Source organism: Lactuca virosa, chromosome 3 (genome assembly GCF_052849685.1).
Source record: "Lactuca virosa cultivar CGN04683 chromosome 3, Lactuca_virosa_CGN04683_v6, whole genome shotgun sequence".
NCBI classification, from domain to species: domain Eukaryota; kingdom Viridiplantae; phylum Streptophyta; class Magnoliopsida; order Asterales; family Asteraceae; genus Lactuca; species Lactuca virosa.
The window spans coordinates 280831675-280903763 of NC_136428.1; the positions used below are offsets into that span (position 1 = coordinate 280831675).

Below are 72089 nucleotides of genomic sequence, written 5' to 3' on the forward strand. Positions count from 1 at the left end.
TCCCTCGGATTGAGGATCTATTCGACCAGCTTCAAGGAGCCAGTTACTTTTCCAAAATAGATCTATGGTCCGGATATCACCAACTACGGGTCCGAGAAGAAGATATCCCCAAAACTGCCTTCCGAACCCGCTACGTATATTTCGAGTTCGTGGTAATTCCCTTCGGTCTGACAAATGTACCTGCAACATTTATGGACCTCAAGAACCGAGTTTGTCGACCATTCCTCGACAACTTTGTAATCGTCTTCATCGATGACATACTCGTTTATTCAAGAAGAAAGGAAGAGCACAGTCAACATCTAAGGCATGTCTTGGAAACTCTAATGGCGGAGAAGTTGTACGCAAAATTCTCCAAATGCGAGTTCTGGATTCGCAGGGTGGATTTCTTGGGGCACGTAGTCAGTGAGGAAGGGATACATGTGGACCCTTCTAAGATCAAGGCTATTGAGGGCTGGGCAACCCCGAAGACACTACCGGAGATCAGGCAATTCTTGGGCCTTGCTGGTTATTATAGAAGGTTCATTCAGAATTTCTCCAAAATCGCCAAGCCTCTCACCGCTCTCACCCAAAAAGGCGTACCCTTCAACTGGGATGCAAAACAAGAAGCTGCTTTCCAAACTCTGAAGCAGGCCCTCTGCAGTGCGCCGGTCTTGACTCTACCGGAGGGAACAGAAGATTTCGCAGTGTATTGCGACGCTTCCAACCTGGGTTTGGGTTGTGTGCTAATGCAGCATGGAAAGGTGATTGCTTACGCGTCCAGGCAACTGAAAACCCACGAGGTGAATTATACCACTCATGACCTCGAGTTGGGATCTATGGTCTTCGCCCTAAAAATTTGGAGGCACTACCTTTACGGTACAAAGTGCACCATCTTCACGGACCACAAAAGCCTCCAGCATATCTTGAATCCGAAAGAGCTAAACATGAGGCAGCGGCGATGGGTCGAGCTGCTAAACAACTACGAATGTGAGATCAAGTATCATCCCAGCAAGGCTAACGTGCTGGCCGACGCCTTAAGCAGGAAGGAATACTCGGGCCGCCGAGTAAAAAAACTGACGATGACCTTCCATTCCCACTTGTCTTCAGTAATCAAAGAGGCGCAGCTAGAAGCCCTGAAGCCGAAGAACACTGCAAACAAAGCTTTGTGTGGAATGGACAAGAATCTCGCAATCAAGGAGGACGGAGCACACTATCTCATGAACCGGATCTGGATCCCAAAATTTGGAGGGTTCAAAGACGTAGTCATGAATGAAGCACACAAGACACGATACTCCATCCATCCAGGTTCTGATAAGATGTACTTGGATATCAAGCAACATTATTGGTGGCCGAACATGAAAGCGGAGATTGCAACCTACGTGGGCAAGTGCCTGACTTGCGCAAAGGTTAAGGTAGAATATCAGAAGCCCTCGGGATTATTACAACAACCAGTGATACCTGAGTGGAAATGGGAACGAATAACAATGGATTTTATAACAAATTGCTTAAACCGGCTGACGCACTGGATGTCATTTAAGTGATTATCGATCGGTTGAATAAATCCGCCCATTTCCTACCAATAAAAGAAACATACAAAATGGAGAGATTAACTCGGATCTACATAAAGGAGGTGCTGAGACTTCATGGAGTGTCGATATCTATCATCTCTGGCCGAGATAGTAGATTCACCTCACGATTCTGGTAGTCACTCCAGAAAGCAATGGGGACCCAACTTGATATGCGTACTGCTTATCACCCGCAGACCGACAACCAAAGTGAGCAAACCATTCAAACACTGAAAGATATGCTCCGAGCTTGTGTGATAGATTTTGGCAAGGCATGGGATACCCACTTTCCACTAATCGAATTTTCCTACAACAACAGCTACCACACAAGCATTAAAGTCGCTCCCTTTGAGGCCTTGTACGGTCGGAAATGCAGATCACCTCTCTGTTGGGCTGAGGTGGGAGACACCCAGCTGGCAAGAGGGAAAATACCGAACAACACTCTCACCGGACCCGAGATCATCCGGGAAACAACTGAGAAAATTGTCCAAATCAGGGCATGACTCCAAGCATCTAGGGATAGACAGAAGAGCTACGCAGACAAGAGACGAAAACCGTTGGAGTTCCAAGTAGGTGATTGCGTGCTGCTAAAAGTCTCTCCGTGGAAAGGGATGATACGGTTTGGAAAGCGGGGAAAGCTAAATCCACGATACATCGGACCATTCGATATTCTTGCCAGGATCGGTCCGGTGGCCTACAAGCTGCAGTTACCCTCGGAGCTCAGCAATGTACACCCTGTTTTCCACGTGTCAAACCTCAAGAAATGCTTATCGGATGAACCCTCATTGTTCCACTCGATGAGATTGGGGTGAATGAGAATCTCCTGTTCGTTGAAGAACCAGTCGAAATCATGGATAGGGAAGTGAAGCGTACGAAGCAAAGACGCATTCCTATTGTAAAAGGACGATGGAGTGCAAAATGCGGGCCTGAGTTCACATAGGAACGCGAGGATCAAATGATGCAAAAGTACCCTCACCTCTTTTCTAGCCCTTAAGAATATCTCACGAAAGAATTTCGGGACGCAATTCCCTCTAACGGGGGATGATGTCACAACTAGCATTTTAGGGCTATAAATTCCTATCCATATACAACTAGCATCCTTTGCGTAACTATGTAACACTATGTGCAGTATAAGTTACTTTCAATACAATACGAATTTATACACCCATAATTTTGTTTCAAGTCGAAACATTCCCGTATAAGCCCAAAAATCTAATCCAATAAGTTATGTGCATTCAACTGTGGGCCTTAACTCAAACATCTCTTATTTGGCCCAAATGGGCCAATAACCTCTCAACTTGGTTCTTTTGGGCCAAGAACCCATATTTGGGCCCTAATTGGGCCAAAATTTATTATTCAGGATATGGGCCATAAGACACTTAGTGGGCCTTATTGGGCCGTAAACATTTTCTTAGATCCTTATGGGCCGCAAATCACTTTTGGAGCTTTTATTGGGCCAAATTCATTTCTTTTGGACCCATTATTGGGCCGAAATCATTTTGGGCCCAATCCAAGCCAAAAACACGTGCAAACCGAAAACACCATTTGGGCCTTGGATGTTCTCGGTTATCCTCAAGCCCAAAACTATTTCTTTCTCCCCTCTCCTAATGGGCCGATCGGTTAGCCTGTTCATTAAAAAAAGAATAAAATGAGGAATTATGCTTGTGACACCTCACCATTAACTTGCATATAAACATGCAAAATCTACAACATGTATATGTTGGGTTTTGAGCATTCTAACACTCCTAAGGTGTACATGCAACCCTAGAAACCTTGGATCTATGTTTTACTAAGATACATGCAAAATTGATTTTCCAAGGTTCTTAACCTATCTAGCATAGCATGGGGAACTTTTAAACATAAATGCTAGAAGAAGAACATACCTTTTGTAGTTTGGATTCCTTGAGAACCTTATGAGCCTAGCACCTCAAGTGTGATGCCTCAAATGTCTCACACAACACTACAACACTTGGAATAACCTTGAGAGAAGTTCACTAAGCCTCAAAATCGGATTGCCCTCTCACTTGTACAAGTAGTGCACGATTTTGCTTGCATAGGGTTCTTTATATAGTTGTGGCACAAGTAGGGTTACACCATGTAAACCCTAATTGTCATGGCTTTCCATATTCCATGATCCATGGGTTTGTAACCTCCATGGACTATCCATGGAGCACCTTATGGATTTTAACCCAATCCATACAAACCATGGATCATTAGCCCACTATACAAGAATAGATGATTTACACAATCAACCCCATATATTTAATTAGTCTCTTTTTGATCACTTAATTAATTCCAAATTAATCCTTTGATCAATATTAATTAAATAATATTAGAACTTATAATATATTAATAAACCTTAAGTGTCCTTTCTCTCAATTTGGTCTATCCAAGTATTGCAATGCCATGCAACCCAAATGGACCATGCTAATCATGTCAAGTACATTCCAGAAACAGTTATGAACCTAGACACCTAATCCAACAGTCTCCCACTTCGATAAGTCTAATAACTATAACTGCAAGAATGACTTCAGGAACCGATCAGTAATCGTAGCTCTTTCAAGGTCTCGCGGAACTAAGATGATGATGATACGCCATTTAAGATAAGTGATCATATAATCCTTTATTCTAGATATCAGCCGGACAAATACATGGAACAATGTCTTACTTATTGTCCAGCAGTTTGCTTCCCGATTTCCGATTTGTTTGACATAGAACTTAATTGAACACATCAACTTAGTTCTGACCGGGCCCGGTACATGGGTCAACACAAAATCATCGAGGGGCCCAGATATCGCTTCTAATCCAAGAAGTAACAGATAAAATTCGACTCATATGCTTGTTCTACTACTTGTTGAATTATACACAAAGGCACGTTTTATAACATCGAGTTACCAATGTGTTTTCGTACAATCAATGTAGAACCAACTCATAGGCAACAAGTCATATATCTAGGTTTGAAGACTTATATGATATTACCGTCTCGCGATCACTCGAGATAAATTCCATGAAGTGATACCAGCGAGCGTGGGTTGAATCCAATACTCAGAACTTATGAGCACTCATGAATGTTGCAGCAACTCTTGCTATACCCCATACATTGGACATCTACAATCCAGCTTCATGACAGTCTTCATTCATATTTACTTCCAACATATGACTGATTGTGGATGGTTTGAATAACTTAGTCATTCGGGAAGAATGACCTAGTTATTCTGGAAGTCAAAACATGCAAAGTGAAACACAAGAATAATCGAATCAACTATGGTCTAAGAAATTATGAATATAAATAAAACATCTTTTATTTATCACCATATTGATTACACATTATCCATTGCATACTATTTCAAACTATCAACTTTATACTTGAATTAAAACAATAGTTGTCCCATGCTCCAAGCATGTACACTATGGTTTTTTTTTCTAAACACTAGTCATGTCATACACCAAGTATGCATACTATGGTTTTCCAAACATTAGTTATGCCATACACCAAGTATTCAAACTAAGTTTGTCTATGATCTTTACTTTGTGAAGTAGATCGATTGAACATAATTCCAATGATTCTCATTTCACAATCCCAAATCCTTATCGTAAATGTAAGAATTCCAAGTTCCTACCATTTACTGAAATCTGTTAGATTCTAAACTTATATGCATTGATTCTCTTGTAATGATTATGCACACTAGTCACAAAGACTTGTCAACAAACATTACAGAGTATTCCAACGGAGATCACTCCATGGAAAACGAAGTCTCAAATTCAAAGTACATTCCTTTGAACATCCTTAATGCATTCAGTTTCCTAATCTTACACATATTTAATGAATAACTTCCACCTACGGGAATATTTCCATATTCCCATTTTGACTATCACTCCTGAACAAGAGTTGCCTCTATTCAGAATATGTCAATATGGTCCTTCCAAAATTAACATTATACTTCCAACTATCCCTGAGCAACCAATCTTTGGTGAACCTTAGATTGTCCTCAACAATTGCTTAATCACATTAGTCATATCTAGTACTAGTACTTTTCCCTCTTAATGCTCTGGGCATTTGGAAAAATTTAGAACATATGGATATTATAGCACATGCAATCGATCCTATATCTGAAGTATATGGGACATGATTCATGATCTCTCACATAAAGACATGATATTGGACCAGTCTTTTGCTATAATATTTCTATTTCTATTTGCCAAGTTCTCATAATTCAGATTATGAAAAGGGATGCCGTAATCATATTCGAATTTTAGAACGCAAATAATGGACCCATATATAGAATTTCTTTATGTTGAGCCATTCCAACATAAAATTCATATATATGTCCTTGACTAAAGGTGATTAAAACCTCAATCTAATCTTTTAGAATTGAAATGAAGTATAATTTCCTCTCCCTTAATTATAGCAAAACAACTTTTTCCCAATTGAAACCTTTTGTTTTCTATAATTAACATTGCTAACTTACAACACTTATTATAATTATCATGCTCCCACTTGCATGATGATTATTAGCATAACACTTATGCTCCCACTAGCTTTGACATGTACTCAGAAATCAGTTGGACTTCTAGAAATCAATACTATATTGACCTTCTTACCAAAGTTCATATTTCTAATACGAGATGCTTTGATAAAACCTTATCAAAATCATACACCTTTCCTTAGATACCACACATGTGTGTCTAAACAATTTCAGAACTATGAAAAGGGATGCCATAATCATATTCTCAATTGTTAAGACCTTTGTCATTTCTCACAAGTCCATGTTAGTGTGCCGGTTAACCACACATGCTTTACTAACGACTTTGAGAATGCAAATATCACAATTGCTATCTACTTAAAATCTACGTAGTGAAAGTGTTTCCTCACCATTGTTTTCATGAATCGGAGAGAAACCTTATGACACTTAGATTTTATGGTGTATGTGTTCCTAACCATGTGAATTTGTCAAAACCATAATCACCAGACAAGCTTAGTGACAAATCCAAACTCATATGGTTTGAACTTGTGCAGTCTCAACTTCTTGCCACCTGGCAGCACAAGGGCCTGCCATTGCTTCCAAGTTGTAATGCAACCAATTGAGAATTCTCAGAACTCATATGCAGCCAACTTTAACTGGAATGGGCATAGAACCAGGAATATGTCAACACGATAGGTTATAAACCTCACGTCGTGTGCTAGTGATAAACTACATGTCTTTATTCTTGAATAGATCTTTGAAGATTTTCCAAGATCTTTAAGACTCCCACTGTCCTCTTGACATATAAGACTCACTTGCCAAATATTCAAGTGATAGTGCGGATTCTTTATCAAGACAAACACTTCACACAATTGGCCTTAGTTGGTCTTTGTTTTATCCAAAACATCACAACTTACCACTTTCAAATGTACAAGAGTAGGACTCATTTTACTCTTACATTTGACAAGTGTTATGAACCTTCTTTAAGATGTGTCACTCAAGTTACAATCTTGGAGTACGACTCTAAGACTTTTTTTGGAACGAAGTATGACTCATCTTCTTGATTTAACTATTTCAACAATTCATGACTCCTCTTCTTAGCCATGGGAATGCACTAAGATGTCCTTAGAGGATCAAATTGTGATATGGTTTCTTAATCATTTGAATCATCATAAAACATGATACTAAAGAACTCTCCCATCTTTTCAGATTTGAGAAACTTTTATCTTTCTGCCTAATTTTGATTCTTCTCATTTGTTCTGCCATACATCGAAACTTTTAATGCTTCAGAATTATACTCAAACTTATAAGTATAACCATATTTACTAAACTTTAGTAAATCATGACGAATAGTCTTATCGATCTTTTGTGGTGGACTTGACCAGTGCACAAGAATGTGTACTCGATCCCTTAGTCCTTCACTTGGCTCACACGTACATGTGAACAAGGAACTATTCTTAATTTTCCAAAGATTGAAAAGTCTCATTCAGTATACAATACAACTTGCATGATTCCAAGTTTCTTTCCAACTGAAACTTGGTCGATGAGAATCTTTCCTTATTTGGTAAATTATGACACTACCACAAACGACAGATTCAAATCCATTTTTCAATGTTGCTATCAATGGAATCATATAAACAACAATTTTTTCACAAATGCCCTTGTAAGGATACTTAAAATAAATAAAAACAAAACTTTTCTTTTATTTAAAACTTGCGGAAAATCTTATCCTTACAATGCAAATGCATATGAAAACTGTGTTGTTATCTGTTCCTATGCAATCTATCACAACTCTTAAGTAGCATCTCAAAAATTCTGATCACCATGCGATCGAAATCCATCTTCGCGATCAGAATCAGCATACTCTTCTTTGATTCTTAAAACTTCAACATGTAACCCAGTCACATCAAGTAATAAGAATCTCCAAATCGAACTTAACAGAGTTAGATAGTGGACTTACCAGAAGTAGAGTCAAACTTTTGACTTGACCAACCTGACGATCTTTCAGGTAAATAGGGAAGCTTCGCAACCAATGCCCCTTCCTTTAGCAATATAAGCATATGGACTCTTTGGGAATGGTACACAGGGCTATCTCAGACTTAGCCTTTCTCTTTACCATTTGGTCAACCGAGTTGACTATGGCTGATCCCTTTCCATTGGGAAGAGAAAGCTTTTCTGGATATCCAATGTTACCATTGTCAATGTCCATTCTGATGAGTTTGAGCCATAAGAACTTTCCTATGTGCACATGCAAACCCTAATGCTTGGATCTAGGTTTCTCTAATTGAACATGCAATTTATCCAAGTCTTGCAAACCCTAGATCTAGTGAGTATAATTCAAATTTGATGAGACAAATCAGATCTAGATGATTACCTCTTGTTGCTTACTTGAATCTTCTTGTTCTTGGAGCTTATAGTCACAATTGTCACTCCTCTAATGGCTTAAAAACACCAACTAGCAAGTGGATGATTTGGAGAGAGGATGCAGACACAAAATCGGCTCTTGGAACTCCTTAGGGTTTCTGGTAGCCGATTTATGTAGCCCTTGGGGTCTTTAAATACTTGAGTTGTTAGGGTTACATCCTGAAACCCTAATTGAATAACTTAGGCCCTAAGCAATCCAAAGATCCTTCTAGATTGAGGCTTGGACGAATTCAAGGAGTCCATACACCTTAATTTCGTCCACCCTATAATCCATAAGGATCCATAGCCCAAAACCAACTATCACACAATTGACAGTTCCAACCCCCTTTATTTAATTAATCTCCTTTAGTCACCAAATTAATTCTTAATTAATCTATGACCAATATTAATTAAATAATATGATTATTCCTTTAATATATTATTCTCATAATATATTAATAAATCATAATATCTTCTCTCTCTCTTCATAAATCACCCTGTCAAGTTGCTATGGTGAAGGCAACCCAAAAGGACCATGCACAACCGGGTCAAGTACTTACCAAATATAGTTACTGGCCGGCACAACTACCGTGATCCCTTGGTTCCTTGGTCAAGGAAACTGCTCCTTCATTATCACAGAAAATTTCCATAGGCTCTTGTATGGCCGGCACAACTCCAAGGTCTCCAATGAAGTTCTTCAACCATATTGCCTCCTTTGACGCTTCGCTCGCCGCTATATACTCTGATTCGCACGTTGAATCAGCTACGGTCTCCTATTTGGAACTTTTCCAAGTCACTGCTCCTCCATTAAGGGTAAAGACCCAGCCCGACTGCGAACGGTAGTTGTCCCTGTCGGTCTGAAAACTGGCGTCACTGTACCCTCGCACTTTTAAGTCATCACTCCCACCTAAAACTAGAAACCATTCCTTGGTTCTCCGAAGGTACTTAAGAATATTCTTGACTGCGATCCAATGCTCTCTGCCAGGGTTCCCTTGATATCTGCTGACCATGCTCAAAGCGAAGGCCACATCAGGGCGAGTACAAGTCATAACATACATGATTGAGCCAACTGCGGAAGCATAAGGTACTCGGCTCATCTCTGCTATCTCGACTTCAGTACTCGTACTTTGAGTCTTACTCAACTTGGCATTACTTTGGATTGGTAACTCCCCTTTCTTTGAATTCTCCATACTAAAATGTTTTAGTACTTTGTCCAAGTAAGTATTCTGACTAAGTCCTATTAGTCTCTTACTTCTGTTTCTCACTATCCTTATTCCCAAAATATAGGAAGCCTCTGCGAGGTCCTTCATAGCGAAGCACTTCCCGAGCCAGGACTTAACCTCCTGCAGTGTCGGGACGTCATTTCCTATGAGCAGTATGTCGTCGACATACAATATGAGGAAGCTTACTATACTCCCACTGGCTTTGACATATACACATGATTCATCTTCGCTTCGCAGAAAACCAAACTCTTTGACCTTCTCATCAAAACAAAGATTACACCTGCGAGACGCTTGCTTAAGTCCATCTGCCATATTTCATGAAATGCAGCAATAGCCAGCATCACCCTGATAGAATTTATCTTCGCAACTGGTGAGAAAGTTTCGTCGTAGTCAACTCCAGGAGTTTGAGTGAAACCCTTTGCAACCAATCGTGCCTTATAAGTGTGCACATTCCCATCCACGTCAGTCTTCTTCTTGAAGATCCACTTGCACCCGACCGTCTTACGACCTGGTACATTGTCATCCAAATTCTAAACTTGGTTGTCATACATGGACTGAATCTCGCTATCCATAGCCTCTTTCCATTTTGCAGACTCCGGGCCTGCCATGGCTTCCTTATAGCTGTTAGGTTCGTCCAGATTCACTAGTGTACTATCACTAATGAACGTATCCCCTTCTGTAGTAATATGAAAACCATAAAACTGGGGTGGAACACTAACCCTTTCGGAACGTCTAAGAGGTAAGGACTCGTCAATCGGTTCAACTGGAGTTTCCTCCTCGGGTTGAGCGCCAGTGTTAGAGGTTCCTTCATCGCTCGACTCTTAAAGCTCTTCAAGATCGATTTGCCTCCCACTGTCTCCTTGGCTTATGAGTTCTCGCTCTCGGAAAACCCCTATCCTCGCGACGAAGACAACATTGTCACTCGGTCTGTAGAAGAGATATCCAAAGGATTTCTGCGGGTAGCCGATGAAAATACATCGCTCACTACGAGGTTCGAGTTTATCGTGAGTCTCTCGTCTTACGAAAACCTCGCAACCCCAAACCTTGATAGGTTCCAACGAGGGAGCCTTCCCTGTCCACATTTCGTGAGGTGTTTTGGCAACCTTCTTCGTAGGGACTAAGTTAAGGATATGGGCGGCAGTCTCTAAGGCATACCCCCAGAATGAGATACGTAGTGAAGCATGACTCATCATGGAACGAACCATGTATAGCAAGGTTCGATTACGCCTCTCAACCACACCATTCAACTGTGGTGTCCTAGGTGGCGTCAATTGCGAAACTATTCCGCATTCCTTGAGATAGTCGTGGAATTCAAGACTTAGGTACTCTCCACCTCGATCAGATCGAAGCATCTTGATTTTCCTGCCCAACTGATTCTCCACTTCTTGTTTAAACTCTTTGAACTTTTCAAAGGTTTCTGACTTGTGCTTGATTAAGTAGATATACCCATATCTGCTATAATCGTCTGTGAAAGTCACATAGAAGCGACTCGCATCCCTTGTGGTGGATCTAAAGGGTCCGCATACATCTGTATGTATGAGATCCAATAAACCCTCACCCCTCGCACAAGTTCCAGTGAAGGGTGACTTGGTCATCTTTCCAAGTAAACAAGACTCGCACATGTCATCGTCCCTAAGGTCGAATGACTCCAACGCTCCATCCTTTTGGAGTTGGGCTATGGGTTTCTTGTTGACATGTCCAAGATGACAATGCCACAAGCATGCTTTATCCATACAATTGGAAGAATCCACATACAACACATCATTTCCTAAGTTATCTACAACCATCACAGTTTCATATATTCCAGTACAAGGCAATGCTTCAAAATATAAAACATTATTAAGATAAGCATAAATAGAACCCTTTTCATTATCAAATGAATATCTAAAACCTTGTCTATATAAACCATGAAATGAAATGATATTTCTTGCCATATCTGGCGAATAGCAACAATTATTCAAATTTAAACCTAATCCATTACTAAGCACTAAGGAGTATACTCCAATCTTGGTGACAGGCGACGCTCTTCTGTTTCCGATGATCAGATTCATCCTTCCATGCTCCACGTCCCTATTTCTTCTTAGTCCCTGCAAATCATAACATATGTGAAAACCACATCCTGTATCAAGAACCCAAGAAGTAGCCTGTGATAAACCATTAGATTTAATTGTGTAAACACCTTCAAAAGATGGCTTGATCTTCCCATCCTTGATGGCCTGCAGATAGTCTGGGCAGCTTCTCTTCCAATGCCTATCTTGTGGCAGTAGTGGCACTCTGCCTCCTTAGGGTTAGAGTTGGGTTTAGCAGAACCAACTTTGGTTCCACTAGAAGAGGTGCCATATTGGGACTTTCCCTTGTGGTGGCCCCTTGATGGAGCCTTCCTCTTCTTACCCTTCCCTTGCCCTATTGCCAAGACAGGGGCAGCATCAGGAGTTGGAGTTGATGCAACAGATTTATCCTTGAGGTTGCTCTCAGCGGTCCTCAACAAGCCCTGAAGCTTGCTCAAGGAGACCTCTTCCTTATTCATGTGGTAGGTCATGCGGAACTGGCTATAGCAGGAAGGAAATGAGTGAAGGATGATGTCAATTGCCATCTCTTCATCGAAGTTCACATTCAACTTCAGCAGGCGATCGACATATCTCTGCATCTTTTGCAGATGAGCGGTAAGGACTCTCCATTACCCATTTTGGTAGTGATCATCGAAGTGATGATCTCATACCTTTCTTGCCTAGCGCTCTGGTGGTAGTGTTCCAGCAGATCCTAATGCATCTCATAGGGGTACTTGTCCTCATAGGACTTCTGGAGTTCTGCAGTCATAGTCGCTAGCATGATGCAATGGACTTTCGTGGCATCACGCTCGTGGGCCTCATAGGCCGCGATCTCTTCGGGATTTCTTGCTGTTTTGCTTGAGGATACTTACCTAAATCGTTTTAGTTCAATAAAATCCGAATTTTATCATCCTTTTGTCAATATCCTCAACAAAATAAAAGATATTTACCAATTGTTTAAATAATAATTTCCTTATTTGATAATAATTGATTATTTGAATTAATTGTTGAATTATCTTGCAAGTAATATTGACTAGGTCAAATTTAGATAATCATTAAATTAATTTTTTAATTTATATTATTTGCTATTTGATCCTTTCTGTTTTGAAAAGTTCAAAACTTGTCTTCAAGTTTTGAAATTTAACTTTTGTGATTAAAAGTTTTAATTTGAACTATTTAAATTTCAAACCTTAGAATTTTACAAGTTTTAAAATTCAACCATATACTTATAATATTATAAGATTAATATATATATATATATATATATATATATATATATATATATATGTATAACTTAAATGCTAGTCTTACCGTTAGTAGGCCTCATTCACGAAGCTGATCTATAAGGGGGGTATAAGGTTATGACCTATAAAATGGTCGTTTAATGGGTGTCCATTCTCACCCACCGCTTCCTTGATTGGTGGAGGGTCGTTAGCCGAACGGCGGTAGCAGTGTCGAGTTCATCCTACTCGTCGAGTCCACAATGGGACTCGCCGAGTCTGTCAGTCAGGAGGCAGAAAAACAATTTTTCCAAAGCTTGAACAAATAAACAATGCATCAATTCAATAGAAATCAATCAAAGCTCTGATACCACTGATGGGTTTGAGCCATAAGAACTTTCCTATGTGCACATGCAAACTCTAATGCTTGGATCTAGGTTTCTCTAATTGAACATGCAATTTATCCAAGTCTTGCAAACCCTAGATCTAGTGAGTATAATTCAAATTTGATGAGACAAATCAGATCTAGATGATTACCTCTTGTTGCTTACTTGAATCTTCTTGTTCTTGGAGCTTATAGTCACAATTGTCACTCCTCTAATGGCTTAAAAACACCAACTAGCAAGAGGATGATTTGGAGAGAGGATGCAGGCACAAAATCGGCTCTTGGAACTCCTTAGGGTTTCTGGTAGCCGATTTATGTAGCCCTTGGGGTCTTTAAATACTTGAGCTGCTAGGGTTACATCCTGAAACCCTAATTGAATAACTTAGGCCCTAAGCAATCCAAAGATCCTTCTAGATTGAGGCTTGGACGAATTCAAGGAGTCCATACACCTTAATTTCGTCCATCCTATAATCCATAAGGATCCATAGCCCAAAACCAACTATCACACAATTGACAGTTCCAGCCCCCTTTATTTAATTAATCTCCTTTAGTCACCAAATTAATTCTTAATTAATCTATGACCAATATTAATTAAATAATATGATTATTCCTTTAATATATTATTCTCATAATATATTAATAAATCATAATATCTTCTCTCTCTTCATAAATCACCCTGTCAAGTTGCTATGGTGAAGGCAGCCCAAAAGGACCATGCACAACCGGGTCAAGTACTTACCAAATATAGTTACTGGCTTAGACACTAATCCAACACATTCAAGGTTTGGGAAGTTGATATTCTAATCAAATTTGCTTACCAGTGCTCCAAGTCATTGTTGATTCAGAAGCACCAAGCAACTGGATAAGATCATTAAGGTTCATGTCATAGTCTGTTAATAGTAGTTCCAAAGGAACTCACTATGTGACTTAGAAAGTGATTGAACATCCAACTGTCTCAAGACCCAGCTCTCCCGACTTGTCCATATGCGACTTCATCTCCAAGATGTGAGCACACATAGACCTTGCTTGCCAATGGGGCTTGAGTGACCTTGAACTTTTGGGATAGGGAGAATAATTGGAGGAGGTGGAGGAATTGAAGTATGATTTCCATGATCCAACCACGGGACATCATCTTCATTAGGAAAGCTTGTTCCAAGAGATTTGGGAATATCATAGATGTCTAAACCAGACATCTAATATGGAAGATATTCAAGTAAGTTGATTTAAGTCCTTAATATAACACCCAATATGAAATATTAAGGCTAGGACCCAACACAATATTTTATAACTTGGAATAGGAATGCCGTAATCCAAGCTATAAAATATTTGAAGGTAGGCGAATGACGATTCACCAATTTCCAACATAAAAACAAAATAAATTATTAGGTTTTAATTGGATTTGAAACTCCTAGATCTTTTGAGATTCATTGAACTTTTCAATGGCATGTTTCAATCTCGAGTGTGCCCTTCAAGTTTTGTGACTGGGATGCCGAGGATCACAAAACAAGGTGTGAATAACCATGCAAATATTCTTGGTACCCTTAATATTTACCCCTCAATCGATGTGCCGGTTAACCACACGCGCTCCATCAATACTATGATAAACATTAAGTTACCATTTGCCTACCTTGTTAAGTCCAGGTTAGTGTGTCGGTTAACCACACACGCTCCACTAACGACTTAATCAAAGTACAAAGTGCAATTTCATGGGTTAGCACCTTATTCACATTTTCCTAAAGTAACTAAGATTGGGAATTTATAAAAGGTTTAGTTACTTTATATTCATCATTATACTTTTAATGAGAATTATAGTCCTTGTCCTACCCGTTCGGCTAACGACCCTTCACCAGTCAAGGAAGCGGTGGGTGAGAGTGGACACCCATTAAGCTGCCATTTTATAGGCAGCAACCTTATACCCCCCTTATAGACCGGCTTCGTGAATAAGGTCTACTAACCGTAAGAATGACTTACTCTTATACATATATATATTATTAACTTATAATACTATAAAGTAGAAGGGTTGAATTTTAACATTTAAAATTCTAGGGGTTGGAACTAAAGTTTTTAAAGTAACTTTACATGTTCCAAAACTTGAGGGCAAGTTTTGTAACTTTCAAAACTTTTCATCTTTCATAACTTATGAGTTAATGGTTTAATAGAATGAGAGACTTTTCATTTTATGTAACATATGTGTTTAATAATGGAATTTAAAAGAATGACTTTTGGTAATCCATAACTTAAGGAAAAATTATGAATTCCATTAAAACACATAATGATCAAGAATTAAACTAACAAGCAAGTTACAAATAATTCCTATGATCTTCTAAACTCATAAGTTCATGAATGTTCATATCAACAATTTCAAGAATCATAAATAAACCATACAAAACTTGAAATTTTTGATAATAGCCATTGAAAATGGATTAGCATAACCATTACACCATCTAAAACAAGTTTTATAACACCAAAACAGTTTAGGGTAATGTTTCTAGTCCATTTCCAGCAGCAAAACTCGAAAATCTGCATTCAGGGGCTCCAACTCGTCGAGTGCATGAACCTACTCGACGAGTAGGATGAATTTACTCATGGACTTGTCGAGTCCCCCCATGGACTCGGCGAGTTCATGCTGTAGAGTGCAGAAAAACTGAGTTTTTTCACAATTTTGCATCAAGTATCAAACAAACAAGCCTAGTCTCTGATACCACTGTTGGGTTTTGAGCATTTTAACACTCCAAGCTGTACATGCAACCCTAGAAACCTTGGATCTATGTTTTCTCTATGATACATGCAAAATTGATTTTCCAAGGTTCATAACCTATCTAGCATACATGGGGAACTTTTAATACATAAAAGTTAGTAGTAAATACATACCTTGTAGTAGTTTGGATTCCTTGAAAACCTTGTGAGCCTAGCACCTCAAGTGTGATGCCTCAAATGTCTCACACAACACCAAATGCACTTGGAATAACTTAGAGAGAAATGAAGAACACTTAGAAATCGGCTAGCCCTCACTTGTATGCTTAGTGGCCGATTTTGGTGAACATAAGGATGCTTATATAGTGTGTTACAATTAGGGTTACACCATGTAAACCCTAATTGTCATGACTTTTCATTTCCATGACCGATGGGTTCTATAACCACCATGGAGCATCCATGGAGAATCCTATGGGTTTTAGCCCAACTTGATAATCCATGAAGCTTTAGCCCACTATATAAGTATGGATGATTTACACAATCAACCCATATATTTAATTAGTCTTCTTCTGATCACTTAATTAATTCCAAATTAATTCTTGATCAATACTAATTAAATAATATTATTAATATATTAGAACTTGTAATATATTAATAAACCATAAGTGTTATTTCTTTCTTTTTAGTCTATCCAAATGCATGATGCCATTCAACCCAAATGGACCATGCCAAACCGGGTCAAGTGCATACCAGAAATAGTTATGGACTTAGACACCTTATCCAACAAATACAAGCTAGTTTTGTGTAAAATCTTGTTATGTATGCTTGCATGTGTATGTTTGGTATAATATATGTGTTATTATGTTGTGATATGATGCTAAAAGCTCCAAAATTTCGAGATTTACCCAAACCTTGAAGTTGTTGGAATAACTTACATTATATATCTTCTTATGTTTGGTTAAAGATGCTAAGTAAGCTTGAATATTCATAACAAAACTAAAGAAATCATAAAAGGGGCCATATTTGTCATTTTTCATAAAAGTAGGTTTTAGTGGACATTCACGGTATTTATGGGTCAAAAGTGTCATTTTTTATAAAAATGGGCTTTTATTGACATTCTCGGTATTATTGGGCCAAAAATGTCATTTTTGATAAAAATGGGCTTTTATTGACAATCTCGGTATTTATGGGCGAAAAGTGTCATTTTTCATAAAAATAGGTTTTTAATGACATTCACGGTATTATTGCGCCTAAAGTGTCATTTTTGAATACGTAAGTCAAAATGGGCCTTGTATGGTCCTTTTATCCTAATTGGGCCTTATATGACATCTTTTATGTAAATTGGGCCTTAGTGTCAATTTTATGTAAATTGGGCATCTCGTGAACTTACCGCTAACAATTGACAATTTTGATAACAACGATGAAACAACGAACTATTCTGACACTCTCGATAGAAATGATTACATTTTTACTATTTATGAGTGATAGTCAAAAATAGACACTCGTAACATTATTTCAACGCTAAAATAATGAAACACACCATTCGCGTAAAAATTTTGTTAAGGCTCTTGTGAGACGCACCTTCACCGTACCTACCATAGTGTACACCGTAAGCCTTGTAGTTATAACTAGAATCTCTTAGAGGGAGAACGTGAATTTGTGTATAGATCTATACGGGGTTGACACCCCACACCTGAGCTGCTCGCTACAGCTAGACAGGCCAGTCTAGGGTGACAAATGTCTTCTCAGAAACCGACGCATGAAAAACGTCAAGACAGGCACTCCATCATATTAGTATGGTTATAACGACTCACATAGAGAATAACAAAACTATTATAAGTTTTACGCTGAATATACATACCACTCAGTTTTGCAAAGTATAAACACTGTGTTGATTATTTGTACTGTCCACCTCACTCCGGTCTTTGGGTTTAAGACCACAATTTCTCATGGCACAGAAAATATAGGATTTTCTGGAAATCACTCTCTATACATTTTTCAAACAAGATAAAATAAGAGTACACATGCTATAATACAAGATTTGAAACAAAACTCAAACTATTTTTACAAAGAATATCGGAATTTCTGGAGTTTTCAAACCAACGTAAAGTTTTCATATAAACATGCTTATGAACTCACCAACATTTTATATGTTGACACTTTTCAAAATAACTTGTATTCTCAGGAACTCATTAAGCAGGTTGGCAGCTTTGGACTTTTGGGAATTTGTTGTATTTTTGTTTTCACCATACACTTATTATTTTTGGAATGTAATTTATGAATGGATACAATGATGCAAACCATGTATATTGTTATATTTTATGTATGGTGATGATGATTGTCTATGTTTCATTTATATACACTTGTTATGATATTACAAGATGAAGTCATTCGCCCCCGGACGTTTCCGCCATTCCGGTTCAGGGGTGTGACACTTTCTCTCATTCAGACGCTTTTAAGCGAGACTAAGGCCCCAAACTCTAGATCTAGCCTCCTAGGGATGAGATATCACGTAAATCTGCAAGCTTTACGTCCATGCATGGCATTTAGGGGCTAACTTTGCCAAAACAAGGCTCAACAAGGGGTTTAAGGCATGAAGGTTAGCCAAAGCTTGATAAAGCTTGAGTCTTTAGGCCTAAAGGGCCTAATAGTGTCCAGATCTGAAGTCTTAGCTTCAAAGCATGCTCAAAACCAATAATGACTCAAGAAGAAGCTAGAAATAGCAATAAACTCTCTAATGGAGATATCTAATAAACAAGCGATCAAGGTAATGGCTTTTTACCTTCAAATGGCTGCTACAACTGAATGGATGTCGAATCTATAGACTCCTTCTTGTTCCAAGCTCTTCACTCTTCAAGGAATGCACCAAAACACACACTCTTAGCATTAACACACTCTCAAGATGGAAGGTAACTCAATTAGGGTTTGTCTCTGGGTGATAAGGCGATGAGGGAGACGGGGTAAAGGACTTAAGGTCCTTTAAATAGGGTGCAAACCCTAACAATTAGGGTTTTCTCACTCAGCTCCAATTCGTCAAGTTGAGTCCACCAACTCGTCGGGTTGGTTCTAAAATCATGCGGCCAATCTCAGTCTCTACTCGACGAGTTGGGGCCTCCAACTCGTCGAGTTGCCCTATCAATATGAATATAATAAACATTTAAATTTATACATGGGAGTCGGGATGTTACATTAATTATAAATAAAAACATATGATTATAAAAATAATCGATACATACGTACAAAAACTGAATCTCATCATTGCTAAAAGAAAATATTGTTTGGATTTGATGTTGTCCGAAATGTTGTCTGGAATGAAGGTGAGTTCAAAATGAAGTCTGAAATGAAAATGAGTTTGAAATTTTATTTGTAGAAGGACCACATTACCGTGTCGGATTCTATACCTGTTTACATATTTGGAATATGGGTCCGAAAGGAATATTCCGGACCAAGTGATCATTTTTCAAAAATAATTTTTGTGGTTTTTTTTAGAACTACTAAAAAGTAGATTACTCAATTTCCCTAAAACTAATATATTGTTTGTTTGGCTAAAGTTCGCAAACTTGATAAAATTGAAATAAAAATAAATTAGGTCTACAAATTTTGCTAATAATTAAGATGCCATTAGCTAGGACCCTAATGCCTGCAGCTCCAGCCTCTATGCATGAACCAAATTATACTTCGGTTGACTGGACCAAAGACACACAAGGAACACAAAACTAATTAAATGATACTCTAGCTATATTCTATATAAGGAACTTTAAGCATAATATGCATAATTTAGGTTTAGAGCGAGAGTCCCTTGAATAATACAACTAGTTCTAAGAGTCTCCATGTGCCTGATTTGCTTCACGGATCCATCTTCAACTACAACGTCATTCAACACATTATATATACTATCAATTCCTAAAAGCCTTAGCAGCAGTAAAGTTTTTTCCCGGAAGTCTTTCTCTTCCTTATTTAGACACAGGTTCTTTTGGTTCTCATTCTACACCGCCATATGTTTTCCGATTCTTATCTTTTCTTTTTTGATTGTGCCGCCCTTCTCCTCCAATAGATTATCCACCGCCATTGACTGCGTCTCCGAATATATTCCTCATGCTTATTGGATTTCTTCACTTGATAACTGCTCCGCTCTATCCCCATTGTTGCATTCCAATCGAACGAAGTCTTCTCCTTTCTTATTTTGGCCACTGGAACTTCCGATTTTGCTGGTGATTATCTTCTTTTCCTCGCTGGAACTTCTGCTTTGCGAGTGTTTTTTTTTTTTTTTCCATTTATAATATGTTAGGGGTTATCGGAGGGGGTTTGCTCCGTCGGGATTTCAGAAAAACCTACACCACCAAAGCACTCATAGGAACCCCACATAGGTAATCTTTTTGATCAAATGTCGATATTTCTCCAAATCCTATTGATTTGCTTCTTTTTTTTTTTTTTTTTTTTTTTGCTTTGCTTTGACACCCAAGAAAAACCCGAGTGATAGACCAAGAAAAGATGGCAGAAGATGAAAGCAGAACGCTTGAAGTAACACCAACATGGGCAGTGACTACTGTTACTTTCAGTTTAATCGCAGTTTCAATTCTCATCGACCATGTTCTCCATCTATTAGCAAAGGTAATCAGTATACTCTCATGCATACATCTCTATTTTCAAAGTCAAAAGACGAACATGGACTGATACTGTGTAAATTGAACCAGTAATTTAACAAGAAACCAAGGAAACCTTTGATCAAAGCGTTTGACCGGATTAAATCAGGAAACGTAATTTGATCAGAACAGAATTGGGATCACCATGATCAAGCTAAAAGATGAAAAAAGATGGAAACTTCAGTTTAATTTTCCAAAAAGTTGCAGAAATGATGAGATTAGGGTTCTTATCGTTGTTGCTGATCGTGTGTGAGGAGTCTGTCGCCAATATCTGTATCCCAAAGAGCGCTGGCAAAAGCTTTCTACCTTGTGAAGATCATGAATCTAATGCCGAACAGGCAGGCAGATGTGCAGATCAGGTTTGATTCTATAAAATCATATACGGGTTTTTCTTGGGTATATTAGTTTCTAAAAGAATTGTGAATGATTTATAGGGGAAGATATCTTTGATTTCAAGAAATGGAGTACAACAACTTCAGTTCTTAATATCGATTCTGCCAATCTCCCATGTCCTTTCTGGAATTAGAGACGTTCTAGGCAAGAGGAAGTCCAAAGATGTTGCTGCCAATGATGACGTTGAACTCCGTTACAACTTCCAACACAACTTTCAGGTAAAACCACCTCATTTCTTCAATTACTTGCATTTTTCTACATGTATCACAGTTCCAATCTCGGTTCCAGATCTTGGGATTTGAGTTCGGTGATTGAATTGTATAGCATCACTACCTTTTTTTTGAGTAAATTTAATGATTACTTTGATTGCTGTTATATATTTTCTCTTTTTATTATAATCTTCTCTTTTCTTCTGTTCAGAAACTTTAAGCAAGTAATTACCAGTAACCCTGAAGACCTGTTCAACAATCATGTACTTTATGTTCAAGAGGAAGTATATCATGGTTTCTGTAAAACAATGTTCTGAGAGTAAATGACACTATTTCATTCGAGTTGAATCAAGCTACACACATGATTTCTACAATTGCAATTGGACTAAGGGCAACAAATAGCCTTTTGGGTTCATCCTATTTTTACTCAGATACAACTAAAAAGTTCTCCTGCACTGGTGATCTTGGCTTCACATTTCTCACTACCAAGAACACACCCACTGCAAAGAAACCATCCAAAATTCGGGCTGTTGACTCCGGCGGATCTCGAATCAGGTTATTATCTTCTAACGTTGAGTTTCCATCTTATTATACTGAATTATTTGTATGTTTTATGTGGGCATGTTAAATTCATCTCTCATACATGAAAATTTGGTTCTATCCGTCATTTATTTGACCATTCCAATTTGTAGGTATTATTTGTAAAAATGATGGCAAGGGGTAGAATAGTAATTTAAAGATGTATAACTAAAATAGAAAGGAACGAAGAGGAAATGGGAACGTGGATAGGTTGGGTTTGGGTGGGTGAACCTCTTCCACCTTTTTCCAAATAAAAATCATAATTTCACAGTTAAACTCCTCATGTATGCTTTTATCTCTGCTCCAGCCTCCACTTCCACTCATAACAACGTCATACTTATTTTATAATTTGTATGGATGCATAGTTAATGACAAACTAACGCAGGTCTCTCATATTAAAACTTTTCTAATATTCTTAACTTTCCGTTAATGTTGTCTTTCATTGATTTGGACATTCTATCTTGTATGATCAGAGATATCCAAGGCAGTGGTCTACAAGGACCAATACCTGCAACCATCTCCCTCTTGAAAATTTTTACACGGCTGTCAGCTTGATACTTCCCTTTCATGACAATTCCTCTATGTTGTGTCCATATAATATGTACTTATGTAAGATTTTTTTTTTTAATAATCTGCATGCAGAAGCGTCAGTTATTTGAATGGAAATAGTTCGCAGTACTTTCCAGACCTAAGCAACATGACAGGCATGGAACTATTGTAAGTCATTTTACAATTTAGAAATCTACTAAAAAGTTAATAAATTTGAAGATTGGATTTTTATATCTTCAACAACTTTGGGCAAAATTGCAGGATATTCAGAAGCTGTAGTCCAACTGCCAGAATTCCAGATTTTTTATCACAAATGTCAAAACTGAGGCATCTGTAATAATTCTCCCTCTTCCATTTCTTGATTGATTGAAAGGCCTAATTTAGACTATATCCATTAGCATCATCTTGAGCATTTCATTGTAATTATCTTTAGTGGTTGTTCAAACATCCTGATATACTCTTCATCACACACAGAGACCTCGGTTTCAACAATTTGGAGGTAGATATACCAAATTTGAAAGAAGTAAATCTGGAGAAAACGTAAGTAAGATGAGCATTTTACCTTTTTTTTTTTTTGGTCATGTATCATTTGCTTCAACTGAGTTTCTTACATACATATTTCTCTTGATAACTTGATCCTCAATATTCATACCAATATATAATATATATTTCATCCGTAAGAGTAGGTTCAACAAAATATGGATAAGTTTATATTGTTCCTTGCATATTTAATGAAATAAATACCCGAGTGATTATTGAAAAGGAAAATAAAATAATTATAAATCCCAATAATGATTTTGTGAAATGATTAGGTACTTGACTGGCAATTCCCTGAACGGAAGTATTCCAGCATGGATCAATGGTGGAGATACTGCATAGTATGTATTCTGTTTTCCTTCTCATTTCAGAAATAGTTTTTCATGTGACATAATTTGTTGTGGTGGATGCATGGTTATAGTCTTGGTTATATACGTACAATCTATAAATTTGACCTGAAAATGTTCCTCTTAATATGTAATTTTACTCACAATAGTTATATAATTCATGACCGTTGATATGTGGTTTATTGACAACAGATGGAGCAGTATGATAGAAGACACAATGACTCTAGGAGCCGAAGCCCTGGCGAGGATGGACAATCTGGTATGTGAAATTACTAGGTGTACTATTTGTATTCCAAATAGTCAAAAAAAAGTTTTTTTTATCACTTAAAAAAATTGTTTACTCAAAAAGGAAAAAAATTTAATTGCCAGAAAATCTAAAATAGACTTATGATTAATAAAATATTTATTTATAGTTTGTAATTGAATTGTATCAGGGCGTTCGATAAAATCAATGGCGATCAACCTTTCATCAAACCAGAAGCCATAGATGCAGATGGCGGTTGCAAATTTAAGGTTTGATAAAATAGCCATGAAAATACATTTTTGATACTTTCATCAAACACATCTTTGATGCCTTAGTGAAATCAGAAATGTATCAATTCATATTGTTAATAATGACGTTTCTTTCTTGTCCATGACAAATTAAAATGAATGCTGCCTCTTTATTCTCACTTTTATATCTCAACTATTAGGTAACTATACATTTACTCCAAAATATCTTTAGCAAAGTGTTTCATTTGATTTTTTGTTACATTTTTAATATTAAAATATTAACCATCCACTCACTTCATGAATCTGCGGGAATCATCAAAACTCCGGCAGCATGCTAATATTTTTCGGTCTTTTTATATCAATATACCTGCAACACAACAGGTAAGAGTTTTTTTTTACACTCAACAATAATTCTTTTCTTCCCCATGAAGTCCGCTATGAGTAAAGCGACTTTATAGTTGGTAAAGTAATAAAAGACAAAATGATCATTTTACCCTTGCATTCAAAGAAACAAATTCCATTCATATTATTTTATCTTATTTTTCAGGACAATAACTGTAGGGCTATATGCAACAAATAGCATCGTATTTCTGTTATAATTTTGATTTTTGAAAGTATATTACTTTCAATAAGTTTTTTTTTTTTTTTTCAAAACTCATTTACAGGATAATCAAATGTAATATTTAGATTGTAATTTTACTATGTTGTGTTATTTCCCTTTTGTTCTTGACCAAATTGCATTTTTGATAAGTAAATTGATTCAACTCCTCTTCGATTTAGTGTGCTTCTGTTATATCTTGATTTCCTAATATTTTGATTTTTTTAACAGGATCTCACCTGGGATTCCAATATCAAAATTGATCAGGAAGGAGTAGGTTGTTTTAATCTGTTTATCTTTACTTGAAAATTTATCCAATTACTTGGAGCAAGGACCATTGGTGTTGCTTAATCGACTTCTCAAGTAACAAGTGAAGGATTGCATCTAAAGGCATTGAAAAACTGTCTGATGGTTTCTTATTTAATACATCTTCAAATAACCAAAAAAAAAAGAAACCCGCATCTAATTCCATCTAGTTTAATCAAGTCATAAAAATATACTAGTTCATGTCAACTCAAATTTGGTATTAATTTGTTGGATTAATATCATAAAAGTTCTAAGTTTTTAACGTGTAATTGGAAAACATTTTTTTATTATTGCTATGATCACAATTTTCTCTCAAAATTATCATTTTAGTCCACTTAACAAGTTTCATTGTTAGCTTTGTTATCTTTTTTGTAAAATCAATCACAAAATTAGGTTTAAAATTCAAAATTTGTCCTTGTAGTTTGCAAAAAATTACACCACATGGTTTTTTAATTTTATTTTTCGTTTTTTATATACTTTATTTATTTTTGTTTTATATATATATATATATATATATATATATATATATATATATATATATATATATATCAAGGTTGCAAAAAACGCTCGACGTTAGCTAGTCGGTGGACTGGGATTAAGGGATTAATCGGCTAGGCGGAGATTAATCGGGGGTTTATCGGGGACCATTAATTGCTAATTTGTTGAATTTTAAAAAAATAAATATGACTAATATCATATCAAAGTTCGTAAATACCACTATTATGATAACAAAATAGGTTAATATGATTAATACAACACTAATCATGCCTCAAATAGTTTCCATTGAGGTAAAACTTCTTCTAAATGTTAAAATTTCATCGTTTTATAATGTTTCACTCATTATGTATGCAGGGATTAATCGCTAGGCGACCTCTAATCGGTTGAGTAGCGCCTAGGGATTAATCGGAGATTAATCGGAACCTAGTCGGGATTTTTACAACAGTGATATATATATATATATATATATATATATATATATATATATATATATTCGTTTTTTAACTTTATTTTTCAACAATTTGATTTTTTTTTACCTTTTTTACATTTTGTTTTCTACTTTTTTTCACTTTTAATTATTTATAGTTTTTCTAATGTTTTTATTTATTTTGATTCAAGTAAATGAACTTACATTCAATTTAAAATATTATAACAAGTTTTTTTATAGAGACCGACTATTATTATTTCTATTGATCTTTCTTTTAGTCTATTATCAAATTGAAAAATATTATCATGAATTTAAACTATTGATATAACATATAGAAATATAATTTAATTTGGAAGTTATATCACACATTAAAACATTAATTCTCAATAAACAAGTTGTTTGTTTTTTTTCGTCTTTTTGTAACATAAATATAATAGAACTAAAAAACAAAAAAATAAAAAGAAAATAAGTTGGACCGTAATTACAAATATAAATATAACTTTTTTATTTACTTAATTAAAAAAATACAAAAATTATAAATTACCAAAATTGTAATATACTCTAATATATTAATACATTTTACATTTTTTGAAAATGTTCAAGAAAAATTTTAAAATATGAAAAAATGAAAACAAATAATACGAAAACAAATGCAAAAAATTAAAATATGAAAAAAATTAAAAAATGTAAAATGTATTAATATATTAGAGAATACAAAAACCAAAATAAAGTTAAAAACCCATGTTGGGTAGTTTTTTGCAAAGCACAGAGAACAAATTTGAACTTTAACTTTAATTTTATGACTAATAATAGAGTTAACCATAAAACTCGTTAAGTGGGCTAGAATGATAATTTTACACGAAAGTTATAGTCATAGCAATAATAAGAAAAAATGTTAGGAATTTTTCCAATTACACATTAAAATTTTAAGACTTTTATGATATTAGTCCTTAATTTGTTCAAATCCAAAGCCCCTAGTCCTTTTGGCATGCAATAAAAAGATAATGGTGTGGTTCCAAGATTCGTGAATTTAGTTGATTTAATTTACAAACTGAAATATATTGGTCAAAGCTCAAGAAACATACCCAGTATTCAGGAAGAAACCCCCCCCCCCCCCCTACAACTGTTATGATGGAAAGAAAATATCTAATAAAGGAACTAACATAATTCGAAGCAAAAAGATTGCTAGATTTGAAGCAAAAATCAAGATGCAAATGGGCCCTCGAAGGAGATGAAAATTCGGGATACTTTCATGGCATAATCAACAGGAACTTCCGTAAGCAAAGAATTTCAGGCATAAACATAAATGACATTTGGACGGATGATCCCGAAAAGGTTAAAGCTGAAGTCTTCAATCACTTCTTGTCAAAATTCAAGGAAAACAACCAAAACAGACCGCACTTCATCAGCCGTAAATTCAAAAAATTATCAAATCTAGATCAGTCTTTCCTTGAAGCGGAAATCTCCCTCGAAGAAGTGAAGTCAGCAGTTTGGAAATGCGGTGCAGACAAAGCCCCGGGTCCCAATGGTTTTACTTTTGACTTTATCAAAAAACAGTGGAATATGATTGGAAGTGATATTTTTTTGGCCTTAAAACACTTTGATAGAACTGGGAAGATCGATAGAGGCTGCAACTCCTCTTTCATAGTAATGGTTCCAAAAAAACTCTGATCCAAACACTCTGAACGATTACAGGCCTATAAGCTTAATTGGATGTCTTTATAAAATAATTTCGAAGGTGTTGGCCGAAAGACTCAAGCAGGTTATTGGGTCTGTCATTAGCTTAACTCAGACAGCCTTCATAAAAAATAGAAACATCCTCGACGGACCTCTGATCCTTAACGAAGTCATATCCTGGGCGAAAAAGACTAAAGTCAAGGCCTTTCTTTTCAAAGTCGATTTTGAAAAGGCTTTTGACTGTGTGAACTGGAAATATTTGGATGCTATAATGCTGCAGATGAATTTTGGGGAAAAGTGGCGGAACTGGATTTGGGGTTGTCTATCCTCAGCGAGAGTGTCAGTATTAGTAAACGGGTCCGCAACAAAAGAATTTGCATTATAGCTGGGCATTCGTCAAGGGGACCCACTCTCACCCTTTTTATTCATTCTGGTGGCCGAAGGACTTAATGTTGCATTGGAAGAAGCCACGAGCAAGGGCATTTTCAGAGGAATCTCTCTCCCTAATTGTGGTCTAACCCTGACCCACCTTCAGTATGCAGATGATGTGGTCTTTCTCGGTGAGTGGTCAAGTCAAAATGCCAGAAATCTCATTAGAATCCTTAGATGTTATGAGCTTGCATCAGGGCTTAAGGTCAATATGTCAAAAAGCAACCTCTTTGGTCTGGGAGTAAACAATCTGGAGCTTGAATTGTTAGCAAGAAATGTCCAATGTTCTATGGCTCATCTACCATTTGTCTACTTAGGAATCCCGGTGGGTGCTGCGATCTCTCGAGCAACTTATTGGAGCTGCCTTATAACCAAATTCCAATCCAAACTTTCAAAATGGAAGGCCTCAACACTCTCCTTTGGTGGAAGGCTAACCCTATGCAAATCGGTCTTAGGGAGTCTTGGTACCTTTTTGTTCTCAATCTACAAGGCTCCAGTCAAAGTAATTAACACCCTAGAGAAACTGAGGAGGCGTTTCTTCTGGGGTGGTTCGACAGAAAAATCAAAAATCTCATGGATAGCTTGGGAAAAAGTCCTGTCGAAACAATCATATGGCGGACTGAATATCGGAAGTCTTAAAGCACACAACCTTGCCTTACTTGGTAAGTGGTGGTGGCGATTTAAAGAAAACAGGGAGGATCTATGGAAGAACGTAATTATTGCAATATACGGAAGAGATAGGGGTTTAAATGCTCCTTCGAGGGCAAAAAGGAAAAGTTGTTGCTGGGGAAACATTGCAAATCTTCCAACAATCCTCTCAAAGGAAAACATAGATTTCAAGGGTCTATTTTCAGTATCTAGATCATCCCAGCATATTAAATGGTCTTGGAATTTAGAGTCTTCATGGATATTCTCGGTTTCATCCCTAAGAATTCTCATTGACAGCTCCATCTTACCTAGAACTGCTATCGAGTGGGATTGGAATAATCTCGTCCTTAAAAAAGTTAACATCTTAGCTTGGAGAGTTGCTCACTGCAGAATCCCATCTAGAGTGAATTTGTTTAAAAGGGGAATTGGTAACAATCAACTATGCGTTTTGTGTAACCAAGAACCAGAAACAGAAGAACACCTTTTCATGAGGTGTAAATTATCTGTTGAAGTCTGGAAAAATCTAAAAGATTGGTGGCATCTACTCCCGGACCAATTGGTATCACTGTCTGACCTATTATTCTGGAAGAGTGAAATGGTGTCTAGTAATCTTGCACAATTTCAGTCAGTCATTATACTTGTGTATATTTGGGTACTTTGGAGTCACAGAAACCTTAAAGCTCATTCGAACAATCAAGCCACTCATGAAGGTTTGGTAAATAACATTCAAACTCTCTCACATCTCTGGATTAATTCCAGACTAAGGGAAAAGACTATTGGATGGAGGAATTGGTGTTGCGATCCCGTTAACACAAGCTTTCATGTATACGCCTGGGGAAGAGGGGGGTGTTTGGGGATGGTTATAGCAATGTGAGTCCCTTGGTGTCTTGGTGCGTGCCAGCTACAGCCTAGTGTGTGTTTGGTGGGTGTTTTCTTTTTCTTGTGGGTAGGCAAATTTTAGGTTTTTGGCTGCTACCTGTAGCACTCCTTTCGGGTTTTTTGTTGTGTGTGTGATGTGACTGAGTATCCTAGTATAAGCTGGGGAAGGGGGTGTGTTTTTTGGTGTGTTTGGTGTTTCTTTTTCTTTTCTCCTATCTATTTCTCATATGCAGGTCGTGGTTCTCCTCGTTCGCTTGACATCTGGCTTGCCCCTACTATTATCTACTATTGGGCTTATCTCAATTATGGGTTCAGTGCTTCATAACTTCCCAAAATACAGGGCATTGTGAAGTATACATCTTGTGGTTGGCGTTTTGGAAATTACTTGCAGCTAGACAAAATTATTGGTGAATAAGATGTTTGAAGTGTGGTTTTATGCTTTCGCTTGGAGACAATTCCATAAAGCTGGCTTGGACAATTTTACCCCTGCATTCATGCTAGTAGTTTCACAGAATTAATGGTGAAGTAGATTATATGAAGGGTGGTTCCTGCTTTCGTTTGGAGACAATTCCATGAGGTTGGCTTGGACAATTTTACCCCTGCATTCCATGTTTTGAATGTTGAGACAAGTCCTTTGGTTATGGTCCGTTTCCAAGAGGTGGAATTCACTGCGGATATGGTCTTTGAGTTATTTACAAATCTGGTACTAGCTTTAGTGCTTGTCTGGTGCATCTGGGCCTCTCAATTCTGGCATAAGTATAGTAGAGATGATATTTGTAGCTCAATTTCCCTTTTCTTTCTATTTTGTGTTTGTTGTGAAGTCTTTCGTTGTACTATTTACAGCTTCGCGTTGTTTTTTTATCAATACAATTCTGTCTTTTCAAAAAAAAAAAGTATTCAGGTCGGCGCATCTTGAGGTTGTAATTTGAAGCCATGCTCATGCAATATGCACCTGCATCATGAACTACAAAGATGAGTGTGTTATCAGTAATTATATACCCAAGAACATTAAATCAAGAATCACAAATTAATTAATATTGGTACAGTGGCTATAGTAGGAAGATGGCGGTCCTTTCCTAAGAAATCAGACGATTCGCAAATCGGGCCCACAACATCAGAAGTCAAAACAGCAGAATCGGGCAGTGCAAGAGAAATCGGTACTATGAGCTGCGTTCAATTATGATATATATATATATATATATATATATATATATATATATATATATATATATATATATATATATATATATATATATATATAATGTGAGGTTCAATAGAGAACCATAATTAACAAGGAACCAATCGTGAGCGTCGGAAATCATAATGATTAACGGTCAAGGAAATAGATGTACACTTGTACATTGGACGCACACACACCGCATTATACCAAAAAATCCACCTCATTACAAAAAAATCCACCTCTTTTTTCGTTTAAAATATTTTTTAGGCCACATTCTTTTTCGAAAAAAAAACCGAATATACTGTTGTTCTCGATTTTTCGTCCTCTTTCCATAGAGATCCATGATGATATATAAAAACGAATTTTTTTTTTTGAAAAAAACTCACTTCATTTTGTTAGTTTTTTTCAATATTTAAGTTTATTTTTATAAAAATAAAACTAATTATACCAAACAATATTAATTTTTTGTAATCTATTAATAAACATCAATACCGACTAGAGAAAAAAAAAACATCGATCAGTGTAGATTCACACTGTGAATCTAAACTGTAAATATTTCAATTTTTAACATTCACAATGTGAAAAAGCTCGATCAGTTCAGATTCACATTGTGAATCTGACTTACTATTATGCATGCTATGAATCTGAACAAGTTCAGAATATGAATCTGAACAAGTTCACAATGTGAATTTGAACTGAAATATCGTTTTTTTACATGAATATAAATGTATGTTTAAAAAGTACAAAAAACATGAATTTTGATATATTTATTAATTTTTTTCTATAAAAAATAGACTTTAACTTTTGAACAAAGAAAATGAAGTGGGTTTTTTCAAAAAAAAAAGTTCGTTTTTTATATATCATCATGGATCTCTTTGGAAAGAGGACGAAAAATCGTGAACAACGGTATACTCGGTTTTTTTTTCGATAAAAAACATGGCTTAAAAAAAATTTTAAACGAAAAAAAGGAAGTGAGTTTTTTATAATCTGGTGCATGTGCGTCCATTGTAAAAGTCTACAACTCTTCATTTTGCCGTTGATCGCTTTAAATTTCGACGCTTTGGATTGGTTCCTTGGTTCCTTGATTAATAATGTTCTCTATTGAATTTATATATATATATATATATATATATATATATATATATATATATATATATATATATATATATATATATATATAAAGCACAATCAATGTTCTAAAAGATGTTACTTAAGAGAGACTAGTGATTTCAACCGATTAATCTCGCTTAGCTTAATACAGCATTAAATGGGACTATTTGTTAAAAAATTAGTCCCACCCAATAGGGTGGAACACAATAGAACACGTCTTCCATTTTCAAGTATGACAAAAATGCCCTGACATATGTTATCTACTCCTTCTTCAGTCTGTCGTGCTTATCTAAAGCTTTGATGATGTATATAAACTCCCTACACACTTCCATTTATTATACCTTCTAGATTATGTCTTTCAGCAGTGGCGCACAACTCCATCTATTCCTACATCTCTAATCTTCATCGTCTATTCTTTTTTTTTTCTTTCTTTTTTCTTTTTGTTGCTTCTCAAATCGTTAATGTTTCTTACCCTAAACCCTATGTGTGTAATGTGTTTAATAGTAGAAAAGTTAATGAATATCCCATAAAAGTAACTTCATCCCTGATAAGTTAATTCTTCAATTAGTTAATGTTTCTGAATTAGTTAATTCTTCAATTAGTTATTAGTAGAATCGTTTTTGCTTCAATTAGTTAATTCAATTAATTTAATGCTTCTAGTTATCTATTTCTTTTGTTGCTTCTCAATTATTTAATGCTTCTAGCAAACTTATTCATTTGATTTCCTGATTAATATTTCATGGACTATGTAACTGATGATTTTTGGTAATTGGCAAATTCCTTTGAATTTGGTATATGAATTTTAAATATATTTTTTTTTGTTAATTTTGTTAAATGTAGTTTTTACTTTTATTTTGATAGAAGGGCATATTGTCATTTTAATGTCTTGTTCTTGTTCTGTTCTAACTTTACTAAACAAAATCTAACAACTTGTTTTGTTCTCTTCCAGTCCTACCAAACGCTATATAAATAAATTGTCTAGTTCTGTCCAGTCCTGTTCAGTCCAGTTCAGTACAGTCATGTTCCATCCGGTCAATCTGCCAAACGCTACCTAAAGGCCTTTCCTTGGAACAACATATTTTAGTAAAACCTGGCATGATATAAAATTTTTAGAAATGAGGGCTCAATGCTTTTCTTGTTCAAGAACGAAAAAAGAATAAGCGCTTAAAAAGTAAATATGTGAGATTTGATATTTATTTGACTAGTCACAACCTTTTCCAATTGCAATTTCTTTGGTTCTTCTTTTTCCCACTCCTGTTACACCGCCCACGTCTTCCATTTTCTTTCCTTCGTCTACGGGCTAAGGCCTAAGTTAGTTTTTCCTTTTTTTTAATGCGATATTTCATAGAAGTTATTTAAGTTCTTCCCTTTTTCTCTGAGATGTTTTTATTGCGTCTTTAACTATATAAGGTGTTGTAGATGTTTATGCATTTATTATGTCTTTTCTGATTTAAGAACTAGAAATTTAATTTTGTTGTGACCAGGTCAAATACTAAACTAAATTTCCAAGGCATCACCCAATTTTTGTTTATTAATTTTAACTGTTAGTTATATGTGATTAAGAACTTATGTAACAATTAATTTGTGAACTTCTAAGTGTTTTTGTAATTTACTATTTAAATGATTATGTAGTCAGCAGGATATGCGATTTTTCGAAATCAATTATTTATGAGATTTTATTTGAGTTTTGAATTTTGTGAATATTTTACTTTTATGAATAGTTTGAACTTTTTAAGTCTTTGAATGGATATGTTATGTAAGGGTGAGCATTTGGACCGGACCAACTCTTGGACCGGACCGGTTTCAGAGAATATTGTGGACCGTGGACCGGATCGGATGAGACTTACCGGGTCCAGGTCCAGGACTGGGTTTTCCGGTTCTTGGACCTGTTTGGACCAGTACAACTTTATATGCATACAGTACAACTTGTTAAAACGCATTTTTGGGTTTGATACAACTCGTTAAAACGAATATGTTGTTGGGTTTGATACGTTACAACTCGTTAAAATGCATACTTTTTTGGGTTTAATACGGTACAACTCGTAAAAATAAATACATTTTCGTTTATTATGACCTTTGGACCGATCAAACTTTGATTATTTATACTTTATACCATTTGTTTGAAGGATTGTAGCTCATTGAATATAACACCAAAAACAACAAAAATATAGTCTAAAATCATCTACAAACTCTAAATTACATCTTGGAAAAAAACGCATGTCAATCTGACTTAAAACGAATGAGATATGATTGTTTAAAGAATTTCACAGAATACAAAAGTTTAAATTTCTTGCTGAAAAGCTGAAATATTTCAGTTTTGATATCTCATCTTTGAAGGATTGTAACTCATTGAATATAACACCAAAATCAACAAAATTATAGTTTAAAATCATTTACAAACTCTAAATTACACGTTGGAAAAAACCGCATGTCAATCCGACTTAAAACGAATGAGATATGCTTGTTTAAAGAATTTCACAGAATACAAAAGTTTAAATTTCTTGCAAAAAAAACTGAAATATTTCAGCTTTGATATCCATCTTTGAATAATTATAACTCATTGAATATAACACCAAAAACAACAAAATTATAATCTAAAATCATTTACAAACTCTAAATTACACGTTAGAAAAAACCGCATGTTAATCCGACTTAAAACGAATGAGATATGTTTGTTTAAAAAAATTCACAGAATACAAAAGTTTAAATTTATTGCTGAAAAGCTGAAATATTTCAGGTTTGATATCTCATCTTTGAAGGATTGTAACTCATCAAATATAACACCAAAAACAACAAAATTATAGTCTAAAATCATCTACAAACTCTAAATTACACGTTGGAAAAAACCGCATGTCAATCCAACTTAAAATGAATGTGATGTTTGTTTAAAGAATTTTACAAAATACAACTTTTTTTTAAAAATAAGCCGGTCCAAAACTGGTTTTTACCCGGAACTGGCCGGACCAGACCGGTTTTGCTGAAATCATAGAACTGAGAACCGGTCCGAGGGTCCAAAAAACCAGTCCGGTCTGGTCCAGTTCACCGGTACGGTCCGGTCCATAGGTCCAAATGCTCACCCCTATTGTTATATGATGTGAGTTTTGAAACTCTTTAAATCGGTAACGGATGTAGTGTTCTAATATTTTGTGAATTGTTCGAACTTTGAAAGTCTTCAAACCAGTATAGGTTATGTCAGGGACGGATCTTCATGGGGGCGAGGAGGGGCTGTGCCCCCCCCCCCCCCCCCCCCCCTGTTTTTTTTGTCACAACTAGTCCTTAAGTTAAAATTTTTACATATTAGGCCTAAAAGCTATAAAATTTGGCTTTGGCCCCCTGTTCTCCGATTTTCATACTTATTATACTTTCGGCCCCCAAAATCAAAAGTTCAAACTCCGTCACTGGGTTATGTGAACTTTGACACTCTTTTATCAGTAGCTTATGCAAACTTCGAATCAGATGTAGCATTCCAACATTCTCACATTAATTAAGGAAACCTCATGACAACGGTAGCGTGTAATTAAACATTTATCTTGCTGATCTTTTTATTTTTTCTTTAAACTGGAACTCAAAAGTCACTATTTTGATCCGACCCAATCATATAATTGATTCCTAATGCTCCCTACTTAGAAAATTCATGTGTAGGTGGGAGACATTTAGGTGTTGTTTCGTTTTAACCAGATGAACATGATAAGAAAAGGATTTTTAATCCAATAAATAAGCTATATATAGGTATGACCGAGTGGAAAAATCGTACATGATAAGCACCATAAAAGCTAGGACGCATAAGCTCAGCCATGCTGGCATCAACCACACTAAAGTTCTTCGTGTCATTTGTTTTCATACCAATGAGACGAAGCACAAGACCACAAGTATTCCCAATCATTGACCTCCCAGGTTCAACAATGAGATTAAGGTTTCGAGACAAAACTGCCTCCCGCACCTTACCACATCAAATATTAAAAAATAAAAATAAATAAACTTCAGAATTAAAAATGACCCAACAATCGAAACTCAATAGAATATACTGTAGTTCTTACTGTGTCAATGAGATCTCGTGGTGTAGGAAGGACGTTACCAGTATGATAATAATCAATCCCAAGCCCACCTCCAATGTTCAAGTAACTAATATTAAACCCTTGTGCTCGAACTTCATCTATAACCTTCACCATAATGGCTGAAGCATCTCTGAATATATCCACCTAAAATAAAGTCAACGCCAGTATAGGTCCAAGGGTTTGAAATGTAAATAAAACCAACAAAAAGAAAACCGGATAGATATTTTGTTAAAAAATATAACAAGATGTAAAATACCAATGAACCCCGACTAGCGTAAGTTCATTTAGATACGACTTTATGGCATCTAGAAAACCATTGCAATTTCTCGTTTCTTATTCCAAATCTAGAGTTCTTGTTCCCCATTGCAACATAAGGATGGACCTATTGAAAGTATTATAGATATGACATTTATTTTCATCTTTTAACTATTATATTTCAAAGGAAAACATAAAACATAAAAGAAATAACATCGAGCATGCATCCTTATAGGAAAAAACACAATGTATCCAAGAAATTAAGGTGTGTACGTTGTCATTCCATTAGCCCTCAAAGAAAGAAAAGACAATGCTTTGATCAACTAAATCAATCTTCTTGCTTAATCAAGATGATAAAATTAGGATTCAATATGGGTCATCACAAACCTGAGGGTCAACATCTGGATTGATCCTTGTTATTATAATTCTGAGTTTAGTAAGTTTTTATTAAGTCTTTATTAATGCACATTTTAATAGTTAGCAAGAATAAATCAAAGCCATGTTGGCTATGCAGTCCGGGTCTCATGTTAGGTGGAGTTAGTTGCTAATTAGTCGCATTTTCTCATGTTTAAATAGTTTATGCTTGTGTACGTTGAGGATCATCTCCTCCAATTTATTTTTCACTAAATAAAGCATTAAGCTTGTGTGTTAGGGTGCAAAGTCACTCTTGGATGTAGTGTTTTAGGCTTTCCCCTTTGTATGTGTAAATGAGTTGAGTCTTTCCTATAAATAGGAAGTGAGTGACTCCCATTATGTAAGGAACCATTTGGAGTGTTATACTAGAGAGAGAAATTGTGTACAAACCCATTTGTATATCCTTTCTATATCTAATATGAGCTTAAAAAGATTTATTTACTCCTTGTGTTCTTGATTTTAAATGATGATTCACTAGATCTTTCTAATTCCGCACATGCCATCATAATCAAAACTACTACAATTGGTATCAGAGCGGGTGTTCTTGATTGGATCAAGAATTGATCCTTGATGGCTATCTAGATTTGGTGATTCTTTGTTTTTGATTTTTGATCTTCGTGATTTAGAGAGTTTTTGGATTCTAGAAATCGAATTCATCTTTGATTCTATTCAGAATTCGATTTTCTTCACTAGAATTCAAGTGATTTTTACTTTCTCTCTCTAGAAAACCCATTCAAAATCACTTTCTCTCTCTAGAAATCTTCAAGTTTTTGTGATCATGGTGAATTTGTCGTATAATTCTTGGATTGTGATCGTTGAAGATGTCAAATACAAAGTCAATAAAAATCAATATTATGGGTTGGTGTTAAACAAGTTGATTTCATGGGGAACTATGGTTTCTTATGGAGGATTGAAGGATGACCATGGAAGCTTGATATTTCAACCACTTTGTGAGATCAAATGGTTGGCTGATATTACATGGTCCATATCATCACGTAGTAGTGATAAGATTGGAGAAGAAAAATATTTATTCAGAAAGAAATATATTTCTCTTATTGAAGACCCAAATGATCTCCGTGCTCTTAAGGTTGTTGAAGTTGTTGACAATGGAGTTCAATGTGATGTTCTTGATGTTCTTGAAGTTCATGATAAGAAGATTCAAGTTGATTCTCAAGATGAAAAAGTTTTTTGCTCGATTGGAGTTCAAACCGATGATATTTTGTGTTCTTGTGATTCGTTTGAAGGAATGATTCCTTATCGGAAGCCGGTGATCCAAGAAATTCACAAGTATCAAACTCCAAAAGATTTGATTCAAACTCATAAAGTTGAAGTTGTGGAAAGTGGGTTTGTTCATGAAATCAAGTCTTCAAGTTGCAAAAAGATGAGAAAGAAAAAGAAGAAGAAGATCAATCGCAAAAATAAGCGGGTTTACTCACAAAAATTGCCAAATGTTGTGAAGCCGAAATCCGTGAAGCAAATTTGGGTTCCAAAGCAACAATCTCCAAGTGTTGCATTGAATTTGAAGTCAAAACCCAAAAGTGTTGATGGTTCTTTTGAAGATGTTCTTGGATCAATGAAGAACACGAAGAACACGAAGAACGAGTTGTACATCTCGCATAGTGGGTGGTACAATGTTCAAATTGGAGATTTCCTCATTCCAACAAAAGAACCAAGATCTTCTAAATTTGATTCGTTCGTTGAAAACGGAACTCGATTCGTCAAAAAGGTATCACAAATTCTCAAATGGATTCCAAAACATCCATGATTTCGATTCGTATTTTACGTTTTTCAATTTTTGATCGATTTGCCTCATTGGATCAAACCCGTTTCAACCCCGTTGATTGATCCAATTATTTTTGTTTAGATCAAGCCCAAAACTCGATCCCTTTTCATGTCCAATTTTTGAGTCCAAACAATTTAAATGACCTGATTATTGTTCATTCAACCAAAATTAGCCCAAATCTCATACTATGTTACTGTTTGCTTAATCCAAAAACATTGATCCCAAACAGTTTGATATTGTTCATTGATTATTAAATTTGAGTCCATATATCTTTAATCTGAAACTATTCATCCGTTGTCAAAATTGAAGTCTTTGTGTCGACAATTCAACAAAGACAAAAAGTCAAAATCAAATGAGTTCTTGATGAATCGTAAAATTTTTGAGTTCGTTGGGATTCAATTTCTATTCGTTGACTGATTGAAAAGCATAGTTGGTTGAAGTCCAACTAATTTTGTTTGACGTTAACTATTCGAATCGTATATTTGAATCGTATTTTGTTGGAGTTCTAAATCGAATCATAAAATCGAATTTGTGTTTAGAGTCGAAACTAGATTTTGATTGAAGTCGAATCAGATTGTGCTGATTATGCTTGAAGTCGAATGTCCTTACCTGATTTTGGGATAAAAGTTGCTTTTGATTTGTCTTTGACTTCGTATCATAAGGATCATAAATTGAAGTTTCGATTTTGGTTTAATAGTCAAAATCAAAGATAGTGAATTCGATTTGTGTTTGAATGGATATTCACAACTGATTATTTGGTTCAAATCATGTTTTTGATGTTGATAGACCTAGCCTGATGTCGATGTTTCGATGTCGTTGATTACCAATTGATATCGCTTTTGGATGTCAACGGCTATTTATTGATAATGAAGGTCGGGTAATCGCGATTTAAATGTGAAGGTTTGTTGATTGATGGTTGCTGTTCACTGGAAATCGAATCCGATTTAGGAAGTATGTACAATCGAATTTTCGTTGTCGATTGTTGATTTTGGAGTCGATTTTGGAGTTGATTTGATTTTGAATGAAGCCTTGGATTTGAACGAAGTTGATTTTAAGTGAAATTTTTGGATGTGAATTCGAAAGTGGGAAATTGAATGGATTGAAGTCAATGGGTTATGTTGATGAAGTGTGACGGAGGAGCACTGGTTGAAGATTCAGAGAGTAAATGTGAAATCGATTCAAAGGAAGGGATGATTAAGAGTTTACTGTTCATAAGTGAGGCTTAGTTAGCTTTCGAATTCGTTAAAGATGGTATATAGTTTCGTTCAATCGTATTTGGGAATCAGTAAAAAGGTGATGTGAGAATTTGAACGAACAGGCTCAATTTTGGGGAAGCAATGATGTTTACGAAAGTTTAAAATTTCGTTCATATGGTGCAGATGAATTCGTACGAAGGGGTGTTTGGAATTTCGTATGAATGATAAAGGTTGGATTCGTACGAATTGAAGAAGAAGGCGAATTTTCGAAAATGGTCCCTAGACTTTCGCACTAATATGCAAAGTTTCGTATGAATGATCAAAAAGCTTCGTATGAATTGAAAAAGCAAAAGTTTCAAAAACAGCCCCTGAACATTCGAATATTTGACACTTCGAAAATTAACCCAAGTTTCGTATATTTGACACTTTTGACCCAAATTCGAAAAAGGACTGTTTTTGCTGAAATTTGAAGAAAATACATTTCAGGCCCCTGCAGTTTGTGCAAATTGACGCTTTCTACCCGGCTTTGGAAAAGGGGGAGAGTTTTGCATATTTGGCTGTTTTGGGCGCAACAGGTCCCTGCAGAATTCAGAAAGTGACGATTTTTACCCGGTTTTTGAAAAATCTTGCAACTTTCACCCAAAAAGTCAAAATTTTTCATAAATTGGAAATTTTTTGTGGCTTTTTCATGATTGTTTTTCCGTGCAAGATTTTTGGTGATTCATTTTTGGTACACATCAAGGGGGAGTATCGTGAAAACTATTCCTCGGGCGCTTCTCACCCTTAGTGGGTTTTATAATCATTTTTTTGATTATAAAAAGGGGGAGAATGATGGGTATTCGAAGCTTCTCGGGTTTGTCGGATATTCATTAGCGGATTTGAAGACCGATGTTTCTTCGAGGGGGAGTTTGGTCTTGATCCTGCGAGCTCGTTGGATACTGAATCTGAGACATTCAATCCTAACTTTGAGGGGGAGAATGTTAGGGTGCAAAGTCACTCTTGGATGTAGTGTTTTAGGCTTTCCCTTTTGTATGTGTAAATGGTTGAGTCTTTCCTATAAATAGGAAGTGAGTGACTCCCATTATGTAAGGAACCAGTTGGAGTGTTAGACTAGAGAGAGAAATTGTGTACAAACCCATTTGTATATCCTTTCTAGATCTAATATGAGCTTAAAAAGATTTATTTACTCCTTGTGTTCTTGATTTTAAATGATGATTCACTAGATCTTTCTAATTCCGCACATGCCATCATAATCAACACCACTACATTGTGAAATCCTCTGTTTCTTCCTTTTTCCCGGTTTTTTTGTCACTGTTTCATTGAAGTCTTGAAGACACAGGTTTGTGAAAAACCAACATTTGGTATCAGAGCGAATCTGGTGGTGTATGCGAAAATATCAATCTCGAGAAGAGATGACGATCGGTACTAGTAGTGGCAATGGAAATGGTGAGAAAGATGGGAATGTTACTCTGCACTATCTGATGTTGTCAAGAACCAATTATGGTGCATGGGCGATTAAGATGAGGGTGTTCATGTTGGCCCAAGGTGTCTGGGAGGTGGTGGAGCCCAGAACGGCAAATACCCTTGTTGAAGCAAAGAAAGACAACATGGCCTTAGCCGCAATCTATCAGGGTATACCTGAGGATTTGCTGATGGTGCTAGCTGAGAAGAAGACGGAGAAAGAAGCTTGGGAAGCTCTCAAGACGATGTTTGTAGGAGCAGAAAGGGTGAAGTCTGCAAGAATCCAAACCCTAAAGGCCGACTTTGAAGCCATCAACATGAAGGAGACAGATAGTATTTATGAGTTTACTGCAAAAGTAACAAGTGCAGTCAGCTCAATACGCACTCTTGGTGAGAAAGTTGAAGAAGCCTATGTGGTGAAGAAGCTACTAAGGGCAGTTTCGTCAAAACTCATTCAACTGGCATCCACATTGGAGCAGTTTGGTGACCTGGAAACGATGAGTGTTGAAGAGGTCATAGGAAGGCTAAAAGCACATGAAGAAAGATTAAAGGGTCGTGATGATCAAGATGATCGGAAATTGCTCCTGACTCATCAAGAGTGGTCTGAAAGAAACAAGAAGAATCGAGATGGTGACTCAAAATCCAAATCGAATCGAGGCGGATTTAATGGGTCACGAGGAAGAGGACGAGGACGTAGTAGAGGTGGTGGTCGCGGTGGTCGTGGCAGAGGTGATCACAATTACCAGAAAAACTCAAACACTCACGGATCAAACAATTTTGACAAAAGTAAGGTACTGTGTTACAATTGTCAAGAACATGGTCATTATGCTGCGGAGTGTAAAAATCCTAGAAAGGAAAGAAGTCAGGAAAGTAATTTGATCCATCAAGACAATGAACCTGCATTGCTACTCTCTTCTATTGAAAAAGGAGAAGAAAATGGGGAAGTAATGCTAAATGAAGAAAACATGAAACCAGAATTGAAAACAAGAGGTGGTTGCTTGAATCAAACAAAGGTGTGGTATCTTGATTGCAGGGCCAGCAATCACATGACCGGTGATTAGTCAAAATTTAAAACTTTGAATGAATCAATCCATGGCCATGTGAAGTTTGGAAACGATTCCAAAGTAAGGGTTGATGGAAAGGGTTCAATCGTGTTCAAGTGTAAAGATGGTGGAAGCCGAAAACTCGATAATGTTTACTATATTCCTGAGTTATGTAGTAACATTATCAGTTTAGGACAACTGGCGGAAGGTGGAGATGAAATAAAAATCAAGGATCCATTTTTATGGGTGCATGACTCGACTGGAAAGTTACTCATGAAGGTTCGCAGGTCACACAATAGACTCTATAAGATAGAGCTAGAAGAGATCACCCCCATCTGCCTTGTTGCTGAAACTGAAGAGTCCATATGGCTGTGGCACAAGCGATTGGGCCATATTAACTTTAATTCGATGAAGCAAATGGTGGACAAAGGCCTAATTGGAGGTGTGCCTCAGATGAAAATCCCCACACAGCCATGTGAAGGATGCTTGATGGGAAAGCAGACTCGAAATCCATTCCCATCCCAGACAAGTTACAGAGCAAAGAAGAAATTGGAATTACTCCATGGTGATCTATGTGGCCCAATCATACCTCCCACACCTGTTGGAAACAGATATTTCATGCTTATTGTAGATGATTATAGCAGAGTGATGTGGGCCTATTTAATGAAGACAAAGGATGAAGCACTTCAAATGTTCAAGATGTTCAGAGGAAAGGTAGAAACTGAGACTGGAGAGAAGATAAAAGTGCTCAGAACTGATCGCGATGGCGAATTTCTATCGAATGAATTTACAAAGTATTGTAATGAGACTGGGTTAGAGAGGCATTACACTTCTCCATACTCTCCACAGCAAAATGGGGTAGTGGAGAGACGTAAACGAACGGTATTAGAAATGGTTCGCTACAACCTGAAGACCATGACAATGCCTGATGCTCTGTGGGGAGAAGCTGTAATGTACTCCGTTTATGTCCTAAACAGAGTTCAAACAAAAGCCTTAAAGAATTCGACACTGTATAAGATGTGGATGGGAAGAAGACCACATGTCGAACATCTCAGAGTATTTGGATGCGTGGCTCACATGAAGGTTGCAAAGAGTCACTTAAAGAAACTAGAGGATAGAAGTATTCGTCTGGTTCATCTGGGAGTTGAGAAAGGAACAAAAGCATATAGACTAATGTATCCAAATACGAGAAAGATGTATGTTAGTCGGGATGTTATATTTGACGAAAATCAGGCATGGACGTGGGATAGTAGTGGGAAGATAAAGGTGACACCAGGGATGAGCTTCATTGTCAAAGGATTTAACTTCGACGATGAATTTGATGATGATATCGGCGAATGGGTACCGGATACTCCGGATCAAGGGAACACGACGTCAGAATTAAATGAAGATTGGGTCAATTTTGACCAGTCAAATGACTTGGGTGACCCGGGTTCAAGTCAATCTGGCACACCGGTAAATTCTCCAAACACACCCAATTCTCACACACCGCAAAGTTCCCCAATTCACACACCGTCTTCGAGCACCACATCCAGCTCCACCGGCGGAGGAGCTCCAAAGCGATATCGGCTACTTACCGATCTGTACGAGGCCACAGATGAGATCCACATACCCCTAGAAGAACTTCTATTGGTCCATAATGATGAAGAACCAACCTCATACGTCGAAGCAATCAAAGAAAAAGAATGGGCACGAGCAATGGAAGCGGAATTAACATCGATTGAGAAGAACAATACATGGGAGTTAGTCGACCTGCCAAGGAATCGCAAGGCTATCGGTCTAAAATGGGTATTCAAGCTGAAGAGAGATCCAAGTGGGAAAATAGTCAAGCACAAAGCTCGGATTGTGGCGAAGGGCTATGTTCAGAAGCATGGGATTGATTACGAAGAAGTCTTCGCCCCAATAGCAAGAATAGAAACAGTGAGGTTAATTCTAGCCCTAGCAGGGACAAATGGGTGGAAAGTACACCACTTGGATGTCAAATCGGCATTCTTGAACGGTAATTTAGAAGAAGAAGTCTACGTATCTCAACCACCGGGATACGAGAAGAAAGAAGAGCCAAACAAGGTCTTAAAGTTGTCTAAAGCTCTGTACGGCCTTAAACAAGCCCCTGGGGCATGGAATGCGTGCTTAGATGCATATCTGAAGAAATTGGGATTCAAAAGAGGCCCTCGAGAGTATTCAGTCTACACAAGAAAGAAAGGTGAAAGTACACTGGTCGTTGGGGTTTATGTCGATGATTTGCTAGTGACAGGGAGCTCAACTGAAGAAGTGAAGAAATTCAAGATGGAGATGAATGCAAAGTTTGAAATGAGCGAACTTGGGCTTCTAACATACTACATGGGAATTGAGGTATGTCAATAAAACCAATGCATTACTCTAAAACAAGAGGCCTATGCTAGAAAACTGCTAGAAAAGACACGCATGCTTGACTGTAATCCTACAAGGTGTCCCATGGAGCATAAGTTATCATTAACCAAGGAAGGAGATGGAGACTTGGTGAATCCCACATAATATAGGAGCATTGTAGGTGGACTCAGATACTTGACCCATACAAGACCAGATCTGTCCTTTGCTGTGGGTGTGGTTAGTCGTTTCATGGAAACACCCACCAAAGTCCACCTGCAAGCTGTAAAAGGAATACTCAGGTACATCAAAGGAACTCTGGACCATGGTTTGATCTACACACAGGGAGAGAACAAGATCACAATCTCAGGATTTTCAGATAGTGATCATGCAAAGGATGTAAATGACAGGAGGAGTACAGGGGGCATGGTTTTCTATGTGAATGGGAACATGGTCACATGGTCATCACAAAAACAGAGATGTGTAGCTCTGTCTTCGTGTGAGGCTGAGTTCATGGCAGCCACTATGACAGCATGCCAAGGTATTTGGCTAAGAAGATTGCTAACAGAGATAACAGGTCAAAATATTCCTCCAGTAAGGATGTTTGTTGATAATAAACCAGTCCTAGAACTTATGAAGAACCCAGTGTATCATGGTAGGAGTAAACACATAGATGTGAGGTTTCATTTCATCAGGGAGTGTGTTGAAAATGGGGAAATTGAAGTTACACATGTAGATGGGAAGGAACAAAAGGCAGACATGCTTACCAAGCCATTAGCCAGAGTGAAGCATGATGAAATGTGCAGGATGATTAGCATCAAGAAGATTGGAGCTCAGAATTAAGGGGGAAAATGTTATTATAATTCTGAGTTTAGTAAGTTTTTATTAAGTCTTTATTAATGCACGTTTTAATAGTTAGCAAGAATAAATCAAAGCCATGTTGGCTATGCAGTCCGGGTCTCATGTTTGGTGGAGTTAGTTGCTAATTAGTCGCATTTTCTTGTGTTTAAATAGTTTATGCTTGTGTACGTTGAGGATCATCTCCTCCAATTTTTCACTGAATAAAGCATTAAGCTTGTGAAATCCTCTGTTTCTTCCTTTTTCCCGGTTTTTTTTTCAATGTTTCATTGAAGTCTTGAAGACACAGGTTTGTGAAAAACCTACAATCCTAAGCAATACTTTAACATTCTTTCCTGTGATTCTTGCAGCCGATACAATGTTATCCAAATCAAATTCACTATCTACGTTAACAAATACACCTTCTTCCGCAGCAACCACAAGTTCCTCCAAAAGCTTCCCATTTCCATTAAAAAAACACCTGCCATGCATATCAAACTACAAACTCAATCTCCACGGAGGAGTTTTAACACCAATTTGAAGCAACAAGTTGCCAAAAGTCCACTATTTCTGCCATGCATATAAAACTACAAACCACACATGTTATAGAATAAACATACAGAAATCGATTATCAAAAACTGATACCTGGAAGGATCGAAGCCAGCATCAATGGTCAATCTGAGCTCATTGCCATTGAACACAACAGCCCCACGGCCCATCTTCCTCATATGCTGCAAAATGATGAAGTTATTATCGGCTTTAACTGCATATCTGACGATCGAATTCAATCCCTCCAAAGAACTTTATAAGCTTCGATATTTCTGGTTATCTGCGGCCTACTGTAAAGATAAAAAGGCGTTCTTTCAGCAGCATCCAAGACTTCTTGGACCTTAACAACCTCACAATACATATATTCATCTTCTTTTTTGGTGAAGCAATGTTGAAAGTTCTGGCCTATGGCTCGGATAGCGACTGATTTTGAACTGGGTTTGAAACACATTACGCTTCCGGGTATGATCGATTTATTTATGGATTTGGCGAAACAGAATGATTGGAACTGAAACTGAGAGGAATAAGCGGCAGCCACCATTTCCATTGATATTTTTACGAGTTAAGCATTCAAGACGTTGCTATTTCTACTACTATTCGTAAAAAAGGTGATAGACCTCAAAGATTTCGAAATTCCGTGATTTACGAGTTAAACATAACTAATCGACGTTATCGATCATGACGTACAATATTTTCAAATTGCAACATATTGTTTATTTTTCTAATTTAAGGCCTCCCCAATGACCAAACTAAAGCTGACAATGGGTCGATCTGGGGTTGGGTTCGAGTTCAACCCATTTATTAATTGGGTTGAAGATTTCAATCCAACCCAACTTATTTATTTAAATGGGTTGATATTTCCAACCCAACCCAACATAACCTTTCCGATAAATGGGTTGTCACTGGGTTGACATATTTATGTAGTTCCCAACCCAGTGTATTAAATAATTGATTAAACTTAGGTTGACCCATTTAAAATAAAAATTAATTAATTAATTAATTAATTAAAAGTTACACCACTTAAATTAGTTATGGACTTCAATAAAATTTCAAATTATGATAAAAGTACAATCCCAATTCGCATATATAAAGAAATTGATCAAATAAAATTAAATAGATGTAATTTCTAAGTGGTTTTAAAGAGTGACTAGTGTTGTCGTTGCAAAAAAAAAATTAGTAATTAGGATTCCTAACATAAATAATAATACGGTTATTGTAATTTATAAACTAATACTTATATTAATACATGATAATATTTAAATAATTATTAAATTAAATATAAATTAAAGTTAAATGTGTTGGTGGGTTGAAAACGGGTTAATAATTTTTACCCGACCCAACCTATTTAATTAAATGGGTTAGACGGGTTGACCCATTTAATTTAAATGTGTTGAAAATCTCAGTCCAACCTGCTAATTTTGGATTGGGTTCGGGTTGGATTGGTGGGTTGGGTCGATTTTTGCAAGCTCTAGCTCAAACACAGCGGTTGGTATAAGTCTAAAGCTATAGCTTTTATTTTTATAAAAGTGTTCGGCAACTACCTATAAATTTTTGAAATATGTAAAATTACATAAAAAAACATATAGACATAAAGTAAAATTAAAATATAATGATTATAAATTATTTTTTCGAAACTATAATTATCCAAATTTAAAAACCATCCAAATTTTAATATTAAAACCCCGATTAAGCTTTTCAATTGGTAAAAACGTTTCTATGCATATAAAAAGTGATAGATTTTTTTTACAAATAAACTAAATAAGACTTTTTAATATTGGTAAAAACTAGCGAATAAATTAGATTATTTTTCGAATTTTTTTAAATTGTCATGTTTGATAAACCAAAAAGTGGTTGATAATTTGTTTTTTTTTAAAGTTACTTAAAATAGCTTTTCATGATCTTTTTTAAAATTTTCCGAATGTACCCTCAATTAACTATAAAAAACATATTAATCTTCTAAATGTCATTCTATATCTTCATACTTGCTTATTAGCTAGTTTTTACTAAACGTCGTTTTTATAGCTTTTTAAAAAAAACTTCTGAAAAGCTAATATAAGTAGCTTTTTAAAAACTAGCTTATAAGATACTTTTTTGTTTGTCAAATATGACAACTTATGATGTTTTTGGTATGTCATAACTAGTTGATTTTGCTGGCTTTTTTATGGTGATATGTTTGATAAACCAAAAATTAGTTTATACTAGCTTTTTATAAGCTTTTTTAAAACTTTTCAAATATACCCTTAATTTATCATTAAAAAAACATATTCTTCCAAATGTTTTTTTTGTTATTTTATATCATTTAGGTAGTTTATCATCTAGTTTTACTAAGCGTTATTTTTTATCAGCTAGTTTTTCAACTATCAGTTAGTTTTTCATATAACAACTAGTTTTTCAGCTATCAACTACTATGCAAAATATAACCTTAAAACCTAGAAAAATAAGGTAGTTTATCAAATATATCTTCCATAAAAGTTGTGTGACAACCCGAAACTTTTTCCGTTTCCATTATGTGATTTCCGTTAATAACATTTGAATTTTATTAATCTTCCGTCGAACCTTTGATTTAGAAAATCATCTGGTATTATATAATTAAACTTATATATGCAAGTCAGAACCAAAAACCGCGCGAAACTCGAAATATCCTCGAAAATTATCATGTTCACGGCCTGACTGGAGTTCACGGTTTACGGCCGTAAACTCGTTTGCGGCCAGCGTCGGGTGGACCCCACCCACCGACCACAAAATCCCCTATAAATATGAGACCCCCAGCCTCATTTGTACATTTCTGACCGGAAACCCTCTCATTCTCTCTCTAGAACCTCTGGCCGTAAACTCCGTAACACCCTCTTTTCTCTCTAAAAATCATCAGAAAACACTCCTGGAGGTTGTTTAAGAGCATCTAAAACGAGTTTTCATCGAAAACAGCATCACTGTTCTTGAGTTTACGGTCAATCTTCGTAGACCGTAAACCCATTTCCGACCGTAAACTCACCAGATCTTCAAAGGCCGTAAACTCAGTTTACGACCGTAAACCCTGTTCACGGCCGTAAACTGTCTGTCGACCGTAAACACCTTTTAAGTGGTGCAGTTGTCCGAAAACCCACTTTTCCCGATTCGATCAAGTCCTGGTAACATTCCTTAACCGAAAGCAAGTGTTTCTCTAACACTTTATCTAACGAAATCGCTAATTTAGATACATATATGTATTTATTTGATAATAGGATTCCGTTAAGTGCCACGTACAACAACCCAAGGATCTTCGTTTCCGGTGGACGTTTTCACACAACCACTGTGAGTTCATACCCCTACATTTTCCGTGTTTTTAATGTTTTCAGGGGGGAATACAAGCCAAACTCAAAGTATTTTATTAAGTTTTAAACTTCTTAATACAATCCAACGATTTCTACGTATAATAACATATTCGGATATTTTATCCCTTTTTAATATGTTGAGCATAAGGGAAATTTTTATATTGGAAATCTAATTTCATAGCTTTCAGAATGGTTTTTACAAAGCATTTTCATATCAATTCTATTAAACTATAATGGGTATAGTTTGGGATAACCCTCTAGGCAGTTTTCACCAAATCAGATTTAATGAATAAATATGTATAAACTATGGCAGATTTAGTTTATGTTATATATTTTCTCAGGAGTATAAAGTACTATTATTCAAAGTTAATTATTGTTTTATACTGTTTCTCGCTAGTAAACTAGATTATACATAATTGTGAGGCTCTACTTCAATACTGTACCCTTTAGTGTACAGAACTAAATCCTATCATAGTATAACCAGAGTCTCCTGGAGGGAGAGCGTGAGATTTGTGAATAGATCTATTCGGGACTGACAATCCCACACCTGAACTGCTAGCTACAGTTAGGCGGGCACGCCTGGGGTGAACAAATGTCATTTTACTTAACGCTTGAAGAACGTTATAAAGGTCTCTAGGTCATATCAAGTATGGTTATACGACTCGCAAATAAGTATAAACTAACTTTGGTTTACGGACTCTACTCTTCATTGTTTTATTTTGAGTAATAAAACTACTTTTATACATACTGATAGTAATCAGGGATTTCTAAACTGACGTCTCTACCTCTAGAACGGATAACTTGTTTTTAGGGAAAATATAGGATTTTCCCAGGATAACACTGGCATTTCTAAAACTGATGGTTTACTTTCTACTAACAGATACTCTTTCAAAACTACTTTTCATAAGAAAATATAGGATTTTCTTGAGGAACCCTCTTCAAAAAGGATCAAAGAAACATTTTCTACAAAAACTAAATGCTTATGAACTCACCAGCTTTATGCTGATATTCTTTCAAAACTGCTTGTATTCTTAGGAAATCAGTAGACAGGTACCTGCTGGAATTTGAGAAGCTGGAGCAATAAGAGTCTTATGTTATTACTTTACATACTTTTGATGTACCTAAAACAAGAATTCAAACTAATGTAAACATTTTACTTATATATTTATCCACTGTATTGGTTGTGTTGTTATGTTTCCTATTATTCATTGGTTATGATGTTAAACATGACGTCCTCCGCCCCCGAACGTTTCCGTCGTTCCGGTTTGGGGGTGTGACAAGTTGTGAGAGTAAACTTGATCATTTATGCACAATATGAAATATATCAAGTTTTGCAATGTTGAATGTTGAAAAATAAATAAATAAATAAAACAAAAAAGTTAGAGAAAGTGTTTGATTACATGTTACATTAATATCGTTTACTAGGTCCACTACAGGAAATGTTGCTTCATAACGGAGATATAAGAAACGATCTTTAAACTGCCAGTGTAATGCCCCGATTCCCGAATATCAATTTATAGTGATAAATTCTCATGGATTCAAGGTCTACTCGATGAGTTGGTTGCCTGACTCGTCGAGTAGCAGCGGGTTAGGCCGCGCACTTAAGTGACCTACTCGCTGAGTCCAAGAAGGGACTCGACAAGTAGGAGCTGGCAAATGAAACCCTAAATTATGGGGTATTGCACCATATTTAAAGGATCATTGGCCTCCTCAGCCTCCCCTTACAGCCTCTTGATAATCCAGAAACCCTAATTCGTGTGAGTATGCTTCATGTGTGTATTCTTAAGCTTTGGAAGAGGATCTTTGGAGTGGAAAGCTTGGAGAGCAAGTATCTAGAAGCAAGGGAACGTGTGGGATCTAAAATCTATCTTAGTGGCATCCTTTGGAAGGTATCAAATCGCTATCTTGACCTCATTTCATTTCTAGATCTCTTTTGAGTAAATTTTAGGGCTTTTCTAGTATGTTGGGAAGCTTTTCTCGTGTATAAGCTAAGATCTGAAGTTGTAACTTCAGATCTGAACTCTCTTGGGCCTTTAAGTCCATAAAGCTTCTGACTTCAGCAAAGATGAGACTCTCCCTAGGTGCAAACCTCCATTTGCAAGCGTAGTTTGTCATTTTAAGACTTTAGGGCCTTGCATGCACGTAAAGTTTGCAACTTTACGTGATAAACATGCCTTGGGAAGCTGGATTTACAATATGGAGCCTTAGCATGGCTTAAAAAGCCACTGTATGGATGAAGGACTGAATGGACTCGGCGAGTCGGATGAACGACTCGGCGAGTCCGATGAAGAATGCCTTGGGCTCGGCGAGTCAGTCGAATGACTCGGCGAGTCGGCTAGGGTTTTCCCAACCTTTGGACACGTATGAACCCGACGAGTTGTAAAGAGGAAACTCGACGAGTTGGCCAAAGAGTTTGCGACCACTGACATTAGGAACTCGACGAGTCGCTCAAGTGACTCGGCGAGTTAGCGGGTTATGCAAGGAACTCGGCGAGTGGTTGGTTGTACTCGACGAGTTGAGGACAACATAGACTGTTGACCTTGACAGTTGACTTTGACTTTGACCAAGGGTTGACTATTGGACTCCTGGGGTATTTTGGGAAATTGGAAATTTATGAACATGGTTTAATGGTAACTATAGGTGGTGGAGTTCGTGTCGGTGATCCGAGAGTTTGAGCTTATCTTTCGAATCGACAGTTGCGAGGTGAGTTATCCTCACTATATCAACAGGGTCTAAGGCACCAAGGCCAGCCCTTTATTGGATTTGTATCCGGGTATTTGCTTGATATGTTTATGATCTGTTAGATCTGCATCCTGGTAGTTAGGATGGTATTATGCTAGTGACCTGGTTTAGGTCGGTATCCTGGTATATAGGATGATGTTATGTTAGTGACCGGTTAGGTCGGTATCCTGGTTATAGGATGGTTGTTGTGTTAGTGATCTGTTAGATCGGTATGATTATCTGTTATATACATGCTAGCGTATGATATTTATGCGCACATGATTGTTTGATTGGTATGGGGGTTGGGTTGAGGCGGGTCCTGCTTCGTGCTGTAGGCCAACATACCCAGGGCGGACCGGATAGACTGCAGGCCCATGAGGGCACATGGTTAGGCCAAAGGCCCGGCGAGCGGTCCGGATAGGCTGAAGGCCCCGAGAGGGCGGTCCAGACGTGCCGAGGCTCGGAGAGTGGGCCAGATAGACTGAAGGCCCGACGCGGGCGGTCCAGTCAGACTGTAGACTCAAAGAGTGGACCAGGTGGACTGAAGGCCCGGTGCGGGCGGACCAGTCACACGGTAGACTCGAGATGCATGGATGTTCTTTGTTTGTTATATGATATGTTATGGTTTTATGAGGTTGGTATTTTGGGGGTAAGTCACTAAGCTTTAGGGCTTACTGTTTCAGTTTATTGTTTCAGGTTCAGCAGATGACCGCGGGAAGGCGAAGGCGTGACCGTACACTTCCTCGATTTACGATTATGATTTCTGGGAACTCTGATGTTTAAACTATTTTGAAAACAAACTGTAATAACTAAATGGTTTTATATGATTTAAAAAGTTTTAAATTGGCTCAAATTTTATGGGTGTTACAAGTTGGTATCAGAGCCTTGGTTTGAGTGAATTGGAGGAACATTCGTGTGAATCCAGTCTCAAACTAAGGAAAATGTTTTCAAAATAATTTTCGAATGGTTTTTAAATAATAAAGGAGGATGCGAGTGTACGATCAGCTGGAGCCAGTAAATAGACCCCAAAATACCTTACAAGTATTTGATATTATGTGATATGTTAGAACAACATGCTAGTAATAATATAGGGATCCTCAGGAATCGTATGATAGAATTGCCTGATCTTTGATGCCTTATCTTATGTAGAGTACCTCATTGATTGTTTGTGACTCTTTCATGTGTGAACTAACTATTGGGTGAATACTCTAAGTCACATGCTACATGGGTTAAATGGTCTTAGGGTAAGGGATTTGGTCCTGCTGCGCAGCTCTTGTCTGAGTCCAACCGTTGTGGGATTAAATCTTTTAGTCTAAGATTTTTTAAGTCGTGCGCTATGTGATTGTATTCATGCAATAGTTAACTGGCACCAATGGAGGGTCATGTGGCAGTCGGTGGATGGTTGGGTAGTGAGAGTCCGGGAGGCCAGTTATGAGATAGTTAGCATTCCTCTAGGAGTGACGGTTGAGCACTCACGATGTATATGTATATTGTTAGGGTGTTGTGGTGATACTTGAGACAAATATGGGTAGGTGTGGAAGGTAGTATGGGCACGTACTACTGAAAGCATAGGACCCATACGCGTAGCAAGGAAGTCACAACCCCTAGGGTTTTTGATTGGGAGTTGGTTCCCGGATTGTTATGAGGGGTATCTGATATCTTTTCGGCATGTTTTCAGCATGGTGGTTACACGACGATTCGTGACGGGATCCGGATCAGGATCAGGACAGGGCGATCAGGATGCCCCGGCAACACCCGAGGTCATCAGTCAGGATGGACCAGCATTGACAGAGGATCGAGTCAGGGAGATCATCCGCAAGGAGGTGGTCGGGATTGTCCGGAGTCAGATTCCGGAGTTGTTTGGGTCTATCAAGACCGCTATGATAGAGTATTTTGATGACAGATACGCAACCCTAGCTGAAACGGCTGCCGCAGCAGCTACATCGGCTGTAACAACGGCAGGGGGAGGAGCCGGTCGGGGCTTCCAGTATCGGGACTTCGACAATACGAAGCCCCCGACTTTCGATGGGATCCAGAACCCTATCATAGCCATGAGGTGGCTATCGGACATCGAGGGATGCTTTTTCACGTGTTCCTGCCCGACTGACCAGAAGGTCAGGTGTGCTCTGAACATGTTGAGGTCCGGGGCGAAGGACTGGTGGAGGTTGATGACATTGTCTTATTCAGATGAGCAGAGAGCTGCAGTTTCTTGGGATCAGTTTAGGGAGATGTTCCGCTCCTGCTACATTCCACGGGTCGAGCGTGAGCGGCTAGCTCAGGAGTTCTTGGAGTTGAAGCAGGATTCGGAGTCGGTGACAGAAATCACCCGTTTGTTCACTGAGAGGGTAAAGTTTTGCCTAGAGTTTGCTTCCGAGCAGGCTCAGATGACACGATATCTGAGCATGCTCAAGACTGACATTAGGCAGTTTGTTGCTACCCAGTGATGTGATACGTTGTTGGATTTACAGGAGGCCGTTAGGCGGCGTGAGCTGGAGATTGACTTACAGTTGCGAGAGCAGAGGCAGGCCCGGGTGCAGTCACAACCGGCGCCAAAGCGGTCCAAGACCGCTGATTCTAGGGTTGGAGGTCAGAGCGGTCGCACTTGTGAGAAGTGTGGGAAGGGTCATACCTGAGTTTGTAAGTCCGGTGGTGCATGTCGCAAGTGCGGAAGGGAGGGGCATTATGCGAGGGATTGTCGCCAGTTGGCCCCGGTTCAGGACTTGAGGATTTGTTATCACTGTCATCAGGTTGGTCACGTGAAGGCCAACTGTCCACAGCTTGTTACATTAAGGACTACTGTCGCGGGTCAGGGCAGAGCAGAGCCTCCGAGGGCTCAAGGACGTGCCTTCCAGCTTACGGCAGAGGAGGTCAGGACAGCGCCAGATGCGGCATCGGGTACGTTCCATCTCTAATCTTGCTGTTTATGATTAAATTGTGAATTTTTCCACCTCTTACTGCTTGAGTCATTAGAATATAGAAGGGTTAGGGGAGTTTAGTATCAAGGGTGTCACACCCCCGAACCAGACGGCGGAAACATCTGGGGGCTCGTGTGACTAACAATTGAATTATCATTACAGTGAATATAAATGAAACATAACATCATCATCACCATGCATAATTTAATACAACTGCCATTGTTTTCATCAAGTATAATATTTTAAGTTACATGACCAAAACATTCACTGGATGATATTTAACAGTACACAAGACAAAATCCCATATTCTTGATGATTCTTCTGCCTAACGAGTCCCTGAGAATACAAGTTATTTTGAAAACGTCAACATATATTATGTTGGTGAGTTCATAAGCATGTTTGATTGAAAAGCTTTGTATAGTTCGTAAAGCACAAGAAAATCCGATATTTTCTGTAAAGTGGTTTGAAAATGATGTGTCAAATCAAGTATTAATGCATGTGTGTTTACTGCTTTTGAAATGTATAAATAAACAAAAATGTAATCCAGGTAGAAACCCTGTATTTTCTGTTGTAAGTGGAAGGTGATGTATAAATGTATTTATCCCAGAAAATCCGATATTTTCTGCATATAAAGTATCGTAATCATAAAATTTCCAAGACCGTGTATCGATGTATGTATGTTTTTAGTATCGTCTAGATTTGTATAAATATACCGAAATCTTTGATGAAGTTAGTCTCTAAGTGAGCCGTTATAACCATGCATGATAATGACTAGGTCGCCCGTCTTGGTATTTTTCCAAATGTCGGTCTTGCTAAGGATGTTGTCGCCCTAGACTGGCCTAGTCTAGCTGTAGAGAACAGCTAAGGCGTGGGGGGTCACCCCGTATAGATCTATACACAAACTCCCGCTTTCCCTCCAAGAAACTCTGGTTATAACTACAGGCTACGATTGTACACTCAGAGGTGCCAACCGACAAGTCTCACTAGAATCTCAACCTCTAATACCATGTTTAATGTTTACGTGTATGTTGTATGTTATCGAATCCAAAGGTACATATATAAGTATACGAAGTTCAATAATTATGTAAAGATATAATTTCAATCTACTAAACCTGTAAGTTTCAGTCCAAGCCCAATTAACATGTAAATGAATCACAAAGGCCCAATAACATGTAAGTGGGTAATTTGGGCCCAATAGGCATGTAAATGGACCATGAAGGCCCAACAACATGTGACCCATAATTCATGCCCAAATTAACATGTAAATGAGTCGCATGGCCCAATAAACATGACATGGAAAAATATTGGGCTAAATATACACTTAAATGGGCTCTTAAGGCCCATTGGCCATGTAACATGAATATTTGACCCAATAAAATTGTTATCGTTGTATTTCACCCATTTGTTATTGTATTGTTGCTTATTTTTGTTCGAGGTTTACCAAGTTGATTATAAAAAATCTCCTTTTTGTAAAACAACATTTTTGGTCCAAAAAGCCTCAAAATTTCAATTAAGGCCCAAAGTTAATAAAAATAACACTTTTGTCGCCATTTTGCTCAAAACTTGTATTTATAGCTAGATTTGGTAAAAATACCATTTCTAACCCATTTTTGTCAAAAAAAGTCATTTTTGACTTGATTTTTGTGAAAATACACATTTTTATGGTTTTGACTATTCTGACCCGATTGTTGGAAAATTTGTAGAAAAATCATCGTAAGTTGAAATTTGGATCCGTAAACTCTGGAAGTTTGGAAATTTTGTCTACTTTGTTCATAATTGTTCTCATAATTTTTAATGGTCTCTAACAAGTGTGAAATTGCTCACCTTCACAGGCTGGTCCGAAATTATTTCAAATATGATAGGCAGTTTTGTAAAATTCGCCAAAAATTGTAGAAAAATCGTATGAAAATGTGAGAGTAGTAATTTTAAAGGTATAAACCTGAACGTTTTTCATGTAAAACAGTTTTAAAAAATATTATCATTAAGTTGATCAAAAAAGTTCAAGATTGGACCAAAACTTTCCTGTCAAGGGCTGATTTTTGAGTTTAGTTTATAGATCTATGAACACAACACTCATTTTTGCTATTTGAAGTGTATAAATCCCAGATCTACAAGTTTACATGTATTATAGGTGATAACACATACTTTTCTCAAGGTTTTCATGTAGATCCAAGTGATAAACTTTCATATTCTTAACATATTTCTAGATTTATGAAGAAAATAACACATAATCACAAAATCAACTAAGAAATCACACAAGACATGCATATAACACATAGATCCACACATTTTACTTGTATTCTCCCCCAAAAATCATGTAAAAACCGAAAACAAGGGGGTATCAACTCACCTTGCTTGTTTGTTCTCGGTTTGGTGAAGAAAAGAGAGAGATTTCGGCTCTAACAAGCCTTCCTTGAGTAGATCTCGAGTTCTATGAAGTTCTAGAGTATGGATCATGAAATAATGTGGGTTAAGAAGAGGTTTTTGATGAATTCAAGAAGTTAACCCATAGATCTAAATAAGAACTTACCTAAGATGATGATTCTTGGAGAAGATTTCTCTTGAAGCTACACCCAAAAACTCGAAATCCTGGAGGAAAAAGGAAGGTGATCTAGAGAGTGTTTTGAAGATGTTTGAAAGGAGAAATGAGAGAAGTGTGGTGAGGGTTTCAGCCAAGGGTAGTAGAAGAGGGGGGAAAGAGAAGAGATTGAGGTGATGTTTGCATGGATACCCACCATGCAAACATGAGGTGTCAATACTACATATGTCACACCCCCGAACCAGACGGGTGAAACGTCCGAGGGCTCGCATGACTTAAATTGAAATACCATCACAATGAATATACATGAAACATAACACATTCATCACCAAACATTAGATAGTACAACTAGCATTGTTTACATCAAGTACATGGTTTACATTACATGATCCCAAAATATAAAGTGTTTGGTGATTAGCAACTACAAAAGAAAATTTCAACACACTGGATGCTTCCTCGTTCTAACGATTACCTGAGAATACAAGTTATTTTGAAAACGGTCAACATATATAATGTTGGTGAGTTCATAAGTATGTTTGATGTAAAATAGTTTATGTCGTTCGTAAAACCCAGAAAATCCGATATTTTATGTAATAAGACTTTTCATGAAAATGTTGTGATGATCCTGTAAGTATATGCGTGAATGATTTCAAAACGTGTATAAATGAGAAGTTTTGCATTATAGTTTTTGAAAGTACAAGTGAGTAAGATTGGTTTCCCCGGAAAACCCGATGTTTTCCGATAAAATATTATGATTGTTTTGTATTATTGTGTCGTCACAGCGAATGAATATGATTTCCCCTGATTACTTAGATGATATTGGGTCTCTATGTAAATCGTTATAACCATGCATGATAATGACTAGTTCGTCTGTCTTGGCATTCTAATGAACACCGGAATTGATCTTAAGATTTTGTCACCCTAGACTGGCCGAGTCTAACTGTAGCGAACAACTTAGGTGTGGGGGAGTCACCCCCGTATAGATCTATACACAAACTCTCGCTCTCCCTCCAGGAGACTTTGATTACAACTACAGACTACGACCGACACTTATTGGTGTCGCCCGTTATTACTCACTTAATCCAAATGAATTTGATTAACCTTGATTAATGACCTGATTTTAGTTTACTTGAAGAGAAGGTAAGCCTAACAGACGAGGAGAAGAGGACTACTAGGCCCTACTAATTACGTATGTTATTTAAGGCTGTCGAGTATACGAAAGGCGCGTTGGCCCATTTCGCATAAGATTTATTTGGACCTTACTAGCAATGCTAATGGGCCACTGAGGCCCAATAGCATGTAAAAGCCATTGAGGGTCCCTTAAGCATGTAATTTGGTCACAGGAGGCCCAATAACATGTATTATTTATGTTGGGCCCAAAAGTCATGTTAATGGGTCCCGAAGGCCCAATAAGCATGATTAGAATCTTTCAAGCCCAACAATTAGAATGTTTACTTGTTTTGTATAGTATTAGTGTTGCGAAGTTGTTTAATCGATATGTCGTAATAATCACCAATTTGTTTTATAACGATTCATAGATTTATAAAAATAGTTATTTTTCTATTTAAAACCCATAAGTTATAAAGTTTTGTATATTTTGACCCAATTATTTTATTATTAACATAATTGACTAAAAATATTAGTTTGACCAATTCAGCCCCTTATTTTGGTAAAGTTGGCAATTTTTAGCCCTTTTTATGAAAAATGACGTATTAGGTCCTTGAACTATTTTTCTTGACATTTTTGACCTAAACACTTAATTAAATGATGTTTTAAGCCCAAAACTTTATTTAGGACAGTTTCAGCCCCTTAGTTAAAAGATTTGCATTTAAATCCACACTTTTCGCAATTTTTACAATTTTTACCCAAAATCCAAAATCTTTGCATTTTTAGTCCCTTTTGATAAATAAGGCCATTTTAACCCCTGAAATAGGTTTATATACGTTAATAGCCCCTGTTTTGAGAAAACTTTCCATTTCAGCCCCTTAAATTTGATTTTTGGCATTTTTGGGCCTAAATAGTCGAAAAGCCCAAATTTTAGCCCATTAGGCTAAAATTTACATTTTTAGTCCTTTAAAAAGCCTAATATTTATAAAAACTCTTATTTTAGCTGTTTTGACCTTTTGATCCTTGTAGAAACCGTGAATGACATCTTTTTCCCCATCTTTTGTTTATTTATCAAAATGGTCCAATAATAAATTTTATGTTGTAGTGTGTTTATTTTAAAGCTTGTATAGTAGTTTATTTTGACATGTTAAGTGAAATATGACCTAGATCACATATTTTTCCTTCTTGAACTATAGACCTCGAAATATCTTTCATTTTTAGCACATATTTACCACAAAAACACAAGAAATCACACATAACATACAAATACACATAGATCTTCACATTTTACTTGTATTCTCCCCCATAAATCATATGAAAACCGAAAATAGAGGGGTATGAACTCACCTTAGGTTTGTGGGTTCGGTTTTGAATAAAGAAATGGAAGAGTTTGGTCCTAGCAACTTCCTTGAGTAGATCTCGAACTCAAGAAGATTTCTAAGAGTATAAACACCAAAAACTTTGTGTAAAGGAATGATCTAACAAGAGAGTGAAGTTATGAAGCTTGGATGTGTAAAGACTTACCAAAGATTGACAACACTTGATGAAGACTCTTGAATCCAAGCCAAATTTTTGAGAATTCCTTGAAGGAAGGAAGGAGATGGTCTTAGAGAGAAATGGAGAGAATATTTGTGTAGTGTGTGTGTGTTGTGTGTCTTCAGCCGAAACAAGAAGAGGGAAGAGGGGAGAGAGTGAGATGAGTTGACATGCATGGAAACATGAGAATTGTGCATGGATACCCTATGTATATTTATGAGGTGGCACTACAATTGTCAACCCTCATTTATCCATTCTTTTATATTTTTTTTTGTTTTACTTGGGCCGAAATGGGTTAAGGAAGGAGGAAGGAATCACTTTGGCCCATTCTTGCCTTGGCTCGAGTTCATGAGGCCCATAAGGAAAACTTACGGTCCATTGGGCCCTTAGGGTAGCTCACGGCCCAATTTTTGTATAAGAGAATGGATTTGAGTCCATTAAAGCTAATTGGATAAGTTATGGCCCAATAAGGCCCATTAAAGATAAACTAGTCCATTTTAGGCTTATAAGGCCCAAAAAGGTTAAGTCTTATGAGAGTGGGTCCAATGAGGGCCCATTTAAGAGTTCTACGCCCAAAATAGTCAAATTGGAAGCTTATTGGCCCATTAGGCCCAATAAGGAAACCCTAGTCCATATAGGACTTAAACCGGGATTTCTAGGGTTTTCAACTTTACTTGATGAATCTAGGTTTGAATGTGTTTCCATAGGTTGAACTTCAAGCATAACATGAATTAGGGTTACGAGTTTACAGTAGATAATGTTTACAAGAGTACAGAATTTCCTAGCTAGAATGCTAGTTGTGACATCATCCCCCCGTTAGAGGGAATTTCGTCCCGAAATTCTTTTTGAAGCTAGATTTGAGAATGCGAGAATAGGTGAGGGTACTTTTGCTTCATCTTGTCTTCGCGTTCCCATGTGAATTCCGGTCCACGTTTCGCGTTCCATCGAACCTTCACTATTGGAATGCGACTTTGCTTAGTACGCTTCACCTCCCTGTCCATGATCTCGACGGGTTCTTCCACGAACAGGAGATTCTCGTTGATTTCGATTTCTTCCAACGGGATGAAGAGAGTCTCGTCGGATAAGCACTTTTTCAAATTTGAAACATGGAACACGGGGTGTACACTGCTAAGTTCGGTAGGTAGCTGCAGTCTATAAGCCACTGGACCGATTCGGGCAAGAATCTCGAATGGTCCAATGTATCGTGGGTTTAGTTTTCCCCGTTTCCCAAAACGAATCACCCCTTTCCAGGGAGAGACTTTTAACAACACCCAATCCCCGACTCGGAATTCCAAGGGCTTTCGCCGTTTATCAGCGTAGCTCTTCTGTCGGTCTCGTGATGCTTAAAGTCGAGCTTTGATTTGAACTATCTTCTCTGTCGTTTCGCGTATGATTTCCGGTCCTGTTAATGCATTTCTTGGTGTCTATTCTCTTGCTAGCTGAGTGTCACCTACCTCATCCCAACACAATGGTGATCTACATTTACGTCCATAGAAGGCTTCAAAAGGAGCAACTTTGATGCTTGAGTGATAACTGTTGTTGTACGAAAACTCAATTAAAGGCAAGTGGGTATCCCACGACCTTCCAAAGTCTATCACGCATGCGCGAAGCATATCTTCAAGCGTTTGAATGGTTCGCTCACTTTGACCATCGGTCTGTGGGTGGTAGGCAGTGCTCATGTCGAGTTGTGTTCCCATAGCTTTCTGAAGCGATTGCCAAAAGCGTGAAGTAAATCTACTATCTCGATCTGAGATGATAGATATTGGTACTCCATGGAGTCTCACAATTTCCTTGATGTTGATTCTCGTCAATCGTTCCATCTTGTATGACTCTTTTATTGGCAGGAAATGAGCGGATTTTGTCAACCTGTCGACTATTACCCATATGGTATCCAATCCATCTGTTGTCTTGGGTAATTTGGTCACAAAGTCCATAGTAATCCTTTCCCATTTCCACTCGAGTATTACTGGTTGTTGTAATAGTCCCGAGGGCTTCTGATATTCTATCTTCACCTTAGCACAGGTGAGGCACTTGCTAACGTAAGTGGCAATTTCTGCCTTCATGTTAGGCCACCAATACTGCTGCTTGATATCCACCAACATTTTATCTGAACCCGGATGGATGGAGTATCATGTCTTATGGGCTTCGTTCATGACTACTTCTCTGAATCCCCCAAGTTTAGGGATCCAAATTCGGTTCATGAAGTAATATGCTACGTCCTTCTTGACTTCAAAGTTCTTTTCGATTCTACGTAACGCTTCGCTTGTTCTGTTTTCTATCTTCATGGCATCGAACTGGGCTGCTTTGATTTGCGAGGACAGATGGGATTGAACGGTTATCGAAAAGGGTCTTCACACGACGATTTGAGTATTCTTTCCGACTTAAGGCATCAGCTACCACGTTAGCCTTGCCTGGGTGGTACTTGATTTCGCACTCATAATCGTTTAGCAGCTCAACCCATCTTCGCTGCCTCATGTTTAACTCCTTTTGATTTAAAATGTGCTGGAGACTCTTGTGGTCGGTGAAAATGGTGCACTTGGTACCATAAAGGTAGTGCCTCCAAATTTTCAAGGTGAAGACCACAGCTCCCAATTCGAGATCATGGGTGGTATAATTCACCTCATGTGTCTTTAGTTGTCGGGATGCATAAGCTATCACCTTTCCATGCTGCATGAGTACACAGCCTAAACCCTGATTCGAAGCATCGCAGTAAACTACGAAGTCCTTTGTTCCCTCTGGTAGTGATAGTACTGGTACACTACAGAGAGCTCGCTTCAAAGTTCAGAAGGCAACCTCCTGCTTTTCTGTCCATTCAAATGGCACGCCCTTTTGTGTAAGCATGGTAAGTGGCTTGGCTGTTTTGGAGAAGTTCTGAATGAATCTCCTGTAATAGCCTGCGAGACCTAAAAATTGATGAATTTTTGTGGGTGTCGTTGGGACCGCCCATCCTTCTATGGCTTTGACCTTAGAAGGGTCTACATGTATCCCTTCTTGACTGACAACCTGACCCAAAAAGTTCACACTACGGAGCCAGAACTCACACTTAGAGAGTTTTGCATATAACTTTTCAGTTCGTAGAGTTTCCAAGATTTGTCGTAGATGTCGGCCATGCTCCTCTTCGCTTCGAGAATAGACTAGGATATCGTCGATGAAAACAATGACAAAATTTTCGAGGAATGGTCGGCAGATTCGATTCATCAGGTCCATGAATGCGGCGGGGGCATTCGTTAGACCGAAGGGCATTACAACAAATTCGTAATGTCCATAGCGAGTTCGGAAAGCAGTTTTGGGGATATCCTCTTCCCGGACTTTGAGTTGGTGGTATCCGGATCGCAGATCTATCTTAGAGAAGTAACTTGCTCCTTGGAGCTGGTCGAATAGATCGTCGATTCACGGAAGTGGGTAGCGATTTTTGATAGTCAGCTTGTTTAGTTCTCTGTAATCAATACACATTCTAAAGGATCCGTCCTTTTTCTTAACAAAGAGGACCGGAGCTCCCCAGGATGAGAAGCTAGGTCGGATGAATCCTTTGCTCAAGAGTTCGCCAAGTTGGCTTGACAGTTCTTGCATCTCCGCAGGAGCCAACCTATAGGGTGATTTGGCAATGGGCGTGGCTCCCAACACCAGGTCAATTCGGAACTCGACTTGTCTTTCTGGGGGTATCCCCGGAAGATCTTCAGGAAAGACATCCGGGAAGTCGGAAGCCACTGGGATGTCTCGAATATTGACCTCTTCCTTGGACTTATCCACTATGTGAGCCATAAATGCCAAGTCCTTCTTTTGTAGATACTTTTGTGCCTTAATGCACGAGATAAGACGAAGGTTCGCATTGGGTTTGTCCCGTATATAATTAGGGTTTCGTGGTTAGGGAGATGAAGGCGAACGGCCTTCTCGCAACACATAATTTCGGCATGATGGGGATCAACCAGTCCATGCCGACAATCACATCAAAACTCCTAATAGTTACAGGTATCAAGTTTATTTGAAAGGCGTGTTGATTTAAGGTTAGGGTACATCCTACATAGATTTCCCCAGTTGATTCTGTTTTCCCATTAGTCATTTCCACCGTAAAGGTTTCATTAAGCTTTTGGGGTTGTTGTTTTAGCAAGTGTTTGAATTTATTACTCACAAAGCTTCGCTCTGCTTCGGTATCAAACAGGATGCATGCATATGAGTGGTTAAGGAGAAACGTACCGGTGACAACAGCGGGATCCTGAACCGCTTCTCCTTGACCCATAGTCAGCACTCTTCCTGCTGCTCCCGTCGCCTGGTTGTTTGCATTGGGACAATTCCGCCTGAAATGTCCGGTCTTCCCGCACCCATAACAGGTATAACTGGCTCCATCCTTTGTGGTGTTGTTGTTGTTGTTGAGCATCTGGCTTTGTGCAAGCTGGGTCCTATAATACTTTGTTGTATGGCCCTTCCGGTTGCATCTTGTGCACATCATCTCTCTGCATTCCTCGTGGTGATGGTAGTTACATTTGTTACACTTGGGAAGATTCCCTATGTACTGTTTCGGAGCATTCGGCGTGGATGAGGCTGGAGCATGTGGTGCTGTGGTAGCTTGGGTTGTTGCATGGACAGTCACTGTCTGTTGCTTCTTAGATGATTCTGAGTTCTGTTTACCTCTTCTCTTGTTGTTCTTCCCTTTCTTATTCTCTTCTTCCTTCTTAACATCCGCTTCCACAATCTTAACACTCGTCTTGTTTCCATGATCATACAGTTTCTTGGCCAATCTTTTGGCGCTATCAAACGTCTCAGGGTTTGCCGCAATGACATTCCCTTGGATAGGTGCAGTCAACCCCCAGATGAACCTCTCAATCTTTTTCCCTTCTGAGGTGATCATACCCGGACACAGAAGGGATAGCTCGCTAAACCTGGATATGTATGCGTCGATATTGGAGTTCTAAACTGTCAAGTTCCACAATTCTTGTTCCATCTTTTGTATCTCGCCTCTAGGGCAGTACTCTGCCAACATCATTTCCTTCAGTTCTTCCCAAGGCATCGCGTTTGCCACTGGACGGGTCATGGCTTCGATGTGACCGTTCCACCATGAGAGAGCTTGATCAACAAAGGTACATGCTGCGAACTTGACCTTGCACCCATCTGGACATCGGCAAATTTCAAAGACGGATTCAATTTTCTCAATCCACCTCTTTAGGGCTATGACACCTCCCGTTCCATTAAAGGTTCGTGGCTTGGCGTTGGTAAAATCTTTGTAAGAGCATGTCTTGGTAGGTCCTTGATTTATTCCGTTATTTGAACTTCCAGCCCCCTGCCCGTTTCCTCCGCCATTGTTCCCTTGGTGGATTTGCGCCATGGCTGCTGTGACTGCAGCAGATACAGGTGCTTGAAACGCAGCTGAGTCGACTTCCGGTGGTGTCGGTGGTTGATTATTTCCGCGGTTTGGTCTCTGCGGCATCTTGCTGTTATAGAAAAGAAAGATGTTAAGTATGTATTGTTTTTAAGTTGGGAATCTCGTGAATCGGTTTGCGCATCTAAGTGTTTCCATAATTTACACTAAGCAATAAGAATGTATAACACATAACAGATAACAACATCACAAATAAACACATAATATTTTCCACTAATATTTTCCGCACTTTGATACATGAAAATTTGCTCGAAAGAGCATACATAGTGGTACAAAGTTCGACAGCATAACAACTCTATGAGTAGTGTAATCACTTAAACATGGAGTCGGTAGTACATAGTATAGTGTGTACAAAAGAAACCTGACACTAGTAGAGGGGTCTACTGGTCCGAAGTGTTCTGGGATGCGTCGGGTGGTGGGGCTGATGATGTGGATGCGCCCTGAAGACGCGCCACCTGTCGTTCTGTGGCTCGTAGTCGATCCTCCCAAATTGCTTGACGTACCTGAAAGTTATGGATTTACTTCTTGAGTTTCTCGTTCTGCTCTTGCCACTGCGGCGCGCATCTGATTCAGTTGTTCGGCCGTGTCCTGGACTAGGTCGCCCGTGTTCCGTAACCGCCTCACCATGACAGGAAGTGCCCGGTCGGCTGGCCCTCCGTCTCTCAGATCATAAAATTCCCTATCCATCCCGTATGGGGATCGCTGCCCCTGCTGCCTGCTCCATCTCCAAATATCCACGCCCAATACCATCCGATGAGCGGGCACCCTAATCGGGTAAGGTGGGTTGATGACTTCGGACTCCGCGCCCGAATCGCCATCGCCGTCATCATCGAGTTCTTCCTCGGACTCCCCTTCGGGGTCCTCTTCGGCCTCTTCTTCCTCCAAGTCTACCACTGGCTCAGCAGGTCCGCCCTCGATTTCCGCTTCAAGTTCCTCTTCAGACTCCTCCTCGGGGTCTTCTTCAGGTTCCTCTTCCAGCCATCCGTTATTTCCATGGTTAGGGAAATACGGATCCCCAGGATGATGGAAGCCGACCATACTGTATGCGAGAGGGTATATGAATAAGCTATTATTAATCCTAAGATTTATTATTTATATATAATAAAAGTTAGGTTGATGCGCTCTTCTTGTTTAACAATAGGGTATGCCTTAGGTTTACTGACCATCGCGATCGTCCCAGGGCATGTGTTAGTTGTATTACGAAGAAATGTAGTTGATCAGGCTACATTCATTCCTAATACAACTGTGAATAGCCCTGGTTTAACCGGGATATCAGGTTCTCCCTAATCATCTTATTTGATTTGTTATTATGTTCATTTTTCTAAGTCGCACAAATAAGAGTGTTTATTAGCACATTTTATTTGTTTTGTTCAGAGTTATTTAGTCCCTTGCTGGGTTTATAGTTGCATATCAATGTGTGGTTAGATATGCCAGTTCACTATAAACAGAGCTCTGATACCAACCTGTCACACCCCCGAACCAGACGGCGGAAACGTCCGAGGGCTCGCGTGACTTAAATTGAAATATCATCACAATGAATATACATGAAACATAACACATTCATCACCAAACATTACATAGTACAACTAGCATTGTTTACATCAAGTACATGGTTTACATTACATGATCCCAAAATATAAAGTGTTCGGTGATTATCAACTACAAAAGAAACTTTCAACACACTGGATGCTTCCTCGTTCTAACGATTACCTGAGAATACAAGTTATTTTGAAAACGGTCAACATATATAATGTTGGTGAGTTCATAAGTATGTTTGATGTAAAATAGTTTATGTCGTTCGTAAAACCCAGAAAATCCGATATTTTCTGTAATAAGACTTTTCATGAAAATGTTGTGATGATCCTGTAAGTATATGCGTGAATGATTTCAAAACGTGTATAAATGAGAAGTTTTGCATTATAGTTTTTGAAAGTACAAGTGAGTAAGATTGGTTTCCCCGGAAAACCCGATGTTTTCCGATAAAATATTATGATTGTTTTGTATTATTGTATCGTCACAGCGAATGAATATGATTTCCCCTGATTACTTAGATGATATTGGATCTCTATGTAAATCGTTATAACCATGCATGATAATGACTAGTTCGTCTGTCTTGGCATTCTAATGAACACCGGAATTGATCTTAAGATTTTGTCACCCTAGACTGGCCGAGTCTAACTGTAGCGAACAACTTAGGTGTGGGGGAGTCACCCCCGTATAGATCTATACACAAACTCTCGCGCTCCCTCCAGGAGACTTTGATTAGAACTACAGACTACGACCGACACTTATTGGTGTCGCCCGTTATTACTCACTTAATCCAAATGAATTTGATTAACCTTGATTAATGACCTGATTTTAGTTTACTTGAAGAGAAGGTAAGCCTAACAGACGAGGAGAAGAGGACTACTAGGCCCTACTAATTACGTATGTTATTTAAGGCTGTCGAGTATACGAAAGGTGCGTTGGCCCATTTCGCATAAGATTTATTTGGACCTTACTAGCAATGCTAATGGGCCACTGAGGCCCAATAGCATGTAAAAGCCATTGAGGGTCCCTTAAGCATGTAATTTGGTCACAGGAGGCCCAATAACATGTATTATTTATGTTGGGCCCAAAAGTCATGTTAATGGGTCCCGAAGGCCCAATAAGCATGAGTAGAATCTTTCAAGCCCAACAATTAGAATGTTTACTTGTTTTGTATAGTATTAGTGTTGCGAAGTTGTTTAATCGATATGTCGTAATAATCACCAATTTGTTTTATAACGATTCATAGATTTATAAAAATAGTTATTTTTCTATTTAAAACCCATAAGTTATAAAGTTTTGTATATTTTGACCCAATTATTTTATTATTAACATAATTGACTAAAAATATTAGTTTGACCAATTCAGCCCCTTATTTTGGTAAAGTTGGCAATTTTTAGCCCTTTTTATGAAAAATGACGTATTAGGTCCTTGAACTATTTTTCTTGACATTTTTGACCTAAACACTTAATTAAATGATGTTTTAAGCCCAAAACTTTATTTAGGACAGTTTCAGCCCCTTAGTTAAAAGATTTGCATTTAAATCCACACTTTTCGCAATTTTTACAATTTTTACCCAAAATCCAAAATCTTTGCATTTTTAGTCCCTTTTGATAAATAAGGCCATTTTAACCCCTGAAATAGGTTTATATACGTTTATAGCCCCTGTTTTGAGAAAACTTTCCATTTCATCCCCTTAAATTTGATTTTTTGCATTTTTGGGCCTAAATAGTCGAAAAGCCCAAATTTTAGCCCATTAGGCTAAAATTTACATTTTTAGTCCTTTAAAAAGCCTAATATTTATAAAAACTCTTATTTTAGCTGTTTTGACCTTTTGATCCTTGTAGAAACCGTGAATGACATCTTTTTCCCCATCTTTTGTTTATTTATCAAAAATGGTCCAATAACAAATTTTATGTTGTACTGTGTTTATTTTAAAGCTTGTATAGTAGTTTATCTTGACATGTTAAGCGAAATATGACCTAGATCACATATTTTTCCTTCTTGAACTATAGATCTCGAAATATCTTTCATTTTTAGCACATATTTACCACAAAAACACAAGAAATCACACATAACATACAAATACACATAGATCTTCACATTTTACTTGTATTCTCCCCCATAAATCATATGAAAACCGAAAATAGAGGGGTATGAACTCACCTTAGGTTTGTGGGTTCGGTTTTGAAGAAAGAAATGGAAAAGTTTGGTCCTAGCAACTTCCTTGAGTAGATCTCGAACTTAAGAAGATTTCTAAGAGTATAAACACCAAAAACTTTGTGTAAAGGAATGATCTAACAAGAGAGTGAAGTTATGAAGCTTGGATGTGTAAAGACTTACCAAAGATTGACAACACTTGATGAAGACTCTTGAATCCAAGCCAAATTTTCGAGAATTCCTTGAAGGAAGGAAGGAGATGGCCTTAGAGAGAAATGGAGAGAATTTTTGTGTAGTGTGTGTGTGTGTTGTGTGTCTTCGGCCGAAACAAGAAGAGGGGAGAGGGGAGAGAGTGAGATGAGTTGACATGCATGGAAACATGAGAATGGTGCATGGATACCCTATGTATATTTATGAGGTGGCACTACAATTGTCAACCCTCATTTATCCATTCTTTTATATTTTTTTTTGTTTTACTTGGGCCGAAATGGGCTAAGGAAGGAGGAAGGAATCACTTTGGCCCATTCTTGCCTTGGCTCGAGTTCATGAGGCCCATAAGGAAAACTTACGGCCCATTGGGCCCTTAGGGTAGCTCACGGCCCAATTTTTGTATAAGAGACTGGATTTGAGTCCATTAAAGCTAATTGGATTAGTTATGGCCCAATAAGGCCCATTAAAGATAAACTAGTCCATTTTAGGCTTATAAGGCCCAAAAAGGTTAAGTCTTATGAGAGTGGGTCCAATGAGAGCCCGTTTAAGACTTCTAAGCCCAAATAGTCAAATTGGAAGCTTATTGGCCCATTAGGCCCAATAAGGAAACCCTAGTCCATATAGGACTTAAACCGGGATTTCTAGGGTTTTCAACTTTACTTGATGAATCTAGGTTTGAATGTGTTTCCATAGGTTGAACTTCAAGCATAACATGAATTAGGGTTACGAGTTTACAGTAGATAATGTTTACAAGAGTACAGAATTTCCTATAGAATGCTAGTTGTGACAACATAAGTCCTTCATTTCCCTTTTTTTGTCTAATAATTCCTTTGGGCCGCGAATTGGGCTATAAGGAATGAAAATGAATTGGTTTGGGCTCCTTTTTCTTGGCTTGCTCGAATTCATGAAGCGTAATAATATTTTTCGGCCCATTGGGCTCTTAAGGAGATTCACGACCCAATATGGTATAAAAGAATAGATTTATGGCTTACTAGGCTTAAATGGATTAGCTATGGCCCAATAAGGCCCATTAGGGTTAGAATGAATCATTCTAGTCCCAAATGGTCCAAAATGTTATAAATTTGTGAATTGGGTCCAATAAGAGAGTCCTAGTCCATAAAGAACTTGAACCGGGATTTCTAAGGTTCCAAACCCTTAGTTGAACATATGAGATGTATTTGGATGAGCATAAAGTATGATATTCTCTTAGAGTACAAGTTATTACACTAGGTGAATGATTACATGAGAGTAGAATTTCCTAGCAAAAATGCTAGTTGTGACAAAGGGTTCGTAGCCGGTTAGTATCCAGGGGTGTTAGAGAATGGAAGTTAGAGTATAGAATCACCATTCCAGAACCAGTAGCTATGAATCAAAGATGCAGAAGTGTTCAGCTAGGATTCAGTTTCTTTTGAAGTCCGGTTGATCCATGTCGGGAGGGTTGTTCTACGGAGGTTGTCCACTCCAGGGTTAATCGTTCCATAGTTAAGGGTGATAATGCCTAGTAGGGATGGTTGAGTTGTGTTTTGATTTCGCCGTCAGTATGTAGTAGTTAGTGTCTCAAGTGGGGGAGAATTGGAAATTCTCAGATGGAGCATCAACCTTTGAGAATTCTGTTAGTTGCCAGGGTTCGATATTGCATTCAGTACGAGTGTGCGGGCTATTTAGCGCATGTGGTAGATACGCGGGTCAGGGAATAGACCACGGTTTTCCAAGAAGGTGGGCGATCAACATGAGGCCTAGGGTTAGTCCGGGGTTAGAGTCCACAGAAAGGGTCAGGAGTTCGGAACCCCGAATGGGTGAGAACAGTCAGCATGAGAGAGATCACCAGGATGGGTGGTCTAGGGAGATGCTCAACAGATTAGAGCGGTCCGGATAGACTGAAGGCCAGTGGGGCGTACCAGTCATGCCGAAGGCTCGGGGAACGGTCCAGACAGGCTGAAGGCCCAGAGAGGCGGTCCAGACATGCTGAAGGTTCCGAGAGTGGTCCAGGTAGACTGAAGGCCTGGTGAGGCGGTCCAGTCATGCTGAAGACTCTGCACGCGTGTGTTTGTAGATCTATGTGCAGGTATTGAGTATGATGCTATGTTATAGCAATCAGTAGGTCTGTCCCCAAGTATTGAACATGTTGATGGAGTATGTTGAATACTTTGCATGGGTTTTGTTAGTTACATGATTAGGTTCTGAGTATATATGTGTGTTACGGGATAGCAACTTGTTCTGCAAGTGGATAGTACAGGGTGAGGTTTCGGCACTGTGACGCTTGTTGGAGTTGTAAAGGACATTGATTAGGTTTTCTTGGATAATGGAGGAGATGAGTACCTCCAGGACGGAGTGCTGGATAGCTGAAGTGTCGACGGCAATGTCGATGGGTTATCGAGAGCATTCCAGTCATGAGCTGAGGGCCGGAGAGGGCATACCAGACTCATGTTGTGGGCTCAGAGGCAATCCAGAGCTATGCTGAGGACCATGTAAGGGTATTCCAGTCATAGGTTGTGGGCATAGAGATTGTGTTGATTATGTCTTTTGTAGGAGCGCGTTCGGGTTAGACTTTTCTCATGATCGTCTATGGTGACATATTATATGTGGGAAGGGTTGAGGCGGTCCTGCTCTATGCAGTAGGCCAAGATACCCAGTGCGGGCCGACTGAAAGTCGTAGGCACGGAGGCTCAAGAGGAGCGGTAGGGTTGAGGCGGTAGGCCAACAAACCCTGGGAGTTTCAACTCGATGGTTGAATTAATTCGACATGTTGGTAGTTCAATCTAGGGTATTCCATCCCGAGGATGACCGGACCCTATGATCATTTGGACTTGGCATATTGGTATTCCCACCCGAAGGGTGGTATGGGATAGATATGAGTGCCCTGCTGGTGGGCCGGTAGTGGTAGGTATGTTGTTGGTGGCAATCGCTTGCGGGGTTGTATTCTATGGATGTGGTGGACGACACGGAGCTACATGTTAGATGATCGTCGGTACTGTGTGGACATTTTATCCGGATGAGCTATTAGGTGGCATGTTGTGCTAGATCGGGCTGAGGTGGTCTTGCTCTATGTAGTAGACCAAGGTACCCGGTACGGGCTAACGGTAGGTCGTAGGCACAGGGGTTCAGCAGAATGTGATCCATGGTTCTACTTTCGGGTAGGAATCTTAGAATCCCGAGGTTGAATAGTCTGTTAGTAGTGTTGGGAAGAGAATTAGCGATGGTTAGTATGAGTGGTCTGTCAGGGAGCCAGACCAAATCCAGGTTCCAGATTGTGAGTTAGATAGAGTAA

At 37.9% G+C, this 72089-nt stretch overlaps 2 protein-coding genes and 1 pseudogene across 4 annotated transcripts; 2 read left to right on the plus strand and 1 right to left on the minus strand.

Annotated features, from left to right (window-relative positions):
• Positions 1–19773: 19773 nt before the first annotated feature.
• On the plus strand, positions 19774–24751 carry LOC145167232 (uncharacterized). 3 transcript variants are annotated; one of them, XM_079086362.1, is made up of 12 exons: positions 19774–20347; positions 20444–20591; positions 20675–20982; positions 21058–21234; positions 21437–21780; positions 22447–22521; positions 22615–22686; positions 22828–22893; positions 23166–23231; positions 23430–23496; positions 23672–23750; positions 24559–24751. In XM_079086362.1, coding segments are annotated over exons 5-10 (474 nt in total). In that variant the 5' UTR covers positions 19774–20347; positions 20444–20591; positions 20675–20982; positions 21058–21234; positions 21437–21586; the 3' UTR covers positions 23431–23496; positions 23672–23750; positions 24559–24751. The 3 variants fall into 3 exon arrangements, with proteins under 3 accessions (XP_078942488.1, XP_078942489.1, XP_078942490.1); XM_079086363.1 differs by having other exon boundaries at positions 19774–20191; positions 20269–20591; XM_079086364.1 differs by having other exon boundaries at positions 19774–19947; positions 20035–20591.
• Positions 24752–27875: 3124 nt separating this feature from the next.
• Positions 27876–29516, plus strand: LOC145164628 (uncharacterized). The gene is made up of 2 exons (XM_079083336.1): positions 27876–29022; positions 29425–29516. The coding sequence occupies exons 1-2, from the start codon at positions 27876–27878 to the stop codon at positions 29514–29516; spliced, it is 1239 nt and encodes a 412-aa protein (XP_078939462.1).
• Positions 29517–30024: 508 nt separating this feature from the next.
• LOC145164629 (diaminopimelate decarboxylase 2, chloroplastic-like) lies at positions 30025–45968 on the minus strand (annotated as a pseudogene).
• Positions 45969–72089: the final 26121 nt, after the last annotated feature.

Coding starts and splice junctions, on each gene's coding strand:
- LOC145167232 (XM_079086362.1), top strand. CDS start 21,587: ATGATTTCTACAATTGCAATTGGACTAAGGGCAACAAATAGCCTTTTG. Junction 22,687..22,827: donor ATGTCAAAACTGAGGCATCT/GTAATAATTCTC, acceptor CATCACACACAG/AGACCTCGGTTTCAACAATT. Junction 22,894..23,165: donor GAAGTAAATCTGGAGAAAAC/GTAAGTAAGATG, acceptor TGAAATGATTAG/GTACTTGACTGGCAATTCCC.
- LOC145164628 (XM_079083336.1), top strand. CDS start 27,876: ATGTCAAAAAGCAACCTCTTTGGTCTGGGAGTAAACAATCTGGAGCTT. Junction 29,023..29,424: donor CAATCAAGCCACTCATGAAG/GTTTGGTAAATA, acceptor TCTCATATGCAG/GTCGTGGTTCTCCTCGTTCG.